Genomic DNA, 60,578 nt, shown 5'->3' with positions numbered 1-60,578 from the left:
AGAGCGAGACTGCGTCTCAAAAAAAAAAAAAAAAGAAAAAAAAAGAAAAAGATTCTCCTGTTTTAACCCGAGGTCTCTCTCTCATCCACCTGAATCCCACAACACTGAAAGGTAGTGAGTAGGGACTCATATGATCAGAGGGCCACTGAGGTGGGCAGGTTAGTGGGGCAGCCAGGACACCAGTGAGGAAGTTATTGATTGTTGCCTCTTTGCTTCAGGCTCTTGGTTTCTCCATTTTAAACATCTGTTTGCACTCCAGGTGCAGTGGCTCATGCCTATAATCCTAGCGCTTTGGGAGGCTAAGGCAGGAGGATGGCTTACCCAGGAGATGGAGACCAGCCTGGGCAATATAGCAAGACCCCATCTCTACAAAAAAATAAAATAAAAAATTAGCTAGTATAGTGGGGTGTGCCGGTAGTTCCAGCTACTCAGGAGGCTACAGCGGGAGGATTGCTTGAGCCCAAGAGTTCAAGGCTGCAGTGAGCTATGATTGCACCACTGCACTCCAGCCTGGGCAACAGAGCAAGACCCTGTCTCAAAAACAAAAACAGAAACATCTGTTTGCAAAGCCCTGGTTCTCTCAGGGGACAGAGAAGGGAATGCAAAGAAGTTGTTTTTCTCTCTTGGTAAGAGCAGAGCCCTTGGTACCCCCAAACTTATCATCTGAGGATCACAAAGCCAGAGCTTAAGCCTGTACATAAAAATCTGTTTCTTCCGGGAGCCACTTCCCCCAGGAAACTCCAAAGGTATTATTTCATTAGCAGGGTGCCAGGTGGTTTTGGCCAGGGCCTCTGCGACTCTTTTCTCTGTGACCATTTTCCATTTCGGCTCATATAAATCAACCTACCTGAATTTATGGGTCCTTTACTGCAAAGCTATAAAGTAAAATAATGTAATCAGTGCAGCCAACTGCAGCTGTTCTCAAACTCAATGTCATGGCGATTACACGTTAAATATTTACAGGGGTTTTAATCAATTTTCTTTCCTGACACCCATTTTTTATTAAAAATTACAAAAATAATAAACGCACATGGTAGAAGATACAGAAGAACACAAGGAATAAATTATAAATGTTAACTGTACAGAGATAACCATTGTCAATATTTTGTCTTAAATACATCTAGTCTACACATAAATACATATTCATACCTATCACACTGTATGTATCTTTTTTTTTTTTTTATTTTGAGACAGGGTCTTACTCTGTCAAATAGGCTAGGGTGTAGCAGTGCGATCGTACAGCCTCAAACTGCCAGGCTCAAGGGATCCGACTGCCCTCCCTCCTAAGTAGCCGGGATCACAGGTGCACACCACCACACCTGGCTAATTTTTTTTATTTTTAATAAAAATGAGGTATCACTATGTTGCCCAGGCTGGTCTCGAACTCCTGGGCTCAAGCAGTCCTCCCACCTTGGCCTCCGAAAATGCTGGTATTATAGGCATGAGCCACTGAACCTGGCCAACGTATCATTTTTGTTATCTGCTTTTCGTAATCCCAGGACTTTGGGAGGCCAAGGCAGGTGGATCACGAGGTCGAGAGTTCAAGACCAGCCTGGCCAAGATGTTAAAACCCTGTCTCTACTAAAAATACAAAAATTGGCTGAGTGTGGTGGTGGGCGCCTGTAATCTCAGCTACTTGGGAGGGTGAGGCAGAGAATTGCTTGAACCCAGGAGGTGGAGGTTGCAGTAAGCCGAGATCGTGCCACTGCACTCCAGCCTGGGTGACAGAGCAAGACTCCATCTCAAAAAAAAAAACAGGCCAGGCGCGGTGGCTCACGCTTGTAATCCCAGCACTTTGGGAGGCCGAGGCGGGCGGATCACGAGGTCAGGAGATCGAGACCACGGTGAAACCCCGTCTCTACCAAAAATACAAAAAATTAGCCGGGCGTGGTGGCGGGCGCCTGTAGTCCCAGCTACTCGGAGAGGCTGAGGCAGGAGAATGGCGTGAACCCGGGAGGCGGAGCTTGCAGTGAGCCGAGATCGCGCCACTGCACTCCAGCCTGGGTGACAGAGCAAGACTCCATCTCAAAAAAAAAAAAAAAAAAAAAAACAAAGCCTTCTACAACATAACTATTTACTTATGTATTTTTTTTTTTTTTTTTTGAGACGGAGTGTCACTCTGTCGCCCAGGCTGGAGTGCAGTGGCGCCATCTCGGCTCACTGCAAGCTCCGCCTCCCGGGTTCACGCCATTCTCCTGCCTCAGCCTCCCGAGTAGCTGGGACTACAGGAGCACGCCCGGCTAATTTTTTTGTACTTTTAGTAGAGACGGGGTTTCACCGTGTTAACCGGTAGGGTCTCGATCTCCTGACCTCGTGGTCCACCCGCCTCGGCCTCCCAAAGTGCTGGGATTACAGGCGTGAGCCACCGCGCCCGGCCAACTTATGTATTTTTAAAGATGGGGTCCCACTCTCACCCAGGCTGGAGTACAGTGGTGCAATCCTAGCTCACCGCAGCCTCAAACTCCTGGGCTCAAGCAGGCATCCTGCCTTGGCCTCCCAAAGTGCTGGGATTACAAGCGTGAGCTACTGCACCCAGCCCAATTGTAATAGCTTCTTAATAGTCCACGTGGCCAGGGGCGGTGGCTCACGCCTGTAATCCCAGCACTTTGGGAGGCCGAGGTAGTTGGATCACTTGCAGTCAGAAGTTCGAGACCAGCCTGGCCAATATGGTGAAACCTCATCTCTACTAAAAATATAAAAAATTAGCCAGGTGTAGTGTTGCATGCCTGTAGCCCCAGCTACTTGGGAGGCTGAGGCAGGAGAATCGCTTGAATCCAGGAAGCGAAGCGGAGGTTGCAGTGATCCGAGACTGCACTATTGCACTCCAGCCTGGGTGTCACAGTGAGACTCCGTCTCAAAAAAAAAAAAAAAAAATTCCGTGCATAACTTTTTGAAACAATCACTTATCAGTGGACACTTAAGTTGCTTCCAGTTTTTCAGTATTGTAACAGTGCTTTGTTCTGATGAATATCTTTTTTTTTTTTTTTGAGATGGAGTCTCGCTTTGTCGCCCAGGCTGGAGTGCAGTGGCGCAATCTCGGCTCACTGCAAGCTCCGCCTCCCAGGTTCACGCCATTCTCCTGCCTCAGCCTCTTGAGTAGCTGGGACTACAGACGCCCGCCACCACGCCCGGCTAATTTTTTTTTTTTTTTTGTATTTTTAGTAGAGACGGGGTTTCACCGTGGTCTCGATCTCCTGACCTCGTGATCCGCCTCGGCCTCCCAAAGTGCTGGAATTACAAGCGTGAGCCACCACACCCGGCCCTGATGAATATCTTTCAAAGATAAAAATAATCTTTTTAATTCTACTTTCAGAAGTAATAGGTACTCATTGTATAAAAGTGAAACACTGTAGAAATTTAGAATCTGAAAAAGAAAGTTCCTTTGTAAGATCTGTAGTCTTACAACTCAAAAGCTAATGTTAAAATTTGATTTTTTCCCTGCATATAACAGGCTTTTTTCCTTTTTACCGAAATGGGATGATTCTGAGTTCCCTGTCACGATATATAAATCTACTTTATTCCTTTCATAAACTTCCATACGTTTCCACCACCTGTCCCCGCCCGCCCACCCACATCTGTATACACACATTCTGCCTCCCTTGCCGTTACCCTGTGTGAACTGTTCATTCTCCTATCTAAGGCCATCTCCCTGGCACTGGGTCCATCTCCTCTCATTCCTGTGATTGTCTCTTCTCCCTCTCCTGCATCATCAGTTTCCCCTGTCTACTGGATTATTCCCACCAGCATGCAAACATGCTGTCATATTCTTTTAAAAATGCTTCCCTTGCCTACACATTCTCCTGCAGCTACCACCCCATCTCGGCTTTCCTCCAAGAGTTGTCTGTACTCCCTGTCCCCGATTCCTCACCTCCCATTCTCTCTTTAATCCACTGCACCGAGACAGCTCAAATGTGGTGGTCACCGGTGACCACCATGCTGCTAAACACAGTGGCCAATTCTCAGTGCCCTTCATGGCCATACTTGTCACAGTTGCTCTCTTCCTCTGGGTCCTCCCTTGGCTTCCAGGACCACACACTCTCTTAGCTGTCCTCCCATCTCACTGGCTGCTCCACCTCAGGCTCCTCTGTTTGTTTCCCCTTTTCTCCATGACATCTGAAGGAAGAAGTGACCCAGGCCTTCTCTATTGGGCTACTTCTCTATTTAAACTCTCTCCCTTGGGAGTCTCCATTTTCATGGCTTTAAATTTCATGGCTCACGACTCTCAAATTTGTATTTTCACCCCAAACTTTGCCCCTGAATGCCCATCCCATATCTCTAAGTCCTACTTGAAATAGCTCTAGGATGTCTAACAGGCATCTGTCTCAAACCTAACACATCCACAACATACCTGTTTTACTCCCAAACCTGCCTGCTTATCCTGCAGGCGTCCTCATCACTGTAAATAGCCACTGCATTCTTCCAGGTGCTCAGGAGAGAGATCTAGAAGTTTTCCTTGACTTGTGTATGTTCCTCACACCTCACATCTAATCCATCAACAAATTCCTTAAGCTCAATCTTGAAAATACATCTCACCACCTTCGCTCTTCTTCTGACCTTTTATTTTTTGAAACAGAGCTTCTCTCTGTCATCCAGGCTGGAGTACAGTAGCACAATCTCAGCTCACTGCAGCTTCTACCTCCTGAGTTCAAGCAATTCTCCTGCCTCAGCCTTCCTTGTAGCTGGGGTTACAGGTGTGCACCACCACACCCAGATAATTTTTGTATTTTTAGTAGAGACGGGGTTTCACCATGTTGGTCAGGCTGGTCTCAAACTCCTGACCTTGTGATCCACCCGCCTCGGCCTCCCAAAGTGCTGGGATTACAGGTGTGAGCCACCATGCCTAACCTTTTTTTTTTCTTTAAGAGATGAGGTCTTGCTCTGTTTTCCAGGCTGGATCCTGGGCTTAAGGGATCCTCCTGCCTCAGCCTCTCGAGTAGCTTGGACCACAGGCACGAGCCACCATGCCTGGCTAAATTTTTACTTTTTTGTAGAGATGGAGGTCTCGCCATCTTGCCCAGGCTGGTCTCGAACTCATGACTCAAGTAATCCTCCTGCCTCGGCCTCCCAAAGCCCATGTCTGGCCTGGGCTGTCTGTTCTGTCTCATTGCTCTACGTGTTTATCTTTTTGCTGATACCACCCTACTTTGAATACTGTAACTTTATAGTGAGTCTTGAAGTTGGGTAATGTGAGTATGTGAGTCTATTTTTTTTTCAGAATTGTTTTGGCTAATCTAGTACCTTTGCCTTTCTCGGTAAAAAAATTGTTTTGGCGAGGCCGGGCATGGTGGCTCACGCCTATAATCCCAGCACTTTGGGAGGCCGAGGCAGGCAGATCACAAGGTCAGGAGATTGAGACCATCTTGGCTAACACCGTGAAACCCCATCTCCACTAAAAATACAAAAAATTAGCCGGGCGTGGTGGCAGGCACCTGTAGTCCCAGCTACTCCGGAGGCTGAGGCAAGAGAATGGCGTGAACCCAGGAGGCGGAGCTTGCAGTGAGCCAAGATCGCGCCACTGCACTACAGCCTGGGCGATAGAGCACAACTCCATCTCAAAAAAAAAAAAAAAAAAAATTGTTTTGGCAAATCTAGTACCTTTGCCTTTCTATATTGCCCAGGCTGGAGTGCATTGGCTACCCACAGGCATGATCATGGTGTATTATAGCCTCAAACTCCTGGCCTTCAGTGATCTTCCTGTCTCAGCTTCCCAAGTAGCTCCCAAGTGTGCAACTGAGACTACAGGTGCAGAACAGAGTGCCCTGGCTTCTGTGTAAATTTTAGAATCAGTTTGTAGACAGTGTCTGGGAGGAAAATCTTTTTATCTACCCTCAGGTTTAGTCTTTGGGGGCCTGTGAATTAAACAGACAAAAGATATATTAACAAGAGAAGGCCAGGCGTGGTGGCTTACACCCATAATCCCAACACTTTGGGAGGCTGAGGCGGGAGGATCACTTGAGACCAGGCGGTTGAGGCTGCAGTGGGCTAGCATCATGCCACTGCACTGCCCCATGGGCAACAGAGCGAGACCCCTGTCTCTAAAACAAACAAAAAGAAGACAAAATGTAATCATTTATTTTATTAACATATATATGGGAGTTCACCAGAAAGATTATCCACATTATTAGAGATGGGAACTTTCAGCTCCATCCCCCAACCTCCAGGGAGGGGAGTGGGGCTAGAGGCTGGGCTCCAAACACTCTTAAACAGGAGGTTCTGAAAGTCTGGAATGATGAACACAGTGATGTGCTGGGAGGGTGATGCACCTAGAGAGGACATGGAAGCTCTGTTCCCACCTGCTCCTACTGTGCCCCGCCCCACACCTTGCCCTATGCATCGCTTCCATTTGGCTGATCCTAGTTGTATCCTTTATAATAAACTGGAGAATGTAAATAAGGTGCTGTCCTGAGTTCTGTGAGTCACTCTAGTAAATTATTGAACCTGAAGGGAGTGAGTGGGAACCTCTGAATTTGTAGTAGGCCCAACAAAAATGTGGGTAGCTGGGGCACCTCATTTGTGCAGGCATCTAAAGTGGGGGCGGTCTTGCGGGACTCAGTCCTTAACCTTTGTTCAGGGTCTGTGCTAACTCTGGGTAGTTAGTATCAGAACTGAATAGAATTTTCAGAGGTCCAGTTGATCTCAGAGAATTGAACAATTGATGTGGAAAAATGACATGTATCTGGCGCCAGAGATAAAGACCACACCACACATTTGGTGTCAGAAATAGTGTCAAAAGATAAGACATCACAGGAAGTCACTGGTATTAGCACAGTGTTATATATACAGACTTCAATAAATATAAGAATCATAAACTACAAATAGGAAAAAAGAAATTAAGAAATATGTGGGCCAGGCATGGTGGCTCACGCCTGTAATCCCAGCACTTTGGGAGGCCAAGGTGGGCGCATCATGAGGTCAGGAGATCGAGACCATCCTGGCTAACACGATGAAACCCCGTCTCTACTAAAAATACAAAAAATTAGCTGGGCATGGTGGCGGGTGCCTGTATTCCCAGCTACTCGGGAGGCTGAGGCAAGAGAATGACGTGAACCTGGGAGGCAGAGCTTGCAGTGAGCCGAGATCACGCCACTGCACTCCAGCCTGGGCAACATAGTGAGACTCCATCTCAAAAAAAAAAAAAAAAGAAAGAAAGAAATATGTGAATAGATGGAAAGTGATATGCTTCTGGATAGGAGGGCCAAACATAGCAAAAAATTTTTAAAAAGTCCCACGTAGATTTAGAGATTCAACACTATTCCAATTAAAATACCACAGGATCCATACAGAACTTGATAAAATGATTCTAGAATGTTTCTAGAGAAATACAGAAAAATGTGGCTGGGCGTGGTGGCTCACGCCTGTAATCCCAGCACTTTGGGAGGCCGAGGCGGGCGGATCATGAGGTCAGGAGATCGAGACCATCCTGGCTAACACGGTGAAACCCCATCTCTACTAGAAATGCAAAAAATTAGCTGGGCGTGGTGGCAGGCACCTGTAGTCCCAGCTACTCGGGAGGCTGAGGCAGGAGAATGACGCGAACTCGGGAGGCGGAGCTTGCAGTGAGCCAAGATCGAGCCACTGGACTCCAGCCTGGGCAACAGAGCGAGACTCCGTCTCAAAAAAAAAAAAAAAAAAAGAAGAGAAAAATGCTTTGAGGCAGAACCAAAGGCGTAATGGGAGACAGCAAGGCCTTTCAGAGGTATAAACTCAAAGGAAAGTTCTAGACTGGGTCACACAGGTCTGGGCCCCTTACTAAGTCAAGGACCTGAAGGCCGAGGAGGGCTTGGCCAGGCAAAGACTTGGGAGGCAGAGGTGGAGGGAGCAAAACAGTGTCCAGGGAGAGGAGCCAGCCCATGCAAAGACTTGGAGGAAGGAAAGGGACACAGGCTTCCAGACAGCAGATCCCAGAGAAGCTGCCAGGAGTAGCAGGAGAGGAGGAGAAGCTGCTGCAGGCACATCCTGAAGGCCAAGGTGAGGGTGTGGAGATGGTGTTGTCTCCAGGGGGCAGACAATTTGTCCCCTCTGCTGTGTCCCTAGCATCTAGCACAGTACACACTATAGATGTCAGTATCTTGGAGATCTTTTCATATCCACACATATGAATGTGGTATTTTTAATGTTTGCATAGTATTCAGAACTAGAACTGTACATTTCCTGCTTAACCAGCCCCCTCTGGATGCAGATTGAGGTCCCCTCTAATTTTGGGGGGAATCATAGGTTTTAATAAACATCCTCACATTTTGAATTCCACTCCCCCTGAGCCCCATCTTCCTCACACGAGGAGGGATGATTGGATTTTTGCCTTGTCCCCTTCTGCTGTCCTTCTGTCTTCCAAACAAGCATCCTTTTGCTATTCACAGCTCTCCTTTGGACACTGTGAGACCATACACCCCTCAGGGCTCCTACCCCCAGACTGATCATGCCACCCCTTTACAATCATCCTATTCAGGGATATACAATAAACATTTGTATGGTAAAGGCAACTCATACTGATTGCCAGTGAACATCTGAAATACTTAGGACTGACGTGTAATCTAACCCAGCCAGGCTCTGATTTACATTAGGGCATCTCACTGTAAGTAGCTTGTGGCTCTAGTGCAAGGAAGAACAGCCCTCACCTCCACTCCATGCTCTAACTGTGCTGAACTATTTAGCTTCCCGAAAGCCCCAAGCTTGCCTCTGTCCTCCCAGCTTTCTTTGCAGTGCTTTCCTTCTGTCTGGAGTGCTTGTCTTCTCCTCTTATTTACCTGCCTAGCACCATCTGGTTCTTCAGGTCTCAGTTTAGAAGAGCCACTCCCTCCAGGAAGTCTTCCCTGAACACTCCCCTCCAGCCTGGGTTAAGAGCTGCAAGAGTGCCCTGAATTTCTTGTAGCACATATCTCATTTTGTTATAATTGCCTTTTAAAATTTTATTTTATTTTATTATTATTGTTTTGGAGACGGAGTTTCACTCTTGTTGCCCAGGCTGGATGGTGTGATCTCAGCTCACCACAACCTCCGCCTCCCGGGTTCAAGTGATTCTTCTGCCTCAGCCTCCTGAGTAGCAGGGATTACAGGCATGTGCCACCATGCCCGTCTAATTTTTTGTATTTTTAGTAGAGACGGGCTTTCTCCATGTTGGTCTCCAACTCCTGACCTCAGGTGATCTGCCCGCCTCAGCCTCCCAAAGTGCTGGGATTACAGGCATGAGCCACCGTGCCTGGCCTATTACTATTATTTTTTAGACGGAGTCTTGCTCTGTCACCCAGGCTGCTGTGCAGTGGTGTGATCTCGACTCAGTGCAACCTCTGCTTCCCAGGTTCAAGCGATTCTTCTGCCTCAGCGTCCCGAGTAGTTGGGATTACAGGCACCTGCCGCCATGCCCAGCTAATTTTTATATTTTTAGTAGAGACACAGTTCACAGCCTGGTGCGGTGGCTCACACCTGTAATCCCAGCACTTTGGGAGGCTGAGGCAGGTGGATCACCTGAGGTCAGGAGTTCAAGACCAGCCTGGCCAACATGGTAAAATCCTGTCTTTACTAAAAATACAAAAATTAGCTGGGTGTGGTGGTGGGCGCCTGTAATCCCATCTACTCAGGAGGCTGGGGCAGGAGAATTGCTTGAACCCAGGAGGTGGAGGTTGCAGTGAGCAAGATCGTGCCATTGCACTCCAGCCTGGGTGACAGATTGAGACTACGTCTCATAAACAAGAAAAGAAAACAGACATGGGTTCACCCTGTTGGCCAGGCTGGTCTCAAACTCCTGACCTCAAGTGATCTGCCTGCCTCAGCCTCCCTAAGTGCTAGGATTACAGGCATGAGCCACTGTGCCCAGCCTGTAATTGCCTTTTTATTTTTTAGGCCAGGCATGGTGGCTTAATGCCTATAATACTAGCACTTTGGGAGGCTGAGGCGGGAGGATCACTTGAGCTCAGGAGTTTGAGACCAGCCTGGGCAATGTAGTGAGACCCTGTCTCTAGTTAAAAAAAAAAAAAAAATTGGGGCCAGGCATGGTGGCTCATGCCTGTAATCCCAGCACTTTGGGAGGTCAAGGCGGGCGGATCACCTGCGGTAGGGAGTTCAAGACCAGCCTGACCAACATGAGAAACCTCGTCTCTACTAAAAATACAAAATTAGCCGAGTGTGGTGGTGCATGCCTGTAATCCCAGCTACTCAGGAAGCTGAGGCAGGAGAATCACTTGAACCTGGGGGTGGAGGTTGCAGTGAGCCAAGATCGTGCCATTGCGCTCTAGCCTGGGCAACAAGAGTGAAACTCCTTCTCAAAAAACAAAACAAAACAAAACAAAAAAACAACTTTTGGCCTGGTGCAGTGGCTCAAGCCTGTAATCTCAGCATTTGGGAGGCCAACAGGGGTGGATCACCTGAGGCTAGGAGTTCGAGACCAGCCTGGCCAACATGACTTAACCCTGTCCCTACTAAAAATACAAAAAAAATTAGCCAGGCATGGTGGCGCATGCCTGTAATCTCAGCTACTGAGGCAGGAGAATTACTTGAACCCAGGAGGCAAAGGCTGCAGTGAGCTGACATCGCACCATTGTACTCCAGCCTGGGCAACAAGAGCGAAACTCTGTCTCAGAAAAAAAAAAAAAAAATTTTTTTTTACTTTATTTTTCAGAGATGGGGTCTTGCTCTGTCACCCAGGCTGGAGTACAGTGGCGAGATCCTAGCTCAAAGCAGCCTCCAACTCCTGGGCTCAAGCCATCCTCCCACTTCTACCTCCAGAGTAGCTGGAACTGCAAGCGCACACCATCACACCCGGCTTTTCTTTTCTTTTTTCTTTTTTTTTTTGTAGAGACGGTCTACTAGGTTTCCTAGGCTGGTCTGGAACTCCTGGGCTCAAGCGAGCCTTCCAAAATGCTGAGATTACAGGCATGAGCCACCACGCCTGGCTGTAATTGCCTTTTTAGTTGTCTGTGAATGGTGTGAGGGCAGGGTCGAGTCTTACTGTTGTATCCCTAGCACCAGTGCCCAGCACAGAGCCAGGCTTAATGTTCTATGGCTAAATAAATGTGGGTTGAATACATGAACAAATGTTGAGCAGACAAGGAGTGAAGCCGCCACCAAAGTCCCAGATGCCATGTACATAAACCTGGGCTCTTAAAGCTGGGGTCCAAGCATAGCACCAGATAAAAAAACCTGCTCTTGGCCGGGCATGGTAACTCACACCTGTAATCCCAGGACTTTGGGAAGCCAAGACAGGTGGATCACTTGAGGTCAGGAGTTCGAGACCAGCCTGGCCAACATGGTGAAACCCCATCTCTACTAAAAATACAAAATTACTCAAGTGTGGTGGCAGGCGCCTGTAATCCCAGTTACTTGGGTAGTTGAGACAGGAAATCGCTTGAACCTAGGAGGCAGAGGTTGCAGTGAGCCAAGATTGTGCCAGCCTGGGCAACAGAGCGAGACTCTGTCTCAAAAAAAAAAAAAAAAAAACAAAAAAAACAAAGGCCAGGCACGGTGGCTCATGCCTGTAATCCCAGCACTTTGGGAGGCTGAGGCGGGCGGACCACCTGAGGTTGGGAGTTCAAGACCAGCCTGACCAACATGGAGAAATCCTATCTCTACTAAAAAATACAGAATTAGCCAGGTGTGGTGGTGCATGCCTGTAATCCCAGCTACTTAGGAGGCTGAGGCAGGAAAATCGCTTGAACCTGGGAGGCGGAGGTTGCAGTGAGCCAAGATCGCACCACTGCACTCCAGCCTGGGTGACAAGAGCGAAACTCTGTCTCAAAAAACAAACAAACCCCCCCCGCAAAAAACCTGCTGTCCTTCTAGCACCTTCAAGGAGTATGCCACAAGAAGACAAACTGGCAGCCCATGAGAAGGATGGAATTACAAAAGAAACTGGTCCCCAGCTGCCTAGCAAGGAATGTCTGTCAATGTGACATTCACAGAAACCCTGCACATGTGCTGGCTGAGGGGGAGAGCCAGCCTCAGGCAGACAGAAGGAAGTTCAGCCACTGGGCATGTGTTAGCATGGGGGGATGTGTAGCCTAGAAGCTTCCTGGCTTTTAGTTAATTTTTTTTTAACTTAAAAAAAAACAAACTCCAGATAATTTTTTTTTTTTTTTTTTTTTTTTTTTTTTTTGAGATGAAGTCTCGCCCTGTCGCCCAGGCTGGAGTGCAGTGGCGCCATCTCGGCTCACTGCAAGCTCCGCCTCCCGGGTTCACGCCATTCTCCTGCCTCAGCCTCTCCGAGTAGCTGGGACTACAGGCACCCGCCACCACGCCTGGCTAATTTTTTTGTATTTTTTAGTAGAGACGGGGTTTCACTGTGGTCTCGATCTCCTGACCTCGTGATCCGCCCGCCTCGGCCTCCCAAAGTGCTGGGATTACAAGCGTGAGCCACCGCGCCCGGCCAAAACTCCAGATAATTCTCATACTTGTTTTTTACCTTTAAGGAATTGATTTGCCTTGGAGGTGCCATTACTGAGTTATATTGACACAGTTCATTAAAAATCTGCTTAGTATAAAACTGACTTGGGTCTAAAAAATTTAGGATTCTACTAAATAAATTCATCCTTTTTTGTTGCATTGAAAAACAGTCTTAGCACTGTTATTAATCTTTTCACACCCCCATACCCTTTGCTTGTGTTTCTTTTTTTTTTTTTTTTTTTTTTTTTTGAGATGGAGTCTTGCTCTGTCACCCAGGCTGGAGTGCAGTGGTGCAGTCTCGGCTCACTGCAAGCTCTGCCTCCCAGGTTCACGCCATTCTCCTGCCCCAGCCTCTCCGAGTAGCTGGGACTACAGGCGCCCGCCACCACGCCCGGATAATTTTTTTTTTTTTTTTTTTGTATTTTTAGTAGAGATGGGGTTTCACTGTGGTCTCGATCTCCTGACCTGGTGATCTGCCCGCCTCGGCCTCCCAAAGTGCTGGGATTACAAGCGTGAGCCACCGCGCCCGGCCCTTTGTGTTTCTGATTTACTCTGCTGTGAAGAAACTTTTCTTTTCTTTTTTTTTTTTTTTGAGACAGAGTCTCGCTGTCACCCAGGCTAGAGTGCAGTGGCGCGATCTCGGCTCACTGCAGGCTCTGCCCCTCCGGGGTTCACGCCATTCTCCTGCCTCAGCCTCCCGAGTAGCTGGGACTACAGGCGCCCACCACCTCGCCCGGCTAATTTTTTGTATTTTTTTTAGTAGAGACGGGGTTTCACTGTGTTAGCCAGGATGGTCTTGATCTCCTGACCTCGTGATCTGCCCGCCTCGGCCTCCCAAAGTGCTGGGATTACAGGCGTGAGCCACCGTGCCCAGCCTGAAACTTTTCAAGGTTTGTTACAGTGGAAAACGTTTTGGAAAAAGTTCTGGATTGAGGGTAAGGTATTTAGGGCTTAGGAAATGAAATTTGGTGAACCTGATGAGCTCATTTGCCATTTTGTACCTCAGTTCCACTTTTCTGGAGCTAGAGTAACTCTTCTTTATATACTAGTTAATAAAATCAACAGGTGTTTACTAAGCACTTACTTTTTTTTTTTTTTTTTTTTTTTTGAGACGGAGTCTCGCTCTGTTGCCCAGGCTGGAGTGCAGTGGCGCGATCTCGGCTCACTGCAAGCTCCGGCTCCCGGGTTCATGCCATTCTCCTGCCTCAGCCTCCCGAGTAGCTGGGACTACAGGCGCCCGCCAACACGCCCGGCTAATTTTTTGTATTTTTAGTAGAGACGGGGTTTCACCGTGTTAGCCAGGATGGTCTCGATCTCCTGACCTCGTGATCCGCCCGCCTCGGCCTCCCAAAGTGCTGGGATTACAGGCTTGAGCCACCGCGCCCGGCCTTAAGCACTTACTATGTGCCAGTACTGTAGGGCTGTAAAGGGAAGTGATTGGTCTTAGTGATTCTTGGCCTTTTTTGGGGGAAGGTGAGGGTACAGCTTATAGACGTTTGAGAATGATAAACTCCTATGCTGTCCTGTATGGTAGCCACTAGCCACATTTGGCTATTACAATTAAAATTAATTATTGTTAAATATAATTTAAAAAGTTGGTTTCTCAGTTGCAGTAGCCACATTTTAAGTGCTCAATAGCTACATGTAACCAATGGCTACCATATAGAACTCAAATATAGAATGTTTTCATCATCCTAGAAAGTTCTGTGGGACAGTGCTACGTGGAGATTCTCCCCAGAATAAAAACACTTTTCTGCCCACATACAATATTTTGCATACAACTGTTACGACTTTGCAGGATCAGGGTCAGGAGGTGGAGGTTGAGGGGGCAGGGAGGCAGGAGTTCACTGGTCCCAGAAGCCATTAATCCAAGAAAAGGAAGCCCTGCTATAAAAAGCTGTTTGAAGACTCCATCTCAGAATTTAACAAGTTAGTAAAAATAAAGCAACCGAGCTGCTACAAATACAGTATGTTCACTTGAAGTAACTTCATATAAAATCAAGCCCTTAGGCCGGGCACGGTGGCTCACGCCTGTAATCCCAGCACTTTGGGAGGCCGAGGCGGGCGGATCATGAGGTCAGGAGATCGAGACCATCCTGGCTAACACGGTGAAACCCCGTCTCTACTAAAAAATACAAAAAATTAGCCGGGCGAGGTGGCGGGCGCCTGTAGTCCCAGCTACGCGGGAGGCTGAGGCAGGAGAATGGCGTGAACCCCGGGGGGCGGAGCCTGCAGTGAGCCAAGATCGCGCCACTGCACTCCAGCCTGGGTGAAAGAGCGAGACTCCATCTCAAAAAAATAAAAAATAAAAATAAAAAATAAAATAAAATAAAATCAAGCCCTTGTGTTCCCACCTGTTTGGCCGTATTCAAAGAAAACACCAGTTCATTATCTAAAAATTATTGAAAAATAATGTTAAAGATTTTTTGCAATCTCCGAAAAAAACACCAGAGGGGAATTATATTCACAATATACTGCAAATCTTGAATAATCTTTCCCATTTTTCTCTTCTCATCCTCCCACACTTGACACTTGCTTTCCTAAAGCTCACCCCCAATTCCAAACTCTCTTCCAAACCTCCTAGTTCTGCTGCTGTTTCTCTCCTTCCTCCCCTGCATGGCTCAGTTCTTTATTATGTAGCTTTCCAGAATATGTTTTATTTTACTCCATCACACAAGTACAGTGGTAGAGAATGACAGAGAAAGCTCCCAGGGTGCTGTGACCAGGAACACGTTTCCCAGTGACTCATTCCATAGCTCTCCTGCCAAGCGGGACCAGTTCCTCATTTTCTCGGATGGTCTACTCCCCCATCACTTCCTCTCTGCCCACTGATACCTAGGGCCAAGGTCTGGGAGAAGCTCATGACTGAGCCTGACAGAGAGGAAAATGTTTTGCTGGGATGCCAGAGGGGACTGATGTCACAGAGAAAAGGAGAAAACCAGATGGGCAGGTTTGCAGCCTGTTTTATGCCTGGCGTTGTTGGTTTTTTTGTTTGTTTTAAATTTTTATTTCAATAGGTTTTTGGGGAACAGGTGGTGTTTGGTTATATGGATAAGTTCTTTAGTGGTGATTTCTGAGATTTTCATGCACTCATCACCCGAACTGTTGTTGGTTTTGGGTTTTTTTTTTTTTTTTGGTGGTGTTTTTTTCAGTTGGGCACTGCCCGACACTCTGGTGGAGAATAAATGGCTTGCTGTGGGAACTGCATTAATTCTTAATAGTCTGCCAACATCAAAGGCTTCTTTTCAGTTTGGTGAAAAGAAGGACCAGCCCATTTCTGTAACAGGATCTCACTCTGTCGCCCAGGCTGGAGTGCAGTGGTGCAATATCGGCTCACTGCAATCTCTGCCTCCTGGGCTTAAGTGATTCTCCCACCTCAGCCTCCCAAGTAGCTGGGACTATGGGTGTGTGCCACCACGCCCAGCTAATTTTTGTATTTTTTGTAGAGATGGGGTTTTGACATGTTGCCCAGGCTGGTGGTGCCTCAGCTCCTTCTCTCTTCTTCCCTATTTGAACTCCTTACCTCAGTCACACTAGTAGGGATTTTCCCTGGTCTGCCACTCTGTCTCCTATTTGGGTGATTTCTCATGGTGTCCTTTTTTATGTTTTGAGACAGAGTCTCACTCTGTTGCCCAGGCTGGAGTGCAGTGGGGCAATCGTGGCTAACTACAGCTTCAACCTCCCAGGCTCAAGCAATCCTCCCACCTCAGCCTCTTAAGTAGCTGGGACTGTCAGGTGCCGTGGCTTATGCCTGTAATCCCAGCACTTTGGGAGGCTGAGATGGGCGGATCACTTGAGCTCTAGAGTTCGAGATCAAGTAGCTGAGCTCTTAGGTGCATGTTACCATGCCTAGATAATTTTTTAATTTTTTGAGACAGAGTCTCGGTGTTGACCAGGCTGGAGTTCAGTGGTGCAATCTCGGCTCACTGCAACCTCTGCCTCCCGGGTTCAAGCAATTCTCCTGCCTCAGCCTCCCAAGTAGCTGGGATTACTAATTGTTGTGTTTTTAGTAGAGATGAGGTTTTGCCATGTTGACCAGGCTGGTCTCGAACTCCTGACTTCAAGTGATCCACCCACCTTGGCCTCCCCAAAGTGCTGGGATTACAGGCATGAGCCACCGGGCCTGGCAATTTTTAAATTTTTTGTAGAGCTAGGGGTCTCACTACATTGCCTAGGCTGGTCTCAAACTCCTGGACTCAAGCCATCCTCCTGCCTCAGCCTCCCAAAGTGCTGGGATTACTGCCACTGCACCCAGCAGTCATGCCTTTCTTTTTGTCTGAAATGCCCTTCCCTCTTCCCCCTGGTTAACTCCTACTGGTTCTTCAAGACTGTATCTAAACATCTCCTCCCAGAAGCCTTCCTTAGAATCTCTAAGACTGTGGTAGGTGGCCCTCCATGTAGTCTCAAGCAGCTTATCCTTATCACAACTGTACTCTACATGACTAAATAGCAACTTATGTACACAACTCAAGTACGGAGCTGTATTATTGCATGCCCTGGGCCTCATACAGGACCTAAATCATAAATAATGTTGAATATCTAGATGAACAAAATGTTTAAAAGGTGTCCCTGCCTAGAGTCTCTGGCCTTAGCAGAGAATGGAACCTATGAACCCTTTGAGCATGAAGTCATAATTGTGGTCTCGTTTGTGTTCTAACCTGCAAAGGTCAGTATAGGAATAAAGGGGGTTTCATGGATGATCATAAATGCCTCCTAATGATTTAGCTGTGCTCTGTCTAATCCAAGAAGTCTGTACTAACCACATCCCTATATTTTCTGCTGGGTAACTGAACTCCTTTGGAGATTGTATGCTGCAGGACTTTGCACAAGTAAAGCTGAATTATTATTATTTGCAAGCACTTTTCTACCTATAGTCCTATTGAGTCACTTAGCTGACTCTATTTCTCTCTCCCTAGGACACTGCCCAATTGTCTCCAACAGCACTTTTTTTTCCTTTTTTGTCTTTCCAGGCAACAATCACATAGGAGTGGTAGGACTCAGAGAATGGTATTAATACACCTAAGCACACCACCCAAAATGAGGAGGCATCTGGACTTTCGGATGCCTTTAGGATATGTAAGCTCCTATAAGGCTGCATACTTAGACTCGAGATCATATTTGGCCAGGGCTCTTTCCTGCTTGTCTAGAGAACAGCTAGACGCTTTACATAATCCAGAATACAACAGACAGTTATAATGGTTTTATTTTAGGAATAATTTATTGTGTTTTATTCCAATTATAAAAGTAGTGCATGCTAATTACAATTTGAGAAATACAGAAAAGCATAAATAAAAACATAGAAATCACTGCCATCAAGAGATATCTCCATAACATTTGGAAAGCTTTTTCTTTCTATTATTTTTTATTACAAGCAGCAAATACATTATATATGTGTATACATTAAACACCACTTTCAATTCACTTTAACTGTAAATTAGTGTGACTTTAATATCTGTCATATTAAAAACATGACTTAATAATTGTGTAACATTCAAAGTTAATGTGTTGAGCCACTCCCTTATTATCAAGTTTAATTTTTTTAATTGCACAGGATGCAATGATAAACATACACATGTAATTTATTATGAGAATCTCTTGCTTATTTCCATCTGATAAAAATCCTACAAGCAGCCGGGCACGGTGGCTCACGCATGTAATCCCAGCACTTTGGGAGGCTGAGGCAGGTGGATCACGAGGTCAGGAGATTAAGATCATCCTGGCAAACACGGTGAAACCCCGTCTCTACTAAAAATACAAAAAAAATTAGCCGGGCGTGGTGGCGGGCGCCTGTAGTCCCAGCTACTCGGAGAGGCTGAGGCAGGAGAATGGCGTGAACCCAGGAGGCGGAGCTTGCAGTGAGCCGAGATTGCGCCACTGCACTCCAGCCTGGGCGACAGAGCGAGACTCCGTCTCTAAAAAAAAAAAAAAAAAAAAAAAAAAAAATTAGCCGGGCATGGTGGCAGCCACCTGTAGTCCCAGCTACTCGGGAGGCTGAGGCAGGAGAATGGCATGAACCCGGGAGGCGGAGCTTGCATTGAGCCGAGATCACGCCACTGCACTCCAGCCTGGGTGACAGCGTGAGACTCCGTCTAAAAACAAACAAACAAAAAATCCTACAAGTAGAATTACAAGATCGAAGGGTATATGTATATTATGAAAGCCTGATGTATACTATCAACTTGTATTCCAAAAAAGATATACACTCAGTAGTATATGTGGGTGTCTAATTTTTGGTTTGTTTTGATTTTAAAATGCTCAGATGGTATAATGAGAAATCAACTACCTTCTGATTAAATGTTTGGTTTTAGTCTCTTTTTTTGTTTATTTTTGTTTTGTCTTGTTTTTGAGACAGAATCTCCCTCTGTCACCCAGGCTGGAGGAGTGCAGTGGCACAATCTCGGCTCACTGCAACCTCTGCCTCCCAGATTCAAGCAATTCTCGTGCCTCATCCTCCCAAGCAGCTGGGACTACAGGCGTGCTACCAAGCCAGGCTAATTTTTTTGTTGTTGTATTTTTAGTAGAGATGGGGGGGGGGGTCTTGCCATGTTGGCCAGGCTGGTCTTGAACTCTTGGCCTCAGGTGATCCACCCACCTCAGCCTCCTAAAGTGCTGGGATTACAGGCATGAGCCACCACGCCCGGCCAGGTTTCATTTTTAGTATGAAAAATCTCTATTTATTTTTAAGACAGTCTCACCCTGTCACCCAGGCTGAAGTGCAGTGGCGTGATCTCGGCTCACTGCAACCTCCGCCTCCCGGGCTCAAGCAATTCTCCTGCCTCAGCCTCCCGCGTAACTGGGATTATAGGAACACGCCACCACGCCCAGCTGATTTTTGTATTTTTAGTAGAGACGGGGTTTCCCCATGTTGCCCAGGCTAGTCTCGAACTCCTGACCTCAAGTGATCCGCCCGCCTTGGCCTCTCAAAGTGTTGGGATTACAGGCGTGAGCCACCGCACCCAGCCTGAAAAATCTTTAGATTAGGAGTATTCCAGCCGGGCGCCGGGCTCAAGCCGGTAATCCAACACTTTGGGAGGCCAAGGCTGGAGGATCGCTTGAGCCCAGGAGTTCGAGACCAGCCTCTCTACAAAAAATAGAAAATAAACTAGCTGGACGCAGAGCAGACCCCTCACGGCGCCCCAAGGTGGGAGGATCACCTGAGTCCAGCAAGATCGAGACTGCAGTGAGCCGTGTTCACGCCATTGCACTCCAGCCTGAGCAACAGAGTAAGACCCTGTATCAAAAACAAAAAGTCTTCTGGTGCAAGGCCTCACTGTAAGGTCCCTGGGTTCAATGCTCCGCGTTCTGGGATGTGAATGTGGAACAGTATGTGCCAAGGTGGGTGTCTACCTGAGCTCCGTAAGGACTCAGTACTTAGGATGCGAGCATGGCTCTGGGTTCCATTCCTGATCCCTCTGTGGCCTCAAGTCTCCTCCCGGGAGAGGATGAAAAGCAGAAGTCAGATGCACTCTATAGTGATCGCTGTGATAGTCATTACGAGTCTTACTTCCTCGACTCCGACAAACTCAAGGCCAAGCTATGGAGTCCATCTCATGCTGACACCGTCAGTTCTGAGCAACTGTAAAATGGGGACAGGGTGGCCCGGAGGCCTACTGACCTGAGGCTGGGGGCCGCGACGGCCCAGCCGCCGGGGGCTCCTTGAGGCCGCTGCGCGGTCAGCCTGCGGTCTCCGCCTGACTCCAGCTCTCCTGCGCCCCGCAGGCCCTGGGCGCTACCCACGTCAGTGAGTGCTCACAAGTTTGTGAGGTAGGCGGCGCCACAGAGAGAAACCGAGGCGCGGGAGCCCAAGTCACTTGTCCAGCGCCTCAGCCGAGCGCGAACCGCGCTCTGGGGTGGCATCCACACGGCCCGGCCCCAGGCTTTCCCTGTCAGCGCCCGAAGGCCCTTCGCACCTCCAGGGGGCGCCGGCCTGCGCGCACGCGCAATGGTCGCATCCGCGTTCCCTTTAAGAGGACTCCTTTTGCCTCCGCCGACCCCTTCGCTTCCGCTCCGCGTTCCCACAATGCAGTGCGGCTGAGCGCCTCGGAGCCCGCGGGGACGCTGCGGGGGGACCCGTGCTGAAGCGGCGGCGGCGGCGGCGACGTGGGCTGCGGCGGGCCCGCGGCGTCGGGCGGTGCGGATGTCGGGCTGGGCGGACGAGCGCGGCGGCGAGGGCGACGGGCGCATCTACGTGGGGAACCTTCCGACCGACGTGCGCGAGAAGGACTTGGAGGACCTGTTCTACAAGTACGGCCGCATCCGCGAGATCGAGCTCAAGAACCGGCACGGCCTCGTGCCCTTCGCCTTCGTGCGCTTCGAGGACCCCCGGTGAGGCCCGCGCGCCCCTGCCCTCTCCTCCTCGGTGCCTGAGTCCCCCGCCTTCCCTGCTGTCCCCTCCCCCAGGGCTCCCCTCCCCCCGGTCTCCCCTCCTCCCGCCTCCGCGCAGACCCCTCACGGCGCCCCCTCACGGGTGGAGGATGAGGCAGCCTCTCCTCGCAGGCCCGGGCCGTCCTTCGCGCCGTCGTCACTTCCTTTATTTTTATTATTCCAATATTTTACTTAGAAACCCAAAAGCTGAGCCTTTGGAGGGCCCAAGCCCGCCTGCACCGGCCTCGGGGGGTCCCAATGTGCCCTGTCCGCCTCCTGCCTGGGGCAGCACCGTGGGGGGAAGCGGCCCTGGGACAGCGCGGGGGTCGCCGTTCGCCCTTCCCGCCCGCCTCTCCCCCGGCTTGTGCTCGCCGTGACTGGAGAGCAAGCTGCAGGGTCGCGGATGCCGCTGGAGGTCGTGGAGGGGTCTCTGGTGGAACAGCTCGCCGTTCGCGCGCCCCGCCCCGCCAGGCCAGGACCTGGGCTTTGTAAAGGGATCAGGGATTTGGGAAAACTTCTAAAACAGCCGGAGTGGGGCTCTGATTTCACTTCCCTCCTTTAATGAGGGAGGCTTGGCGAGATGCTAAAGGTTCCAGGGGTTTGGAAACTCTAGATTCCTAACCCGGCTCTAAGGAGTGCTTGTGATTTTGCAAACAGCGTCGGCCCTCAGTCCGGAAAAAGCCCAGGAACTTTCAAAACTGTGGTTGGTGGTGGTTAGCAGCTGCGGCGCTGACTTGGTCACTCCAGTCCGGCCAAATAAGAGCCCGCACCCTGTTTTCCTAGCATCATTTGCTCCCGGGGAACGCGGAATGTTGGTAGGGTGTTCGACCTACCTGGGGTGGACGTACTGATAGAGCAAGGAGAGCATCTGAGGAAGGGCAGGCAGGAAGCACCGCGAGGCTTTGATGGCTGAAGAGTCGACTCTGACAGCTCATCCCTAGTATCTCCTCATTTGCCTCAAAACCGGAACTGGGCATTTTTACCTCTAAGCTGGAAAAGGCTATGCCTCGCTTATTTAGTAACCGTGCCATTGTGGTTTTTCAACAGTTGCTATGGGTTGAGTGCCGCGGTGTGTATTTAGCTTTTTTTCTTTCCTTTTTATTTTTTTAGATTGATAAAATAGGGGGTTTCACCATGTTGCCCAGGTTGGTCTCGAACTCCTGAGCTCAGGTGATTCGCCCGTCTCAGCGGATCAAATTGTTAGGATTACAGGCGTGAGCAACCCACCCAGCCTGTATTTAGTATTTTTAACAATTTATGAGGTGTAGGTACTTTTTTTTTTTTTTTTTTTTGAGGCGGGTCTTCACTCTTGTTGCCCAGGCTGGAGTGCAGTGGCGCGATCTCGGCCCACCGCAGCCTCCGCCTCCTGGGTTCAAGCGATTCTCCTGCCTCAGCCTCCTGAGTAGCTGGGATTATAGGCATGCGCCACCATGCCCGGCTAATTTTTTTGTATTTTTAGTAGAGACGGGGTTTCTTCTTGTTGATCAGGCTGGTCTCGAACTCCCGACCTGAGGTGAGCTGCCCGCCTCAGCCTCCCAAAGTGCTGGGATTACAGGCGTGAGCCACCTCACCTGGCCTGTATGGTTAACCAGACTTTACAGATCAGGATATTGAGGATTTAGAGTTACTAATAAAAGAGAAAGCTAGTGGCAATCCCAGCACTTTAGGAAGCCGAGGCAGGCGGATCACAAGGTCAGGAGATCGAGACCATCCTGGCCAACATGGTGAAACCCCGTCTCTACTAAAAATACAAAAATGAACTGGGCGTGGTGGCACGCGCCTGTAGTCGCAGTTACTTGGGAGGCTGAGGCAGGAGAATCGCTTGAACCCAGGAGGTGGAGGTTGCAGTGAGCCGAGATGGCGCCACTACATTCCAGCCTGGTGACAGAGCAAGACTCCATCTGAAAAACAAAAAAAAAAGGCGGGGTCGGGGGGGAGAGAAAAAGCTCTTAAGGGATCGAGGGCTTTTTTTTTTTTTCCTTATTTTTTTGAGACAGAGTTTTGCTTTTGTTGCCCAGGCTGGAGTGCGATGTCACTGTCTCTGCTCACTGCAACCTCGGCCTCCCAGGTTCAATCGATTCTTCTGCCTCAGCTTCCCAGTAGCTGGGATTACAGGCGCCCGCCATCACACCTGGCTGATTTTTCTATGTTCAGCAGAGACGGGGTTTCTCCATGTTGGCCAGGTTTGTCTTGAACTCCTAACCTCAAGTGATCCACCCGCCTTGGCCTCCCAAAGTGCTGAGATTACAGGCCTGAGCCACCACCCCAGGCCGGGATCAATGGATTTGAACTCCCTCTTCTGTTTTTTGAATGCAAACCTACTATATGATACGCTACATTGTCATCTTCCCTCATTCCTTTCATAATAGAAAAACTATCTTTTGGTGTCACTAGGTGTGAAGACTCAAGCAAAGCATTTCATGTAGTATCTTATTTAACCATTATAGTAACCCTGTGAGATAGGCATACTATTCACATTAGAGATGTAAAAACTTGATTAAACACTTACCCAGAGATGACTACTAGTAATTTGCAGAATAATGATTTGAATGCAGGCTAATTTTATTTATTTATTTATTGAGATGGAGTCTCGCTCTGTCGTGCAGGCTGGAGTGTCGTGGCACAGTCTCAGCTCACTGCAACCTTCGCCTCCTGGGTTCAAGAGATTCTCGTGCCTCAGCCTCCTGAGTAGCTGGGATTACAGCTGCGCACTGCCATGCCCAGCTAATTTTTATCTTTTTAGTAGAGACGAGGGGTTTCACCATGTTGCCCAGACTGGTCTCAAGCTGCTAACCTCAAGTGATCCACCTGCCTCCGCCTCCTAAAGTGCTGGGATTACAGGCATGTGCCACAGCGCCCAGCCTGAATGCTGGCCAATTTTTATTCAGAGTCTGTTCTGACCTCCTAGCAGTTCTGCCTCTCCCAGTCTGCATTTTACGTAGTCAAGGTTGCACTGGATATGGTCCTTGTTGCTTTTAGTTCTAAAATCTTACAAGTGATTATGTGCCTGTGACACTGAACAATGCCTTCATTAGCACATTCACCTCCTCTTGTCCACCCAAGCTCCAAGGTCACACTTTCTACCATCCAATACTGGAGAATCAGCGTGGCATTCCTGACTCTTCTAGAGTCCTAGGAAAGACTTAAAGTAATTTTATTGAATATTTATCTCTTTTGGCAAAATTGCATCCAAAGAATGTTTTTTGACAAAATAGTTCTCCAAACTATGCTGAAAAGGTACACTTAAGAGTTCCAAGGCCAGGCGCAGTGGCTTATGCCTGTAATCCTAGCACTTTGGGAGACTGAGGGGAAGGATCGCCTGAGCCCAGGAGTTCAAGACCAGGCTGGCCAACATAGGGAGACCTGTCTCTACAAAAAATCCAAAAATTAGCTGGGTGCAGTGGTACATGCCTGTGGCCCTAGCTATTCAGGAGGCTGAGGTGGGAGGCTTGCTTGAGCCCAAGAGTTAGAAGCTGCAGTGAGTTATGCTCCAGCCACTGCACTCAGCCTTGGTGACAGAGCAAGACCCTGTTTCAAAAAAAAAAAAAAAAAGTTCCACATTCATCACAAAACACTCATTTGCAGTTGTCTTTTGTCCTTTGAGCCTTATTTATTTTTTTAAAAGACCGAGTCTCACTATATTACCCAGGCTGGCCTTAATCTGGGTTCAAACATCACGCCCAGCTACTTTATTTACCCTCAAATACTCTCCTATCCAACTGGCTACTTTTTTTTTTCTTTTTCTTTTTCTTTTTTTTGAGACAGGGTCTCTGTCACCCAGGCTGGAGTACAGTAGTGTGATCTCGGCTCTGCACTCCCATCTCAGCCTCTCGAGTAGCTGGGACTACAGGCGTGCAACACCGTGCCTGGCTAACCGCCTACTTTTTATTTCCATAGACTTTATGACACTAGGCCTTGTAGAAAAATATTAAGAGGTTAGTGTGTGGTGTGCTTTTTGAGAAAATGCTCACCAAGGTTAGGAAAACACTGGTGGTTTATTGGCAAAATCAATAATCTGTCAGCAATTGATTCTTTTTTTTTCTCTGAATTAGCCCTCTTTTAAGTAATCTGTTTGCTCATTCATTATAATTTCATACCTCTAAAACTGTGTGTGACAGCTGTAAAGGTTAATTCCAGTATCGTGAAACATCGCCAAACCAAAGCAGAAGTGCATCAAAATCCTGATTTGTGTGTTTTTTTCTTCACTCTCAGTTTCCCTTTTATGCTTACTACTCATGCCCCTCACTTGGAAAGTCACTTGGCCTCCTGAACAGCACTAACTCCAAACTTTTTTTTTTTTTTTTTTTTTTTTAGAGATGCAGAGGATGCTATTTATGGAAGAAATGGTTATGATTATGGCCAGTGTCGTCTTCGTGTGGAGTTCCCCAGGACTTATGGAGGTCGGGGTGGGTGGCCCCGTGGTGGGAGGAATGGGCCTCCTACAAGAAGATCTGATTTCCGAGTTCTTGTTTCAGGTATGTTCCTTTCAAACAGAATGAGATGATACATGTAAAATACTTAACACAGAGTCTGTCTTCCAAGAAATGATAGCTGTTATTCTTCAGTGCATGGGACACAGGGACGTTCTTTTCAATAGCCTGTGTGAAGCCTTGCCTTGGATTGCCAGTGAGGCAAGTATCCTGCAAATGAAATTGCGCTGGGAGTGCAGCCTTGGAAGAACATAACCATATTTCTTGTAAAGGAGTTTTCTAGTGGTGAGAAGGGAAGATGATGGGAAAACTCCTTGAGCTACAATTCTAAAGATGCTTCTTTTGGAATATACTTGGCATCAGACATGGTAGAAAGGCATTCAAGGAGCCAGATTTTTTTTTTTCTTTTTTTTTTTTTTTTTTTTTTTTTGCGACGGAGTCTTGCTCCGTCGCCCAGGCTGGAGTGCAGTGGCGCAATCTCAGCTCACTGCAAGCTCCGCCTCCCGGGTTCCCGCCATTCTCCTGCCTTAGCCTCTCCGAGTAGCTGGGACTGCAGGCGCCCGCCACCACGCCCGGCTAATTTTTTTGTATTTCTAGTAGAGACGGGGTTTCACCGTGGTCTCAATCTCCTGACCTCGTGATCCGCCTGCCTCGGCCTCCCAAAGTGCTGGGATTACAAGCGTGAGCCACTGCGCCCAGCCTCAAGGAGCCAGATTTGAACAACTTACCCAGCCTTGGATCTTGAAGAAGATCAGATTTTGTGGTGGTTTTAGAATTAAATATTTTTTAAAACCCCGTAACTTAAGAGTCTTACAGATTTTATTGGAAAGTATAGACTATTTCTGTCTAGCGTTTATAGTGATGAAATGCTAAACTGGGAGGTTTATCTATCTTCAAAATATTAACACACTGGAAAGACCTGGGGCCTTCTGCATATTGCATGGGAGTTTTAGGGCCCTGGTGGAATGAAATAAATCGAGGAGCCTGGCACGTTTTTAAGATGTGAATGTCACGCAATCACAGCATACTCCCATGTGCTTAAGAGTGATACTCTCAGTATCTGCCTATCTTGTGTCCCTTTATAATTTTTTAACCCCAGAACTCTATTCCCTCCTTCAGGATGTCATACGTTATCTTTTTTTCTCTCCATGCTTCTCTGAAATCCTGCTTAGAAAACTATTAGGAAATGGCTGCAGTCCTGAGCTGTGAGCGGTAAACACAGCCTTTGAGAGCAGGAGCACATTTCCCTTTCATGACATCAGGTAGGGTTGTATGACTCCCGACTAGTTTTAGCATCTGAGCCTTACCTTCCCCCCCACTGTATTGAAGAATGTTGGTGATCTTTTAAGAGGTACTCTGTATAGTTTGTCATTCACACCTACAAGAAAACAAACTTCAGATTTTTTTGTTGTTGTTACCTTCAGCTACTCTTTGGTTATTTCATTGTCTGGTTTCAAAATTCCCATGTCCTGTGAAACCCTGTCAAGCAATAAATAATTGGTACTGTTAAATTTCATAATGGAAAAAATTGGAACTCTAAGTATTAGGAGTTTGACATTGATTTTAAAGGACAAAGAAAGAGGCTACGAATTCTCGGAGATACTAAACCTGTAATGGGATGAACTTCTTGCTCTATTGAAAAGGCCTGGTCTCTGGAAGATGAACTTAAAACCAGCTTCTCAAGGTGGTTTATTTACCACACATACTTCAGTGCTCTTTTCTGATTTCATGTCCCTTATCAAGGTTTATGATTTGGGGACCCTCAGGATTTAAGTGATCATGGAGAAGGGACCGTAGGTATTGCTGGCTCTTAACAGGGCAGTTAACATAGCTGAAGGATGTGGGCTTTCTTATGTTCTCCATGCCTAGGACTTCCTCCGTCAGGCAGCTGGCAGGACCTGAAGGATCACATGCGAGAAGCTGGGGATGTCTGTTATGCTGATGTGCAGAAGGATGGAGTGGGGATGGTCGAGTATCTCAGAAAAGAAGACATGGAATATGCCCTGCGTAAACTGGATGACACCAAATTCCGCTCTCATGAGGTGGGTGCTTGCCTTCTGTTGAGCTTGTACTCAAATCACTCCACTTGAACCTGACCTAGCAGAGGTAGCAAGAGGCCATGCCATTTAGTAACCTCACAGTACCATAAGAGATCTATTTTAGATGGACAAAGCCATGGAATTTGCTATGCCTAAGTCCTTCAGGGTCATAGCTGAAAGAAGTATGCATTCATGGTATGTTTGTTTTTTAATATGCCTTATTCTGCATAGTAGTATCACATGAACAGTTTGGTCATGGTATTTATAACCTGGAGAGAATACTAGTGCAGTCAGTCTTGATACCACCCCATTCACAACCAGCTTAAATGACAGTATCCTTCTGTGAACTCAGCTACCCCTCCTGTGGGTCTAGGCTGAGCTCTACAGGCCAGCCTCTTCATCTCAGCCCTTCTAGGTCCTGCTGTCTGGGCTGAACTGTCACTTCACTTTTTTCCCAGAGTAGTGCAGCATCATCTCTGAAACCTGAGCTATCATGACATTTTCTTTTTTAATTTTATAATTTTTGTATTTCTCTAATTTTTTATTTTAGAGACAGAGTCTCATTATATTGCCCAGGCTGACCTTGAACTCCTGGGCCCAAGCAGTCCTCCCACCTCAGCCTCTCCAGTAGTTGGGACTGCAGGCATGCACCACTGTGCCAGGCTAAACCGTAACATTTTCTTGTGGTTGATTACCTCACCCTTGAGACTCAGTAGTTCTTGATGTCTTTCCTTGTAGGAAAGCAGCCGCTGTTTTGGATCTCAGTTTGATTGAAGTGGTGACTATCCCTTTGGTACCACTGAGACCAGAAACCAGACCACCAATTGGACATTGTTTGTTTTTGGTTATCCTGTCCTGCCTTACTATGAGATTTACAGATGTTTGGGGACACAGGTCTCTGGGCTCATTTCTTTTTCTGAGGATTCATATAATTCCCTAGTTTTTGGCTTAGAGGTTGGTCCTTCCCTGGTTTAATGATGCTTTTGTTCAGACTGTCCTCTAGGACTTGAATTTGGAGCAGAAACAGAACAGTACCTGATCCTCAGTTATACTGCAAAGCAGGGCTTTAGAAAGGGTAACTCCAATTACTGACTTTCACCTAAGGTGAAAAAGCATCCGGCTTCTTTCCCCTTGGCATCTTTGGATCTTCTGAGAATGGTGGCTGAAGGCAGAGGGCCTGGGGACAAGCCCGCCTGGACATGACTCCTCTGCTGCTTATTAATTCCTTACCTGAACTACTCTTGGAACCTCGATTCCTTCATGGACAAAATGGTCACAAAATAGCACCATCACAAGACTTGCCAGGAATCTACAGCAAGAGGATAACCTCTAAAGCATCTAGCTCAGGTCCTCACACCTGGAAGGTATTAAATACAGGCTAGCTCCTTCCATAGATGCCCATCCAAAGATGCATAAATGAGGTGGCAGGGGATTAAACTATATGACCCCTGAGATCCTTTCCAGTTCTTAGCTTTGAGGGGGGTCAATGGCAGTAATTCAGATATATTGTTTATAATAGTTAATTGAGTGTCAACATGTCAAACTTGGCATTTATTGTGTTACCTTGGGCAAATGATGTAACTTAAGTCTTAATTTTCTTCATTCTTGAAATGGGATAATAAGAGTACCTACCTCATAATGTTATGAGAGTTTAATGAGATAGCCTCATGCCAGGCACAGAGTACACAGTAAGTGCTCAATACTTAACTATTATTGTTAGATGTTGGTTTGCTTATTCTTCTGGCTCTGATTTTTTTCCCCTTTGCTCTTTTTGTTTTTGTTTGCATTTCAGGGTGAAACTTCCTACATCCGAGTTTATCCTGAGAGAAGCACCAGCTATGGCTACTCACGGTCTCGGTCTGGGTCAAGGGGCCGTGACTCTCCATACCAAAGCAGGGGTTCCCCACACTACTTCTCTCCTTTCAGGCCCTACTGAGACAGGTGATGGGAATTTTTTCTTTATTTTTTAGGTTAACCGAGCTGCTTTGTGCTCAGAATCTACATTCCAGATTGAGGATTTAGTGTCTTAGGAAATTTTTTTAATTTTTTTTTTTTTTTAAAGAAAAAAAAAAAACTACATAATTTCTACCAGGGCCATATTAGCAGTGAAACATTTTAAACTGCAGAAATTGTGGTTTTGGTTCAGAAACAAGTTGTATATTTTTCACCCCTGATTATGGGAAAAAAATCAGTTCTGTCTTTGTGGGTTGCTCTACTATGGAGATCAACAGTTACTGTGACTGAGTCGGCCCATTCTGTTTAGAAATATATTTTAAACGTTTAGTAATTGACATGTGTGGTTGTCCTTGATTAAGTTCACAGATTTCACCAAATAGGCACACTAATTTAAAAAATCACTGAGTTGTAGTCATAACTTGTACCCAGTTAGTAAGGAGCAGGGGTAGATAACTTTATTTATATGGGGATAGACAGTTGCTCTGATGTTGGTTTGAGAACGTATAAACTCCAAGAGCGGGTTCTGGGTTCTTTTTTAATTCAAGGCCAAGTCGTAAATTAGGCTGCCTTAAAGAAAAAAGCATTGCAGATAAAGGAAGGGAATAGGAAAAATAAACACATGGTGGCTTTTGCCTGTGATCCCAGCCCTTTGGGAGGCCAAGGCATGCTGGAGGATCCCTTGAGGCTAAGAGTTCACGACCAGATAGGCAACATAGCAAGACCCCATCTCTACTTAAAAAAAAAATTAACTGGACGTGATGATGCACATATATAGTCCCGGTTACTTAGGAGGCTGAGGTGGGAGGATCACTTGAGCCCAGGAGTTGGAGGCTGCAGTGATCTGTGATCCCACCACTGCACTCCAGCCTGGGTGAGAGCGAGACCCCTGTCTCAGAAAACTAAAAAAATGAGCAGCAGCATAAATATGATTGGGAAATTCTTAGCCAAAACCAACTTTGGCAGTTTGGTTAGAGGAAAAACTCTCTCTGATTCTATCACTTTTTTTTTTTTTTTTTGAGACTTGCTCTGTCGCCCAGGCTGGGTGCAGTGGCGCAATCTCGGCTTACTGCAAGCTCTGCCTCCCGGGTTCACGCCATTCTCCTGCCTCAGCCTCCTGAGTAGCTGGGACTACAGGCGCCCGCCACTATGCCCGGCTAATTTTTAGTAGAGATGGGGTTTCACCGCATTAGCCAGGATGGTCTCTCCTGACCTCGTGATCTGCCCGTCTCAGCCTCCCAAAGTGCTGGGATTACAGGAGTGAGCCACTGCGCCCGGCCCACTTTTATCCCTAAATAAGTTTCATCTATCTTTGGCATCTGAGTTTTATCTTGGACTCATCTCAATTTAATAATCATTTTGGGGGTGGAGAGGGCTCCTTTGTCCCAGGCCCAGGGCTAATTTTAGGATAAGTTCTCTTTTCAGAAAGAGAAACACTAGGTATGACTAGTATCCCTTTGGCATATAATCACTTTGTGGGATGGCAGATAGTTCTAGGTTAGGAGTTCCCAAGCTCTAGTCTACTTTCAACACTCTTCAGACCTTAGTAGGAAGTTAGCCCTTTTCTAGGAAGAAAGTGGGAGCCCAGGAACAAATTCAGGTATGTTCGGTAAAGATAGGCCTGCTCAAATCAATGCAAATGGCAACTAAAAATGACAGCCAAGGTTGTCACATAGTGATCAAGATGCTCCGTCTACCAGTTACGTAGATAGAAAAGTTCACTTTCATGCAGCTGGTATGGTCCTTTGGGGGAGTTAAAGGCAGATAAATAATGTCTTCCATACTGAACAGTCCTGTGAAGTGAATTCCTTGGAAGCTGACTTTTGCTTTTCTTTCACCTCAGTTAGCATCAGGAACTCATTGCCTTGTTGGGGCCAGATCTTTCCCAATTCTGTCTTCAGAAGAATCTGTTATTAAGAAATGCTTAAGCATCCATTTTTTTCAGGTGACTGAAAAAAGCAGGAACATTAGTGTTCACAGTAAGAAAGTACTGTCATGCTTCCACATGTTCACAGAGTACCCTTTCCAGAATGAGCTACTCAGCTGTGTGGGAATGGCTCTTGTTCATCCAGCTTTGGCAAAGAGATATTACCTGTTTGAAAATAACAAAAGAGAATGTTATAGCTGAGCCTGCCGCCCAGCTGGCTCTACTGAGCTAACTGATCACTACTTTCTCATGGAAAATATGGAAGTAATGTAGCTACTGTCCTGTTTTCCTAACTGGGAGTATCTGAAAGAATCAGTTCTAAGTGAAGCCAAGTTCACCTTTTTCAGTAAGGAGTGTACAGGTTGATTAGCCACTAATATGCAGATAGGAGTAGAAGGAAAGACTGACCATGAACTCAGGTGGTCCCAAGAAGCGAAGTCTGAAGTAAGGTTCTGTGTGGGAGATAGCATGTCTGATCAAAAGATATGTCTGCTGGAGCCACAACTATCAGGCTCTGAGATGGAGAGTCTCCTTTCTCTCCACAGTTAACAGGTGGTTTAGTGGATCGGAGGCATGATTAAGTTTAGCTCACGGCCGGGCGCGGTGGCTCACGCCTGTAATCCCAGCACTCTGGGAGGCCAAAGCAGGCGGATCACGAGGTCAGGAGATAGAGACCATCCTGGCTAACACGGTGAAAACCCCGTCTCTACTAAAAATACAAAAAATTAGCTGGGCGTGGTGGTGGGCGCCTGTAGTCCTAGCTACTTGGGAGGCTAAGGCAGGAGAATGGCGTGAACCTGGGAGGCGGAGCTTGCAGTGAGCTGAGATCGCGCCACTACACTCCAGCCTGGGCAACACAGCAAGACTCCGTCTCAAAACAAACAAAAAGTTTAGCTCACAGAATTTCTAGCTTTCTTTCCCATCCTTGCATTAACCAGAGCCTGCCTTTAACTGGCACCTTGAGCTGACCAGGGCCAATGTCTTCTGTGGAGTCTGCTCAGAATGATTCTCCCTCAGGGGATGTCCTGAACTGGAAGTTGGCACTTAGCAGGCTACCTGACTGCTTTTGGCTAGTCCCACTCCCAGATGCCCAGAGGGGTAGTACAACAGCTCCGAGTACTCACCTACCTGCAGAGGAGATAAAAACAGTCAACCTATCTAAGGTTCTGGATTTTACTGTCAGCCCAGAGTAATTTTAAAGCTTCTATTTATTTACAGTAGGTAGATGATGCAAATCTCTATACCAGCTGTTGTAAACTGGTGGCTCACAGACTGCACCTGGCTTGCAGATGTGTTTTATTTGGCTTGGATGGTATTTTGTTTTTTAAATTTTGAATTGGTTGCCAGCACTTAAAATTTAAGAAATATCGGCGGGGTGCAGTGGCTCACCCCTGTAATCCCAGCACTTTGGGAGGCTGAGGCGGGTGGATCACGAGGTCGAGTTCAAGACTAGCCTGGCCAAGATGGTGAAATCCCGTCTCTACTAAAAATACAAAAAAATTAGCCAGGCATGGTGGCAGGCACCTGTAATCCCAGCTACTCGACAGGCCGAGGCAGAGAATTGCTTGAACCCAGGAGGCAGAGGTTGCAGTGAGTCGAGATTGCACTCCAGCCTGGGTGACCGAGCGAGACTCTGTCTCAAAAAAAAAAAAAAAAAAAAAAAAAAATTTAAGAAATATCACACAAAATGCCAGGTATCCAGGTTCTCTGGAGAAATGGGTTTACATTCCTGCCTGGCACCACTGATAGGGTAGCAGCCATGCTCCTCCTGCTTTGAATGGGTACAGACTGAGGGCAGACCCTAATGGCGTTTGAATCATGTCATAGGCAAAGATGTGACAGAAACATCTGGGCTAAGGCCACACATGATAACTAAGTTGTCACAATAAGATTCCTTTTGGGAGGCCAAGGTGGGTGGATCACCTGAGGTGGGGAGATCGAGACCAGCCTGGCTAACACAGTGAAACTGTCTCTACTAAAAATACAAAAAATTAGCCAGGTGTGGTGGTGCATGCCTGTAATCCCAGCTACTGGGGAGCCTGAGGCAGGAGAATCGCTTGAACCCGGGAGGTGGAGGTTGTGGTGAGCCGAGATTGCACCATTGCACTCCAGCCTGGGCAACAAAAGCAAAACTCCATCTCAAAAAAAAAAAAAAGGATTCCTTTAGGAAAGGACTGGTTTTTTTGTGGTAACCCAGCCCAAAGCTAGACCTAACGAATATTTATTCATGGTACGAATACTAGAAAGTTGGAGTCGATTACAGGATCTGGCACAGTCTTAACTGTGGCTTTGAGAAACACTGAATGCCAGCTGCCCCTTTAGGCAGATCTTGAGCTCCAGATTTCCACCTACTCTAAACCCCCCGCATCCCCCCAATCCTGTTTTGCTTATTCCTGTTCCTAACTGCCCCCTAGAGGTGCGTATGACCCTGGACCCTACTGCCACATTAATGCCACCATCTGTATGCACTTTATCCTTTTCAAAGTGCCTTCACATATCATCTTTGGTCCTCACGCTTCCTGCTTCATTCCTAAGGTTACTGTGAGACTATCTGTTAAACCATTCTGGGCAGCACATACCTGGAGGGGCCACAAAATACTCCTCCATGACGCGATGGGAGTTTTGTAGTAATTCATCAGCACAGTTGCCTTCTGCCACATTGTCAGATCTCAGGTATAGACATCTACAAAACCCAGAAGCCCAAGGTTACCCTCTCAGAGAAGGGGGATTTTAGAGGATGGTGGAGAGGGGCAAGAAGGAGAGAACAAGGAAACGGTATATTCTTGAGTTAATGGGCACCGTTCAAAGATAGAGAAGCTGGGATCATCGGTAGACCAAATAACAGCCTACAGTTTATAGACTGTCCGAATAACCCTGAGAAGTAAGTGCTAATTACTTCTCTGGATTGACTTAACAAATAGTTTTTAATGATTATATGGGCAACTGTCTTTTGGTGGGGACAGGTAAAAGCAATTACAAAACAATATTTTAGATCTAACAGAAGTTAGTACAGCCTGCCAAAGGATAGAAAGGGTACCTAGTCCAGCCTGGGTGAGTAGCACATCCTCAGAATAGCTGATGTCACTGTTCAAGGATGGGCAAGAAATAGCTGGATTGGGGGATGAAGGTATGAGAAAGGGACTTCCTGGCAGGTATAGCAGCATGAATCCCAAAGCAAGAGAGCCGAGAGCGCAGAGATTCAGAGAAGGACAGGGAGTTTAGCAGGCTGCGGTGTGGTCTGCTGGAGGTGAAAGATGAAGCTAGAAAGCTAAGCAGAGATGGGGAAGCAAACTTGCTGCAAGAGTGACTTAAGGATGTTGGCTCCTAAGTAACAACTGGGATCTTAGCCCAATATGGTACCCCTAAGATGAATGCTTTTTCCACCACAGCAACTTTGGTGGATGTGCCTGCCCTTGAGCAAGATGTGCCACAAACAGCTCAAGAATCTCCCAGTGTTCTGTGGGACCTAGTGACTTTACTAAAGCCTTCAGATGGCAAACAGGTAAAAAACACACAGGAGCTTGAACATATGCATGAGGCTTCACTATTGTTTCAAGGTGTAAAAGTGTGTAAGCCTGCTTCCACATACTTGGACCAAAAAAATAAGCAGTCTGTTAAATCACTGATACTGTATTCGGTAGTAGCCATGCTCCTCCTGCTTTCAGTGGGCACAGACTGAGGGCAGACCCTAATGGCGTTTGAGTCATGTCAGAGAGGCTGCACATGACTCGACTCACAGAGAGGCTGCACATGTCTAAGGCTGCACATAAGAACTAAGTTGTCAGCCAGGCGCGGTGGCTCACACCTGTAATCCCAGCACTTTGGGAGGCCAAGGCAGGCAGATCACGAGGTCAGGAGATCGAGACCATCCTAGCTAACACGGTGAAACCCCATCTCTACCAAAAATACAAAAAAAATTAGCCGGGCGTGGTGGTTGGCACCTATAGTCCCAGCTACTTGGGAGGCTGAGGCAGGAGAATGGCGTGAACCCGGGAGGCAGAGCTTGCAGTGAGTCGAGATCGTGCCACTGCACTCCAGCCTGGTAGACAGAGCGAGACTCTGCCTCGAAAAAAAAATAATAATAATAATAATAAGTTGTCACAATAAGATTATTTTAGGAAAGGACTAGTTCTTTTTTTGTGGCACCCAGCCCAAAGCTAGACACAACAAATATTTACTCATGGTATGAATATTAGAAAGTTGAAGTCTGTTATAGGACCTGGCACGTTCTTAACTATGTGGCCTTGAACAAGTATGATCTTTTCAGACATTAAATTTCTTGGGGGGGTGAGGTGGGGGAGAAAGGCCGGGTGCGGTGGCTCCTGCATATAATCCCAGCACTTTGGGAGGCTAAGGCGGGTGGATCACCTGAATTCAGGAGTTCAAGACCAGCCTGGGCAACATGGGGAAACCACATCTCTCTAAAAATACAAAAATTAGCCAAGCGTGGTGGCACGCACGTGTAATCCCAGCTACTCGGGAGGCTGAGGCAGGAGAATCGCCTGAACCCAGGAGGCGGAAGTTGCAGTGAGCTGAGATGGCACCACTGCACTCCAGCCTGGGCGACAGAGCAAGAAGGAAAAAAAAAAAAAAGGCCAGGTGCAGTGGCTCATGCCTGTAATCCCAGTGCTTTGGGAGGCCAAAGCGGGTGGATCACCTGAGGTCAGGAGTTCGAGACCATCCAATATGGTGAAACCCTGTCTCTACTAAAAATACAAACGTTTGCCGGGCATGGTGGTGCATACCTGTAATCCCAGCTACCCGGGAGGCTGAGGCACAAGAATCACTTGAATGTGGGAAGCAGAGTTTGTAGTGAGCAGAGATCACACCGTTGTACTCCAACCTGGGTGACAGAGTGAGACAGTGTCTCTCTCACACACACACAAAAGAGAGTTGTACTAGATTTTTTTTTTTTTTTGTAATAACACAAGGACTGTGTATTCATTTAAGAAAACTTGGGAGAACAAAAGTAAAATAAAAATCATAATTATACCATTCAAAGGTAACCCTTGGACTTTCTGGAGTTTATAGTTTCTGTTGGACAGTATTAAAAAATGGCTAAGACGCCGGGCGCAGTGGCTTATGCCCGTAATCCCAGCACTTTGGGAGGCCGAGGCGGGCGGATCACGAGGTCAGGAGATCAAGACCATCCTGGCTGACAGGTGAAACCCCATCTCTACTAAAAATAAAAAAAAAAATTAGCCGGGCGTGGTGGCGGGGGCCTCTAGCAAGAGGCTGAGGCGGGGAACGGCGTGAACCCTGGAGGTGGAGCTTGCAGTGAGCAGAGATCATGCTACTGCACTCCAGCCTGGGCGACAGAGCGAGACTCCGTCTCAAAAAAGAAAAAAAAGGCTAAGAGCTCAGGCTCTCGAGTCACAGCTGAATTCACATCCCATTGATACACATTACTTATCCTCTATATTTCAGTTTCCTTGTTTGTTGAATGCTTCATAGGATTTCTGGGAAGATTAAATGAAATGTTAAAAAACAAGATCTGATAATGCTGAGGCTGCATTCACAGCAGTAAGAGAGGGCTCTGAGTAGCACCTGCTCCTTTCAGAAAGCTTTAGTGCACCGCAGTACATCTCAGTCCCTACCACTCTCATTCAAAGTCTGTGCACTCCTGATGAGGCCTAACCTGCCTAGCATTTGAAGGTTTGGGAAGACTCTCTACTACCGCCAACAGGCGGTTAAATGCTACTGCTTCCCCAAGAGTAGATCTAATAGCAACTAATTTATTTACTCATCAAGTAATCAAGTTTGGTAATTAAGTTTCCTGCGTAAGTGAAATTTCCAGGAAAACAAAATTCACCCCTTTACATACCTTTCTATTTATGTATGTATGTACATACATACATACATTTCTATTTATTGTTATTCTATCTAGTTACTGGTTATGATGGAGTTGTTCCTAAAATAGACACATTTTCTGAGGTTGGTTTTTTGGGGTTTTTTTTACTATTTTTTTTGAGACAGGGTCTTGCTGTGTTGCCTAGGCTGGTCTCAAACTTCTGGGCTCAAGTGATCCTCCCGCCTTAGCTTCCCAAGTAGCTGGGATTACAGGTGTGCACCACCATGCCTAGCTTTATTAATTACAGGCTCCTGAACCCACAGTCTCTGTGACAGGGGTACAGCAAGCATACCTCTCACTTGGTAAGTTGCTTCACTTTCTTGGACCTCAGAATTGTATAAAACACCGAACAGGACCAGATGAGCTTTTCAGATCAATTACTGATTGACCAAACTTCTACCTCACCACCTGTCTTTCCCAATCAGGGTTCTGTAAGATAAGTTAGCCTACATACCCCAAGACACCCATTCTGATGATAAATTAACTTATCTCCTATGTGTTTGAGTTAACATTTGTCATATACTGTCCTTGGGAGAACTGAAAAAAGTCACAAATCTTTCTGTGTTCTGGTTTGGCTGAGGAACCCTGGTTGAGAAAGACTAGAAGTCCCTGCTGGTTAAAACTCAGGAACAATAAGTAACTGTGGGAAATGCTGCTACGGTGGCACTGGAAAGTGCTGTGGCAACAGGGAGGACAAAGTGGCTCCATTTGTGATTCTGTCAGCCCTTGGACTCACTGATGGGACAGTTCTCCCACTGCTTTTCTTTGAGCTTCTTTCCTGCTATCTGGCTGGAAGGAATAGCTTCTTGTGGACCCCTCTACTTCCATCTAAAAGCCTTTTCCCTTCCTCCTACTTTATTTCTAGTTTGATGCAGACTGGAATGGGGGCTAATTAACTTGGTTAAAAGTTCTGAGCCAGGCAAGGTGGCTCACATCTATATTCCCAACACTTCAGGAGGCCGAAGTGGGTGAATTGCTTGAGCCCAGGAGTTCAAGACCAGCCTGGGAAACATGGTGAGACCTGATCTCCCCTAAAAAATACAAAAGTTAGCCAGGGTGGTGGCATGTGCCTATAGTCTCAGCTACTCGGGAGGCTGAGGTGGGAGGATCACTTGAGTTCAGGAGGTGGAGGCTGCAGTGAGCCAAGACTGCACCACTGTACTGCAGCCTGGGCAACAGAATGAGAAAAAAAAAAGTTCTGGGTTCAGGCCAGGCATGATGGCCGACCCCTATAATCCCAACACTTTGGGAGGCTGAGGCAGGAGGATCACTTGAGCCCAGGAGTTCGACACCAGCTTGGGCAACACAGCAAGATCCTGTCTCCACGAAAAAAAAAAAATAATAATAAAGAAAAAAATTAGCTGGCCATAGGGGTGCACACCTGTAGTCCCAGCTACTTGAGAGGCTGAGACAGGAGGAGGGCTTGAGCCCAAGAGTTTGAAGTTTTTGGTTCATAAGACTATGAGGGACATTTAACTATTTGGCTGCAATCAGAGTTGCTGTCAACTCATTCTCTGGATTTCAGATGAAAGAGAATAAAGTTTCTAGGAATTGACTTTAGCCGGCATATCTTAGAACAGCATTTGGCAGCAGAAGCTCTGAGTTCCAAATCCTCTGTTTATTACCTGTGAAACTTTGGGCACATTATGTAACCTTTCTGAACCTCAGTTTTTTCTATCTATAAAATAGATAACTTGTATTGACCTTCCAGGACTGCATGTGAACATTGAAATAATTTAGGCCGGGCACGGTGGCTCATGCCTGTAATCCCAGCACTTTGGGAGGCCAAGGCAGGTGGATCACCTGAGGGCACCTGTAGTCCCAGCTACTTGGGAGGCTGAGACAGGAGAATTGCTTCAACCTGGGAGGCAGAGGTTGCAGTGAACTGAGATCGTGCCACTGCATCCAGCCTGGACGACAGAGTGAGACTCCGGCTCAAAAAAAAAAAAAAAAAAAAAAAAAAGAATTTATATAATTTATTAGCCCCTGGCACGTAAGCACACTACTGTTTTTAGCTCAAACCAAATGACATGTTATTAGTGTGCAAAGAGGTTTCTATTAGCCAGTCAAGGTGCTTTTTTTTGTTTTTTTGTTTTTTGAGACGGAGTCTTGCTCTGTCGCCCAGGCTGGAGTGCAGTGGCGAGATCTCGGCTCACTGCAACCTCTGCTCCCCGGGTTCAAGCAATTCTCCTGTCTCAGCCTCCCGAACAGCTGGGACTACAGGAGTAGGCCACCATGCTCGGCTAATTTTTGTATTTTTAGTAGAGAAGGAGTTTCACCATATTGGTCAGGCTGGTCTCGAACTCCTGACCTCAGGTGATCCACCTGCCTCAGCCTCCCAAAGTGCTGGGATATAGGCGTGAAACACCACGCCCAGCCTTGTTTCGTATTTTTTAAGACGGAGTCTTACTCTGTCGCCCAGGCTGGAGTGCAGTGGCTCCATCTCAGCTCACTGCAACCTCTGCCGCTCTGGTTCAACCAATTCTCCTGCCTCAGCCTCCCGAGTAGCTGGGATTACAGGCACCTGCCACCTTGCCCGGCTAATTTTGTATTTTTAGTACAGATGGGGTTTCACCATCTTGGCCAGGCTGGTCTTCAGCTCCTGACCCTGTGATCCACCCACCTCCGCCTCCCAAAGTGCTGGGATTACAGGTGTGAGCCACCGTGCCCAGTCTACCTTTTTTTTTTTTCAGATGGAGTCTTGCTCTGTCGCCCAGGCTGGAGTGCAGTGGCATGATCTCGGCTCACTGCAACCTCCACCTCCTGAGTTCAAGCAATTCTCCTGCCTCAGCCTTCAGAGTAGCTGAGATTACAGGCATGCACCACCATGCCCGGCAAATTTTTGTATTTTTTAAGTAGAGACAGGGTTTTGCCATGTTGGCCAGGCTGGTCTCGAACTCCTGACCTAAAGTGATCTGCCTGCCTTGGCCTCCCAAAATGCTGGGATTACAGGAGTGAGCCATCGTGCCCGGCCAAGTCAGGGCTTTTATAGCTAAGATGCCTACTACCTAAAACATTTAAGCAACTTGGGGTCCTGCAAAGAAGGATGGTGAGAAGAATGGCCATTATGCCATCAACTAGGTGGTGACCCAAGAGTACACCGTTAATATTCACAAGTGTATCCATGGAGTGGGCTTTAAGAAGTGTGCCCCTCAGGCTCTTAAAGAGACCGGAAATTTGCAATGAAGGAGATAGAAAACTCCAGATATGTGCATTGATACCAGGCTCAACAAAGCTGTCTGGGCCAAAGTAGGTAAGGAATGTCCATACTGCGTCCATGTGTAGTGGATGGTCCAGAAAACATAATGAGGTTAGAAATTCACCAAACAAGCTCTATACTTTGGTTATATACTTGTTACCACTTTCACAAATCTACAGTCAGTGTGGATGGGAACTAACTGCTGATCATCAAATACATCAAATAAAGTTATAAAAACTACAAAAAAAAATAAAAGGTTTAATAGTTGTCTTCACTTTACATTCTGTGTGTGCAAAGCATTAAAGTCCTACAAGTGTCACGTTAAAATGATTAATGGGAATCATTAACCCAAACTGGTTTCCAAATTTATGAAAAACAGTACAGATCACTGAACACCAGGTTGAGATGCTAGCTACTGGATCCAAATTCCTCGTCATCTTTTTTCACGACCTTTTCCCTTATTAATAATGGTTATATTTCTTTATATTTACCCTCTAGATAACTTGGGAAATTCTGATGACTCTGTGCTTCTAGTCCCTCCTTTCCTAGAGATATTAATAAAGAATACTGGGACCGGGCACGGTGGCTCACGCCTGTAATCCCAGCACTTTGGGAGGCCAAGGTGGGCAGATCACCTGAGGTCGGGAGTTTGAGACCAGCCTGACCAACATGGAGAAACCCTGTCTGTACTAAAAATACAAAATTAGCCAGGCTTGGTGGCATGCGCCTGTAATTCCAGCTACTTCGGAGGCTGAGGCAGGAGAATAGCTTGAACCTGGGAGGCAGAGGTTGTGGTGAGCTGAGATCGCGCCATTGCACTCCAGCCTGGGCAACAAGAGCAAAACTCTGTCTCAAAAAAAAAAAAAAAAAAAAAAAAAATTCATGAAACATGTACTGAGGCCGGGCACGGCGGCTCACATCTGTATTCCCAGCACTTTGGGAGGCCGAAGCAGGCAGATCACCTGAGGTCAGGAGTTCAAGATGAGCCTTGCCAACATGGTGAAACCCCTCTCTACTAAAAATACAAAAATTAACCAGGCATGGTGGTGCATGCCTGTAATCCCGGGTGCTCAGGAGGCTGAGGCAAGAGAATCTCAAACCCAGGAGGCAGAGGTTGCAGTGAGCCGAGATCGCGCCACTGCACTCCAGCGTGGGCAACAGAGTGAGGCTCCGTCTCAAAAAAAAAAAAAAAAAAACCCAAAACAAAACATATTTACCGAATACTCAGTGCCAACCACTGAGAACATGATGAGGAAAAACAGACATGCTCTGGAAGGTGGGTGAGCAGGAGAGGGGCAGAGACTCAACACATCCCTTAAATAGATGTATAAATGCATGTATAAATCAGCCCTTTTGGATATCACGAGAGCCACAGGTAGAGAACCTAAGTATAGCCAGGTGCAGTGGCTCACACCTGTAATCCCAGCACTTTGGGAGGCTGAGGCGGGCGGATCACGAGGTCAGGAGATCGAGACCATCCTGGCTACGGTGAAACCCCGTCTCTACTAAAAATACAAAAAATTAGCCAGGTGTGGTAGCAGGCACCTGTAGACCCAGCTACTCGGGAGGCTGAGGCAGGAGAATGGCATGAACCCAGGAGGCGGAGCTTGCAGTGAGCCGAGATTGCGCCACTGCACTCCAGCCTGGGCGACAGAGCGAGACTCTGTCTCAATTTAAAAAAAAAAAAAAAAAAAAAGAACCTAAAGAACCTAAGTATGAAAGAACGAAGACTTGTGGCTCATGCCTATAATCCCAGCACTTTGGAAGGCCGAGGCGGGTGGACTGCGAGGTCATGAGTTCGAGACTAGCCTGGCCAACGTGGTGAAACCCCGTCTCTACTAAAAATACAAAAATTAGCTAGGCGTGGTGGTGGGCGCCTGTAATCCCAGCTACTCGGGGAGCTGAGGCAGAGAATTGCTTGAACACGGGAGGAGAAGGTTGCAGTGAGCCGAGATTGAGCTACTGCACTCCAGCCTGGGCAACACAGCGAGACTCCGTCTCAAAAAAAAAAAAAAAAAAACACAAAGGCAATGATTAGCAGTTCAGGTTTTGTTTCCACTTACACTAGGAGGACACGAGCGAGAGCATCAGTAATGAACAAGGGGAAGAGTGAAGCCACTGACTCGCGAGGTGACCGTGGGCAAGTTCCTGAATCTCGCTAACACTCTTTAACCCCCTGGAAAACTGTTCGCTAATCGTCACATTAAACGGCTGCGAACCGGCCACGGTCAAGGCTTTGGGGCTGCAGCCGCGAGTTTACCTGTCCTCCAGGACCGACTCCATGGGCTCCACCCCGTCGGTGTCCACGGCGCGTAGCCGGTCGGCGAAGGCGATAGCTTTCTCCAGTCGCGCCACTGCCTCGCGGCTGCCGAAGTCCACAAGCGCTAGACGCTCCAGGTGCTCGATCAACTCGGCCGTGATCCGGCCACTGCCCTGGAGGAGGGATGAGGCGGGGAGTGTGGGTCACCGGCGCTCCGGAGTGCCTCCCGGCTTGCTCCGCCACCCGCCTAGATGGCCCTGGCCTTTACCTGAAGATCTGCCTTGGAGGTGAAGCCCTGGCGCCCGCCCAGAAGGGCCCGAAGGCCCAGCCACCCCAACCGCGACCACATATCTTCCTTCCTTGGCCCCCGTAGTGCGCCCGCGCGTAACGCCGAGCGACGCGCCTAAGAGTGATGACATCAGAGTGCGCCGTCGTCGCCGCCGCCACCACTGTCGCCATGAACAGTGTGGGGGAGGCATGCACGGACATGAAGCGCGAGTACGACCAGTGCTTCAATCGCTGGTTCGCCGAGAAGTTTCTCAAGGGGGACAGCTCCGGAGACCCGTGCACCGACCTCTTCAAGCGCTACCAACAGTGTGTTCAGGTGAGCCCTCCCGCCTCTGTTCCCAGGCCCCGCATTCTCCGCGCTGTGTCCCACCACACTCATCGTATTTTACGGGGGTTGGACTGGACTGGAAGGGTGGAGAAAAGTCGCAGTGAGGCCAGTCGCAGGAGCTCGCTCCCCTACCATCACCACCGAGGCCACTTGGGTGTCTCTCCGAATGGCAAATACTGGTGCAGTGCTTTTCAAGAAGCACAGTCACATCCTTTGGTTCATTTGGTGTTCATCCTAAACTCGCAAGGTGGGCATAGTTACTCATATTTTATACATAAAAAACTAACATTCAGAAATAGGAAGTGATTAATCCGAGTTCACTAGCATCAGGTTTCCTTGATTCTTTCGCAGGTGGTGCACTTTTCCACTATTACTGCTGGGGTCTGGGCGGGGTTATACTTTAGACTTCAGACTGGAGGGTCACATTTTTTTGTTGTTATAAACCCTTCGTTAGCCTGTTTATCTCTCTTGACCAGTCCCCGCAACTGCAGCCAGTAAATGTTTATTCTGGACCAATGGATGTGGAACTGCTTTGAATTGTAAGAACAGCACTGGACAAAGCACTTCCAATAAGTTAACTCAACACATCCTCACGGCAATTCCCCGACGTAGTTGCTGTCTTCATCCCATTTACAGTTGGTCACATAGCCAGTAAGTCCTGGAACCCAGATTTGAACCTAAGTCTTTCACTAACACAAAGTGATGATTATTTTTCAAATTTCACTTAATTTTAACGGTTCCCTCACAACTCCTTTTCCAGTCTCCCTCAGGTCTTACACTTGATTTATTCATTATGGTACTTCTGGTTTTTATTTATTTTTGAGGCACAGTCTCATTCTGTCTCCCAGCCTGGAGTGCAATGGCACGATCTCAATTCACTGCAACCTCCGCCTCCCAGGTTCAAGCTATTCTCATGCCTCAGCCACCCGAGTAGCCGGGATTACAGGCATGCGCCACCATGCCCAGCTAATTTTTGTATTTTTAGTATAAACAGGGTCTCGCCATGTTGGCCAGGTTGGTCTCTAACTTCTGGCCTCAAGTGATCCACCTGCCTTGGTCTCCCAAAATGCTGCAGTTATAGGCGTGAGCCACCACACCCGACCGGTACTTGTTTTTTAAAAAGTATGTGGTTTGAATCATGGTTATAACTCTTTATAATCAGCTTGATTTTACTTTTGTACTGTCATATTTACAAAGCTTGCAACTTAAGCTTCATATAGGTCTTTATAATGTGTTTTCTCCTTCTACCAGAAAGCAATAAAGGAGAAAGAGATTCCTATTGAAGGACTGGAGTTCATGGGCCATGGCAAAGAAAAGCCTGAAAATTCTTCTTGACCTTGACAGTCACCTTGAAGGATTTCCCAAGTCCAGAAATTGAGGACTCTGGATTTTTGTCAACTAACTCTGTGAACATAGCCATCAGATTTGATGAGGAACTTAGGAGAGAGGAGTTTTATTTCCTCCTTCGATGTTTTCCTCTCAGTTGTAAAAGATGAACTCTTTGAGATGATTTCTCACCTGCTGTGGCATCTTGCAGGAACTCAGTGTGCTAAAATTGAGCAATTTTTTGAGATTATAGTTGCAATACTTGGCGTGGAATCAGCTTTACATAAATATACCTTGTATGCAAACGATGATAAACTAGGCAGGATGAGCAGAGCTGCCTGACCTCTCGATTTCTGCTGCGAAAGACATTATATACACTGTACTGGGGTCATCGTTCATGAAAGCGATTTGTTAGGACCTCTTTTTTCCTCTCAGGGAACTAATGCTCTGAAAAGGGATCTGGGCACAACAGTTTCAGTGAGTGCTTTTGAGCACACTTTTATTTTTATATAGTAACTAATGGTTAAGATTGGTGGTGGCCTGGATTAGCAAAGAGGAAGACAGCTTTTAACACACTTCCCTGCCTTCACAAGAGGTGTCAGATTAAGATGTGAAAGCTGCAAGAATGTTGCAGTGCACACCATTTCAGAGCTCTCAGTGTGTAGTTCTGGAATTAAGATACTTGGAATAGCTGTGGAAGAAGAACCTAAATTGCAAAGATCTGCTATTGCTAGCTCTCAACCCAAGTCAGTGAATTGTCAACCTGCATATCCTAAAAATGTCAAAATGCTGCATCTGGTTAAATGTGGGGGTGGGCGAAGCTGAAGGTGCTCGCTTCATTTGCCTTGTTTACTCATCCTGCCCTGTAATGTCTGTAATCCTGAAGATGGAATAAATTGTAACATTTAGTTTCTATCATTATTTGCCTCTGGAACTCAGTGCATTTTATGGAACTATTACCCTGTTACCCTACAAACCTCATATATACACTGGGGAGAGTTTTGTGTTTTGTAACTTAAAGGTGAAGAAAAAGTGACTTGTCTAAGCTAGGTGGTACAGTATGGCAATCAGAAACCTCACTGATTTTTTTTTTTTTTTTTTTTGAGAGTCTGGCTCTGTCGCCCAGGCTGGAGTGCAGTGGTGCAATCTCGGCTTACTGCAAACTCCACCTCCTGGGTTCCAGTGATTCTCCTGCCTCAGTCTCTTGAGTATCTGGGATTACAGGCATGCACCACAATGCCCAGCTAAATTTTTTGTATTTTTAGTAGAGATGGGGTTTCACCATGTTGTCTGGTCTTTTTTTTTTTTTTGAGACAGAGTCTCGCTCTGTCACCCAGGCTGGAGTGCAGTGGCGTGATCTTGGCTCACTGCTAGCTCCACCTCCCGGGTTCACGCCATTCTCCTGCCTCAGCCTCTCCGAGTAGCTGGGACTACAGGCGCCCGCCACCACGCCTGGCTAATTTTTTGTATTTTTAGTAGAGACAGGGTTTCACCGTGGTCTCGATCTCCTGAGCTCGTGATCCGCCCGCCTTAGCCTCCCAAAGTGCTGGGATTACAAGCGTGAGCCACCGCGCCCGGCCTGTTGGCTGGTCTTGAACTCTTGACCTCAGGTGATCCGCCAGTCTCGACCTCCCAAAGTGCTGGGATTACAGGTGTGAGCCACTGCACCCAGCCAAACCCTCACTGACTTCTAAAATTTCCACAGTAGGCTATACAAATACACTATGGTACCAAAAAAGGATCAGGAGAGCACTTACATACCTCAGAATGTCACGTAATCCCCACAATTACTTGAGTAATTTGGTTTTATTATATGCCCAAAGTATGAAACTTGAATTACAGGCCGGGTATGTGGCTCATGCCTGTAATCTTAACACTTTGGGAAGCTGAGATGGGCGGATCACTTGAGCTCAGGAATTCGAGACCAGCCTGGGTAACATGGTGAAACCCCGTCTCTACAAAAAAATTAGCTAGGTATGGTGGTGTGTGCCTGTAGTCCCAGCTCTCGAAAGGCTGAGGTGGGAGAATCACCTGAGCCTGGAAGGTGGAGACTGCAGTGAGCTGTGATTGCACCCCTGCACTCCAGGCTGGGTCACAGAGCAAGACCGTCTGAAAAATAAACCAAGAATCTTGATTTATAGAAGGCCCTAATTCTATTGTCTTTTCTCCACTTTACCAACTGCTACATCATATTTAATGTGACTTGTCCTTAATGTCATTTCAAAACATTCTTCATTTATATTTTATGACTGGCTAGGGTCCATTATCCAAGGATTATAAAAGATGTTTGGAACCCAGCCAAGGGAGGCCAGGCAGCAAGCTTAAATATAATGCATCTGTCCTAAACTCAGACTGGCCACAACCAAAACAGCTCCACAGGGACTCAAGTGCAGGCTGTTATATCACAAAATGGCAAAGATAATGAGATTCTCTATTCCGTACTGTATATGCCTTACTTTTACATTACCAGTTTAATGTAATATAATATGAAATACCTTGTTGCCTGTTGAACCTTACCACGAAAGTGTTCCTTTGAGCCTCAAGAATAAACCAGCTGGCTGGGCGCAGTGGCTCACACTGGTAATCCCAGCACTTTGGGAGAGACTGAGGTGGGCAGATCACCTGAGGCTGGGAGTTTGAGACTAGCCTGACCAACATGGAGAAACCCCGTCTCTACTTAAAATACAAAAAATTAGCCGGGTGTGGTGCAACATGCCTGTAATCCCAGCTACTCAGGAGGGTGGGGCAGGAGAATTGCTTGAACCTGGGAGGTGGAGGTTGTGGTAAGCTAAGATCATGCCATTGCACTCTAGCCTGGGCAACAAAAGCGAAAGTCTGTCTCAAAAAAAATAAAATAAAATGGCTGGGTGCGGTGGCTCACGCTTGTAATCCCAGCACTTTGGGAGGCCGAGGCGGGCGGATCACGAGGTCAGGAGATTGAGACCACGGTGAAACCCCGTCTCTACTAAAAATACAAAAAATTAGCCAGGCGTGGTGGCGGGTGCCTGTGGTCCCAGCTACTTGGAGAGGCTGAGGCAGGAGAATGGCATGAACCTGGGAGGCAGAGCTTGCAGTGAGCCGAGATTGCACCACTGCACTCCAGCCTGGGCGACAGAGCGAGACTCCGTCTCAAAAAAAAAAAAGAAAAGAACTTGACACGTTCAAGACAATTATGACTACAGGGAAGATTCTGCAGTAAATGCTAGTGGAATGGGACAGGAAAAAGATGAGACCTAGATCAAGCACTTCCTCTTGAGAAATACAGATACCTCTTTCAGGTGTAAATTGCAGCCATTCTGCTAATCATTCAATGTCTTTGATATCTCAGGCCCGTCAAGGACCAATCTTGTTTTTTGAGACAGAGTCTCACTCTGTTGCCCAGGCTGGAGTGCAGTGGCACGATCTTGGCTCACTGCAACCTCCACCTCCCGGGTTCAAGCCTCCACACCCAGCTATAGGAGTGCGCTACCACACCCAACTAATTTTTGTATTTTTAGTAGAGACAGGATTTCATCATGTTGGCCCGGCTGGTCTCGAACTCCTTACCTTAGGTGATCTGCCAGCCTCAGCCTCCCAAAGTGCTGAGATTACAGGCATGAGCCACCGCACCTGGCCAAGGACTAATCTTGATCCTTAATTAGCACCACTCCACTTGGATCCTTTACCCACATCAGGCACAAGAAACCAAGAGGGGCTGTAATAAACACTTATTCAGTGGGCTGAATTGGACCTGTAACACTAAACAGCAGCCTAGACCTTCACTGTGGAAACAGAAATAACTAATGCCAATTTCTTTTCAACTTGGACACTGACTGGAAGCTCAAATGCTAATTTCTGCGAAAAAACACAACCAAAGAAAGTAACTCTCAGCTCACGACCAATCTAAGTTTAAGTTATTTATTTAAGCCATCTCTTGCCACAAGCAAAGGGATGGAAGACCAGCATACCAGTCATCATTTGATACAAGTAAAGAAGGTGAGCTTAAGGTCCCATATACTTTTTCTGGTCCATGTGCAGAGTAATGGTCCAAACCAGTGCTGTGGTCCCTGGTGCCCGGGTAGTGGTCCAGACTCTCTTTATTCATCTTCGTAGCCAGTTGGAAGTGGATTCACATGAGGGTTATGGAACAGAGTATGGTTACCATCTCCCCAGGGAAACGGCTGTGGAGTGAAGATGTCAGATAATTCCAGAAAATAATTCAGAAAGAACACTGTCATGAACTGCTTATAACAGGGCGACAGATCATATATAAAAACAAAATGGAAATTAGTCCTTTATCTACTGGCATAGTTCAATCTTCCCATTATTTAAGGAGCTCTTATAACTACCAGGGGAGCCCTTAAAGTTATCCTGGCTACAGGACAGTTTTAATTCCAGAAACAAATATGGATGGCAGAAAATGCAAGCTCAAGTTAGTTACTCATAATCCTCTCCCTAGTAACTAGTATATCCAGTGCTGTGTTTATGAAAGTGTAATCCTCAAATCACCTGTATCAAAATGGTGGCAGTGAGTATTAGGGGAGGGAGATGCTTAATTAAATGCAGACTTCTGGCACCATCCCAGACTTCAAACAATATCTGGGCTGGGAAACTGCAGCCCACTCTCAATTATCTTGCCTATTACCTTTGAAAAGCATTACTTTAGGGCAACGGTCTCCAATCCAGGGTGATTTTGCCCCTCCAGGGGACACCGGGCAGTATGGGGAGACATTGTGATGGGGTGGGGGAGGAGGAAGTGGGAGCGGGGTTGCGCAGGTACTACTGCCACCTAGTGGGTACAGGCCAAGGATATGGCTAAACATTTCACAATGCGCAGGATAGCCCCCCAACAAGAATTACCCAGCCCCAAATGTTAACAGTGCTGAGGTTGAGAAACCTTTACTGTTTGGCTTCTAATTCCACTGTACAAGGGTGGGAGTGCCGCTCAAAGACTCAAAAAATTCAAGAGTCTAGGTTAAGTTTCTACAAGGCCAGTCCTATATGGGCTAGGTGATGTAATAATAATAATAATAATAATAATTTTTTCATCGCTTCTCGGCCTTTTGGCTAATATCAAGTATATTATTACTATTTTTTGTTTTTTGAGACGGAGTTTCACTCCTTTTGCCCAGACTGCAGAGCAATGGCTGGATCTTGGCTCACTGCAACCTCCTCTTCCTGGGTTCAACCTCCTGGATTCTCCCACCTCAGCCTCCCGAGTAGCTGGGATTACAGGCGCCCGCCACCACGCCCGGCTATTTTTTGTACTTTTAGTAGAGACAGTGTTTCGCCATGTTGACCAGGCTGGTCTTGAACTCCTGACCTCAGGTGATCCACCTGTCTCGGCCTCCCAAAGTGATGGGATTACAGGCGTGAGCCACCGCGCACGGCCAGTATTGAAGAATCAGAATAAGCCCTTGTTAAAGATACAGCAAACAACAGAGGACACATCATTGTAATATTATCTACATCAACAGCCAATGATAAAACAGTCGAGAAAATAAGGTATTGGTGGGGAACAGAGAAAGCTGTCCGTCTCTTCATTATGCAACTAGTAGCTGCCAGATGCCCATGTTTTGTTGTTGTTGTTTTGTTTTGGGACCAGAGTCTCGCTCTGTTGCCCAGGCTGGAGTGCAGTGGCACGATCTCAGCTCACTACAAACTCCGCCTCCTAGGTTCGAGGGATTCTCCTGCTTCAGCCTCCCATGTAGCTGGGTTCGCTTACGCCAACCACCTTCAGACTTTGCCACTCTAATTGGATTTCCCAAACCTCCACGCTTTACACAACGGACACCTGTTTCAGAACTGTCTCAGAAGAAAGAAAAAAAAAAAAAAGAACTGTCTCAGAAGGCAGGAGGTAGGATGAATCGGAGAAAAGGGAAACTTAAGGGCACTTACTGTATGACCTTGAAGAAGAAAATTGAGACGTAATCTCAAGTGTCAGTTGTCCTTCCACAAAATGGAAGAACATACATTTTCTGTTTGTGAGGATAAACAAGCTGTACACGCCTGGCACCCATGCCTTCAGAGAATGAAGAACTTGCACTAAGGCACACACAACGAAAAGAGAACGGACGCTTGAAGAGATGTGCGAGGGCGTACCTTGGTCCTGATGCGGAGATGGGGGTAGGCGATGAACTCGGGTCTCTCGTGCTCTCCGTGGTGCGACTTCAGGTACACATTCAGCATGCTGACTGCCACCCCGGGGAGCGCGACGAAGAAGGTGAGGGTCTTCCACATGCGAGCTGCGGAGAAGCCACAACCTTTCAGCCCCGGTATGAGGCGGGCCCCGGCCTCACTTTCCCTCCTGCAAGGCCTCGGGCCAAGGTCACAGTCCCTCCCTGTCTCGCCCAAGTAGGGCTGAGGCCCGACCCGTCGACCCTGGCTCCAGTACCTGAGCCCTCTTCGCCATGGGCGCCACTCGACATAGGCCGCCCCAGCTGTGGGCGGGACCGACCCAGCAGCCGAGATACCGAAAACACACCAACTGCCGCCATTTTCGATCTGGACTGCCGCAGCGCCGGAAGCGGAAGTAGAAAATTGGCTATGGGGGCGGGACAGCAACCTCCAAAGGAAGTTACTATTGGGCACCGCCCTCCCACTGGCGTTAAGCTGAGCACTATCATCCCGGACTACAGAGTCCTTGTCAAAATCCTCGGCGTCTCAGGCAAGAGAGAGCATGCGCTCTGCACCTCCCTTCAGGCTTTACCGTTTCCTTCGTGCGCATGCGTGTGCTCTCCGGTCTCCCTACCGTCCCCACCTGGGCTAGGCGGAAGCTCAGGAGAGGTTTGTGCAGAGTGCCCTGGTACCTGGAATCGCTCCCTTCGTTGGAGTCCATGGACGGGCATCTGGAGGTTCTGATCCCAGACCGCCCTGTCTAAAATTCCGTTCCCCTTCCTCGCCATCCTCTGACTGCGTGTTCTCATGGCACATAACATTGCACCTTCGTCGTTATATTATTATTTTGTCTGTCTCCCCCACTAGAATACAAAGTCTGTGATACCAAGAGTTTGGCACTGCAGCATTCTCAGAATAATCTGGGAATGGTGTCATTTGGAATCATACCTGGCACATACCAGATACTTGATATAAATTTGCTGAATGAATGGATGAATGAATGAATAGCAACAGAAAGTATAAAGAGCACTAAAATTGGTGCCAGCAGATCTGGATCCTAATGCTGACTCAACAGTCTCATCTTTTTTTTTTTTTTTTTTTTGAGACGGAGTTTCACTCTTGTTGCTTAGGCTGGAGGCTCACTGCAACCTCTGCATCCCAGGTTCAAGCAGTTCTCCTGCCTCAGCCTCCTGAGTAGCTGGGATTACAGGCGTGCACCATCACGCCCAGCAAATTTTTTGTATTTTTAGTAGAGATGGTGTTTCACCATGTTAGCCAGGCTGGTCTCAAACTCTTGACCTCAGGTGATCTGTCTGCCTCGGCCTCCCAAAATAGTGGGATGACATGCATGAGCCACCGTGCCAGGCCAACATTCTCATCTTTTGACCTCTGGTCACACTGGCTTTCTCTTCCTTGAAATCGTGGAAACAAAAATTGACATCTGGCCGGGAGTGGTGGTTCACGCCTGTAATCCCAGCACTTTGGGATACCGAGACTGGCGGATCACTTGACGTCAGAAGTTCGAGACCATCCTGGCCAACATGGTGAAACCCCAACTCTACTAAAAATACAAAAATTACCTGGGCACACACCTGTAATCCCAGCTACCCGGGTGGCTGAGGCACAAGAATCGCTTGAACCCAGGAGGGCAAGTTGCAGTGAGCTGAGATCATGCCACTGCACTCCAGCCTGGGAGACAAAAAAAAAAAAAAAAAAAAGTTGACATCTGTTACATCTTGTCTACAAAATTCTTTCCTCCTTACCCCCTTCTTCCTTCCTTTTTCTTCCTTCGACTTGTCTAAAAGCAGCTTTAAAAATAAAACAAAAAGCCTGCCTGCCTGCCTGCCTGCCCGCCCGCCCGCCTGCCTGCCTGCCTCCCTGCCTTCCCTTTTCTTTCCCTCTATGGCCCAGGCTGCAATCTACTCGGCTCGCTGCCGCCCGCGCCGCGTACTGCCTGGGACTGCCGGCGCGCGACACGGCTGCCTGCTTTTCCTCCTTTGGCTGCAGGCACGCGTTCGCCATGTTGGCCACGCTGGTCGCCAGCTCCTGACGCCGACTGCTCTGCCCGCCTCGGCCTCCCGAGGTGCTGGGACTGCGGACGGACTCTCGCTCACCCGGTGCTCGGTGTTGCCCGGGCTGGAGTGCGGTGGCGTGGTCTGGCCTCGCGGCAGCCTCCGCCTCCCAGCCGCCTGCCTTGGCCTACCAGGGTGCTGGGATTGCAGCCCCTGCCCGGCCGCCGCCCAGTCTGGGAGGTGGGGAGCGTCTCTGCCCGGCCACCCATCGTCTGGGAAGTGAGGAGCGCCTCTGCCCAGCCACCCATCATCTGGGAAGTGAGGAGCGCCTCTGCCCAGCCACCCATCGTCTGGGAAGTGAGGAGCGCCTCTGCCCGGCCGCCCCGTCTGGGAGGAAGTGAGGAGCGCCTCTGCCCGGCCGCCCCGTCTGGGAAGAAGTGAGGAGCGCCTCTGCCCGGCCGCCCCGTCTGGGAAGTGAGGAGCGCCTCTGCCCGGCCGCCCCGTCCGGGAAGAAGTGAGGAGCGCCTGTGCCCGGCCGCCCCGTCCGGGAAGAAGTCAGGAGCGCCTCTGCCCGGCCGCCCCGTCTGGGAAGAAGTGAGGAGCGCCTCTGCCCGGCCGCCCCGTCTGGGAAGAAGTGAGGAGCGCCTCTGCCCGGCCGCCCCGTCTGGGAGGTGAGGAGCGCCTCTGCCCGGCCACCCATCGTCTGGGAGGTGAGGAGCGCCTCTGCCCGGCCACCCATCGTCTGGGAGGTGAGGAGCGCCTCTGCCCGGCCACCTATCGTCTGGGAAGTGAGGAGCGCCTCTGCCCGGCCGCCCCGTCTGGGAAGTGAGGAGCGCCTCTGCCCGGCCACCCACCGTCTGGGAAGTGAGGAGCGCCTCTGCCCGACCACCCACCGTCTGGGAAGTGAGGAGCGCCTCTGCCCGACCACCCATCGTCTGGGAAGTGAGGAGTGCCTCTGCCCGGCCACCCCGTCTGGGAAGTGAGGAGCGCCTCTGCCCGGACGCCCCGTCTGGGAGGTGAGGAGCGCCTCTGCCCGGCCACCTATCGTCTGGGAGGTGAGGAGCACCTCTGCCCGGTCGCCCCGTCTGGGAGGTGAGGAGCGCCTCTGCCCGGCTGCCCCATCTGGGAGGAAGTGAGGAGCGCCTCTGCCCGGCCACCCTGTCTGGGAAGAAGTGAGGAGGGCCTCTGCCCGGCCACCCCGTCCGGGAAGAAGTGAGGAGCGCCTCTGCCCGGCCGCCCCGTCTGGGAGGTGAGGAGCGCCTCTGCCCGGCCACCCATCGTCTGGGAGGTGAGGAGCGCCTCTGCCCGGCCACCCATCGTCTGGGAGGTGAGGAGCGCCTCTGCCCGGCCACCTATCGTCTGGGAAGTGAGGAGCGCCTCTGCCCGGCCGCCCCGTCTGGGAAGTGAGGAGCGCCTCTGCCCGGCCACCCACCGTCTGGGAAGTGAGGAGCGCCTCTGCCCGACCACCCACCGTCTGGGAAGTGAGGAGCGCCTCTGCCCGACCACCCATCGTCTGGGAAGTGAGGAGTGCCTCTGCCCGGCCACCCCGTCTGGGAAGTGAGGAGCGCCTCTGCCCGGACGCCCCGTCTGGGAGGTGAGGAGCGCCTCTGCCCGGCCACCTATCGTCTGGGAGGTGAGGAGCACCTCTGCCCGGTCGCCCCGTCTGGGAGGTGAGGAGCGCCTCTGCCCGGCTGCCCCATCTGGGAGGAAGTGAGGAGCGCCTCTGCCCGGCCACCCTGTCTGGGAAGAAGTGAGGAGGGCCTCTGCCCGGCCACCCCGTCCGGGAAGAAGTGAGGAGCGCCTCTGCCCGGCCGCCCCGTCTGGGAAGTGAGGAGCGCCTCTGCCCGGCCACCCCATCTGGGAAGTGAGGAGAGCCTCTGCCTGGCCACCCATCGTCTGGGAAGTGAGGAGCGCCTCTGCCCGGCCACCCATCGTCTGGGAAGTGAGGAGCGCCTCTGCCCAGCCGCCCGGTCTGGGAAGTGAGGAGCGCCTCTGCCCGGCCACCCATCGTCTGGGAAGTGAGGAGCGCCTCTGCCCGGCCACCTATCGTCTGGGAAGAAGTGAGGAGCGTCTCTGCCTGGCCGCCCCGTCTGGGAAGTGAGGAGCGCCTCTGCCCAGCCGCCCCGTGTCTGGGAAGAAGTGAGGAGTGCCTATGCCCGGCCGCTCCGTCTGGGAGGTCTACCACGGAGGCCAGAAGCAATGTGGGGGCTGGACGTGGTGGCTCACGCCTGTGGTCCCGGCACTCTGGGGGGCGAGGCGGGTTGATCACTTCGGGCTAGGAGTTCGAGACCAGTCTGGCCAACTTGGCGAAACATGAAAAATACAACAGACAAACCAACTAACCAACTCAGTGACAACAAAACAGGTCTACCCTGAGTCATACTCTAATTTTTTCTATTTTCCTCCCTTTCTGATCCTTTATCCCACTTTCTTTTTCTTCCTCTTCCTTCTCCTTCTTCTTTGTCAAATAGAGGATTGAGTTATTATCACTGATCCATATAAAGTCCCTCTCTCATTTATTTTAACTCCCACCCCCCATTTCTATTCCCCGACTTCCCATGTGCAACCTTCCTAATATGTTTGATACGCACCTTTTTGTTTGTATGTATTTTTAGAAAATGTTTATTGTTTTTGTGTGCAAAAAAAATTAATAAAAAAATAAAAAAACAAATTAAAAAAAATAAAACAAAAAAAAGTATATAACATAAAATGAGAGTAAACTTTTTTTTTTTTTTTGAAACGGAATCTTGCTCTGTTGCCAGGCTGGAGTGCAGTGGCGCGATCTCAGCTCACTGCAATCTCCGCCTCCCAGGTTCAAGCTATTCCCCTGCCTCAGCCTCCTGAGTAGCTGGGATTACAGGCACGCACCACCATACCTGGCTAATATTTTTTTTTGTACTTTGGTAGAGACGGGGTTTCACCATATTGGCCAGGATGGTCTCCATCTCCTGACCTTGTGATCCGCCTTCCTCGGCCTCCCAAAGTGCTGGGATTACAGGCGTGAGCCACCGCGCCTGGCAGGCTTTTTTTTTTTTTTTTTAATAGGCCCCTTTGAGAATGTAATGAGGACCAGCGTGGTAGCTCATGGCTGTAATCCCAACACTTTGGGAGGCCGAGGCAGACAGATTGCTTGAGCTTGAGAGTTTGAGACCAGCCTGGGCAACAAAGCTTTTTTCTTTATTAGAAAAAAAAAGAATCTAATGAAAGCTTTGAACCCTTTCCTGTAAAAACACACCTATGTGTAAACACACAGTATAGCAGATATTGTTGGGAGAATAGGTGACCATAAAATATATTTGGAAACCCCCTAAGCATCTTTGTGCCTCAGATCAAGAGCTCCTGGGGGCTGCATGTAGTGGCTCATGCCTGTAATCCCAGCACTTTGGGTGTCTGAGGTGGGTGGATCACCTGAGGTCAGGAGTTCGAGACTAGCCTGACCAACACAGTGAAACCCCATCTCTACTAAAAATACAAAATTAGCCGAGCATGGTGGTACATGCCTGTAATCCCAGCTACTTGGGAGGCTGAGGCAGAAGAATCCCTTGAACCCAGGAGGCGGAGGTTGCAGTGAGCTGAGATCACACCATTGCACTCCAATATGGGCAACAAGAGTTGAACTCCCATCTCAAAACAAAACAAAACAAAAGGCCGGAGCTGTGGCTCACGCCTGTAATCCCAGCACTTTGGGAGGCGGAGACAGGTGGATCACTTGAGGTCAGAGTTAGAGACCAGCCTGGCCAACATGGTGAAACTCCGTCTCCACTAAAAATACAAAAATTATTCAGCATCGTGGCACAAGTCTGTAGTCTCAGCTATATGGGAGGCTGAAGCAAGAGAATCCCTTGAACCTAGGAGGCGGAGTTTGCAGTGAGCTGAGATCATGCCACTGCACTCCAGCCTGGGCGACAGCAAGACTCTGGTCTCAAAACAACAACAACAATAAAGTCCTGGGTAGGAGAACAAACAGGGACTCTAGTGTGAGAAGACTGAGCTCACATCTTGTTCCCTTATAGCCTGTGTGGCCTTGGGCAGGTTAGCTGAAACCGATGCCTTAAGGTCATGCAGTTTCATGAAGACGAAACCTTAGGATCATATTACTAGAGCTTTACAACCTGATTTAGCATGAAATCTTTCTCGAGTAGCCTAAGTTTTTATACTTCATGGTGCAATCAAGATCATCAAATCTGTCAAACATGTCCTCAAACACAGCCAAAGGCTATATGAGGCCCCACGCTGGGGCCATACAAAGGGTCTAAGCTAGCTGGGCTTGCTTGTAGTCCTAGCTACTTGAGAGGCTGAGGCCAGAGGATCCGTTAAGCCCAGTTCAAGTCCAGCCTGGGCAACATAGCAAGACACCATCTCTAAAAAAAAAAAAAAGAAAAAGAAAGTGTTCAAGACAGGGATCAGGAACTCCTGGGTTCAAATCTCTGGTTTGCCACCAGCTATGCTTCCTCTTCTATACAATAGGAATGTAATAATGTAATATGCATTTATTCATTCCTTTGTGTGTATATATATATATATGTATATATATATATATGTATATATATATATATATATATATATGGAGAGAGAGAGAGAGAGAGAGAGAGATGGAGTCTTGCTCTATCACCCAAGCTGGAGTGTGGTGGCACAATCTTGGCTCACTGCAACCTCCACCTCCTGGGTTCAAGCAATTCTCCTGCCTCAGCCTCCCGAGTAGCTGGGATTACAGGCGTGTGCCACCACACACGGCTAATTTTTGTATTTTTTAGTAGAGATGGGGGCTTCACCACGTTGGCCAGGCTGGTCTCAAACTCCTGACCTCAAGTGATCCACCTGCCTCGGCCTCCCAAAGTGCTGGGATTACAAGCATGTGCCACTGCACCCAGCCTACAACAAATATTTATTAAAACCCAGCTCCACCTTGGGAAGTTACTCAGTCTCCATCTCTGTTAATGTAGGTTCATTTAATAAATACTAAGGTGACTACTATGTGTTAAGTGTGTACACTAGTCCACAGAACTATAAGCTCCCTCTCTCTCATGCAGCGTAGTCTAGTGGTGGAGATACAATTAAATGAAAAATTCCCAATTCCTGGAATATGTTAAGAAATTAAAGAAATGTTCATTTTTTCATAGGGCTTTCATACACCTTGCAGGGTAGCCCTTCTTTTTTTTTGTTTTTGGTTTTTGGTTTTTTTTTTAGACGGAGTCTCACTCTGTCACCCAGGTTGGAGTGCAGTGGCATGATCTTGGCTCACTGCAACCTCTGCTTCCCAGGTTCAAGTGATTCTCCTGCCTCAGCTGGGACTACAGGCGCGTGTCACCACGGCTGGCTAATTTTTGTTTTTTTAGTAGGGATGGGATTTCACCATGTTGCCCAGGTTGGTCTCGAACTCCTGACCTCAAGTGATCCACCCACCTTTGGCCTCCCAAAGCACTGGGATTACAGGCATAAGCCACCATGTCTGGCCACAGTAGAATAGCCCTTCTAAGTAAAGATTCTGTCTGCCATGTGCTTGACAGTATGTATATACAGCACATACAGAAGCATGATAGCTATGATTTTTTTTTTTTTGCTTTTGTTTTCTTTAGAGATGGGGTCTTGCTATGTTGCCCAGGCTGGAGTGCAACAGCTATTCACAGGCAGGATCCCCCTACTGATCAGCACAGGAGTTTGACCTGCTCTGTTTCCGACATGGGCCAGTTCACTCCTTCTTAGGCAACCAGGTGGCCCCTCACTCCCCAGAGGTCACCATATTGATGCCAAGCTTAGTGCAGACACCTAAACAGCATAGCACACTATAGCTCAGGACTGCCAGACTTAAGTGATCCTCCTGCCTCGGCTTCCCAAGTAGCTGGGACCACAGGTGCACACCACCACACCCAGTGATAGCTACAATGTTATTCCAGGTATGCTCAGCATTTGCAAAGCTTTGTGTGACTGAAGTTAGACAGCTCAGGAAACCAAAATCATTAATACAAAGAATATCTAAAGAATATCTAATATTTATTGAGCACTTATTTTGTGTCCATATCTGTGGTAAGCACTTTACATAAATTGTTTTCCCTACCTCTAAATGACCACTCCTTAAGTCAGGTCAAGCACTCTAGAATCATCTTTGACTTTCTCCCTCTCTCTTTCTGTCTCTCTCACACACACACACACATACACACACTTCATATCCAATCCATCAACAACAAATCTTGCCAGTTCTTCCGACATATCTAGCATCTGACCACTTTACCACTTTTTTTTTAGACAGGGTCTTGCTCTGCCACCTAGGCTGGAGTGCAGTGGTGTGATCACAGCTCATTGTAGCCTCAGCTTCCTGGGCTCAAGCGATCCTCCCACTCACCTCAGCTTCCCCTGTAGCTGGGACTACAGGTGTGCACCACGATGCCCAGCTAATATTTTAATTTTTTTGTAGAGACAGGGTCTTACTTTGTTGTCCAGGCTGGTCTCAAACTCCTTGGCTCAAGTGATCCTCTTACCTCGGCCTCCCAAAATGCTGGAATTACAGGAAGGGGCCACCAAGTCCAGCATCTGACCACTTCTTACCATTTACATTACCAATTGGTAGAGCTACCAATTTGGTCAAAGGTATTCTCATCTCTTACCTGGACAATTTCTTTTTTTTTTTTTTTTAGACAGAGTCTTACTCTGTCATCCAGGCTGCAGTGCAGTGGTGCTATCTCAGCTCACTGCAACCTCTGCCTCCTGGGTTCAAGCGATTCTCATGCCTCAGCCTCCCAAGTAGCTGGGATTACAGGCATACACTACCATGATGGCTAATTTTTGTACTTTTAGTAGAGATGGGGTTTCGCCATGTTGGCCAGGCTGTCTCAAACTCCTGAGCTCAAAGTGATCTGCCCGCCTCAGCCTCCCAAAGTGCTGGGATTAGAGGTGTCAACATCTTTAATTCATTCAATTAGGGTCTCAACTGAGTCCTTGGGCTGGTGCCACAACAGTGGCCCCCATGGAACACCCAGTCCAGAGGGAAAGACTGACAGGTAACCAGATTATAATAACCAGTGTGATGAGCTCTACAATGTGAAGGCAGGAAGGCATGGGCCTTGGTGTCAAGTTCAAGTCTCAGATCTGCTGCTTAGCTATGTAATCATGAAAAAGTCCATTTACCTCTTAGAGCCTCATCTGGGAATTGCAATTATGACAAGGACGTTATAGGATACAGATATTAGCTAACATTAATTAAGCACTTACTATGTAATGGGCCCTTCACATGTATTAATTTAGTCATTACAAAACAACACTCCTATGAGATGGATGCTATTCTTATCTCTACTTTATGGAGAAGGAAAGTGAGGCACAAAATGGTTAAGTCATTTGCCTGTTCCACAGCCCTTTAAGTGATAGAGTCAGAATCTTTTTTTCTTGCCTTGTCACCCAGGCTGGAGCACAGTGGTGCAGTCATGACTCACTGCAGCCTTGAACTCCAGGGCTCAGGTGATCCTCCCACCTCAGTGTCCCCAGTAGTTAGGACTATGAGTGCACACCACCTCATCCAGCTAATTTTTTTTTTTTAGAGATGGGGTCTTGCTATGTTGCTCAGGCTGATCTCAAACTCCTGAGTTTAAGCGATCCTCCCACCTCAGCCTCTCAAAGTTCTGGAATTACAGGTGTTGGCCACTGTTCCTGACCCAGAGCCAGAATTTAAATCTAGAAGTCTGGCCCCAAAGCCTCCATGTTTAACCACTCTGAGATACTGCACTCTTAGCACAGTGCCTGGCACAAAATGAGTGCTCAATAATTGTTAACTGTTAGAATTGTCTTGATCTAGTCCAGGTGCGGTGGCTCATGCCTGTAATCCCAGCACTTTGGGAGGCCGAGGCAGGTGAATCACCTGAGGTCAGGAGTTCGAGACCAGCCTGGCCAACGTGGTGAAACCCTGTCTCTACTAAAAATACAAAAATTAGCCGGGCGTGATGGCGGGCACCTGTAATCCCAGCTACTTGGAGGGCTGAGGCAGGAGAATCGCTTGAACCTGGGAGGCGGAGGTTGCAGTGAGCGGAGATCGCACCATTGCACTCCAGCCTGGGTGACAAGAGCGAAACTCTGTCTCAAAAAAAAAAAAAAAAAAACAAGAATTAAAAAAAAGAATTATCTTGATCTGTTGAAACAAAACCACTT

General features: G+C 48.0%; 4 protein-coding genes across 8 annotated transcripts; 2 read left to right on the top strand and 2 right to left on the bottom strand.

The window, feature by feature from the left end:
• Positions 1-20,509: 20,509 nt before the first annotated feature.
• On the top strand, positions 20,510-29,496 carry SRSF9 (serine and arginine rich splicing factor 9). Of its 2 annotated transcripts, none has more exons than XM_063614736.1 (4): positions 20,510-20,697; positions 25,051-25,082; positions 27,036-27,208; positions 28,998-29,496. In XM_063614736.1, the coding sequence occupies exons 1-4, from the start codon at positions 20,510-20,512 to the stop codon at positions 29,139-29,141; spliced, it is 537 nt and encodes a 178-aa protein (XP_063470806.1). In that variant the 3' UTR covers positions 29,142-29,496. The 2 variants fall into 2 exon arrangements, with proteins under 2 accessions (XP_063470806.1, XP_055093785.1); XM_055237810.2 differs by having other exon boundaries at positions 25,051-25,211.
• Positions 29,497-29,594: 98 nt separating this feature from the next.
• GATC (glutamyl-tRNA amidotransferase subunit C) lies at positions 29,595-42,795 on the bottom strand. Of its 3 annotated transcripts, none has more exons than XM_055237820.2 (4): positions 42,664-42,795; positions 42,396-42,568; positions 33,665-33,768; positions 29,595-31,250 (listed from the first exon to the last, which is right to left on the bottom strand). In XM_055237820.2, exons 1-4 carry the CDS (start codon positions 42,742-42,744, stop codon positions 31,198-31,200), a joined length of 411 nt encoding a protein of 136 aa, XP_055093795.1. In that variant the 5' UTR covers positions 42,745-42,795; the 3' UTR covers positions 29,595-31,197. The 3 variants fall into 3 exon arrangements, with proteins under 3 accessions (XP_055093795.1, XP_063470816.1, XP_055093794.1); XM_063614746.1 differs by lacking the exon at positions 29,595-31,250 and adding an exon at positions 35,831-35,928 and having other exon boundaries at positions 42,664-42,787; XM_055237819.2 differs by lacking the exons at positions 29,595-31,250; positions 33,665-33,768 and adding an exon at positions 34,105-35,928 and having other exon boundaries at positions 42,664-42,788.
• Positions 42,796-42,807: 12 nt separating this feature from the next.
• Positions 42,808-45,258, top strand: TRIAP1 (TP53 regulated inhibitor of apoptosis 1). 2 transcript variants are annotated; one of them, XM_055237821.2, is made up of 2 exons: positions 42,808-42,999; positions 44,263-45,258. In XM_055237821.2, exons 1-2 carry the CDS (start codon positions 42,808-42,810, stop codon positions 44,344-44,346), a joined length of 276 nt encoding a protein of 91 aa, XP_055093796.2. In that variant the 3' UTR covers positions 44,347-45,258. The 2 variants fall into 2 exon arrangements, with proteins under 2 accessions (XP_055093796.2, XP_063470814.1); XM_063614744.1 differs by having other exon boundaries at positions 42,808-43,258.
• Positions 45,259-48,220: 2,962 nt separating this feature from the next.
• COX6A1 (cytochrome c oxidase subunit 6A1) lies at positions 48,221-55,079 on the bottom strand. Its single transcript, XM_055237815.2, has 3 exons — positions 50,711-55,079; positions 50,419-50,561; positions 48,221-48,497 (listed from the first exon to the last, which is right to left on the bottom strand). The coding sequence occupies exons 1-3, from the start codon at positions 50,940-50,942 to the stop codon at positions 48,414-48,416; spliced, it is 459 nt and encodes a 152-aa protein (XP_055093790.2). The 5' UTR covers positions 50,943-55,079; the 3' UTR covers positions 48,221-48,413.
• Between the last annotated feature and the right edge of the window lie 5,499 nt (positions 55,080-60,578).

The sequence above is a fragment of the Symphalangus syndactylus genome, chromosome 13, assembly GCF_028878055.3.
Source record: "Symphalangus syndactylus isolate Jambi chromosome 13, NHGRI_mSymSyn1-v2.1_pri, whole genome shotgun sequence".
Taxonomy (NCBI): Eukaryota; Metazoa; Chordata; class Mammalia; order Primates; family Hylobatidae; genus Symphalangus; species Symphalangus syndactylus.
The sequence above is the reverse complement of the archived record's forward strand: the minus strand, read 5'-3'. Positions and strand labels throughout refer to the sequence as shown.

What these genes read in the sequence shown, in the direction of transcription:
- COX6A1 (XM_055237815.2), bottom strand. Translation starts at nt 50,942, where the DNA reads ATGATAGTGCTCAGCTTAACGCCAGTGGGAGGGCGGTGCCCAATAGTA. An exon ending in CCATGGCGAAGAGGGCTCAG is followed by an intron (nt 50,562 to 50,710) that starts GTACTGGAGCCA and finishes GCTTCTCCGCAG; the next exon opens with CTCGCATGTGGAAGACCCTC. An exon ending in ATCTCCGCATCAGGACCAAG is followed by an intron (nt 48,498 to 50,418) that starts GTACGCCCTCGC and finishes TTCACTCCACAG; the next exon opens with CCGTTTCCCTGGGGAGATGG.
- SRSF9 (XM_055237810.2), top strand. Translation starts at nt 20,510, where the DNA reads ATGTCGGGCTGGGCGGACGAGCGCGGCGGCGAGGGCGACGGGCGCATC. An exon ending in GTGCGCTTCGAGGACCCCCG is followed by an intron (nt 20,698 to 25,050) that starts GTGAGGCCCGCG and finishes TTTTTTTTTTAG; the next exon opens with AGATGCAGAGGATGCTATTT. An exon ending in TTTCCGAGTTCTTGTTTCAG is followed by an intron (nt 25,212 to 27,035) that starts GTATGTTCCTTT and finishes CTCCATGCCTAG; the next exon opens with GACTTCCTCCGTCAGGCAGC.
- GATC (XM_055237819.2), bottom strand. Translation starts at nt 42,744, where the DNA reads ATGTGGTCGCGGTTGGGGTGGCTGGGCCTTCGGGCCCTTCTGGGCGGG. An exon ending in CCTCCAAGGCAGATCTTCAG is followed by an intron (nt 42,569 to 42,663) that starts GTAAAGGCCAGG and finishes TCCCTCCTCCAG; the next exon opens with GGCAGTGGCCGGATCACGGC. An exon ending in GAGTCGGTCCTGGAGGACAG is followed by an intron (nt 35,929 to 42,395) that starts GTAAACTCGCGG and finishes TCTGTCACCCAG; the next exon opens with GTTGGAGTACAACGGTGTGA.
- TRIAP1 (XM_063614744.1), top strand. Translation starts at nt 42,808, where the DNA reads ATGACATCAGAGTGCGCCGTCGTCGCCGCCGCCACCACTGTCGCCATG. An exon ending in GTTCATCCTAAACTCGCAAG is followed by an intron (nt 43,259 to 44,262) that starts GTGGGCATAGTT and finishes TCCTTCTACCAG; the next exon opens with AAAGCAATAAAGGAGAAAGA.